A 70,820-nucleotide genomic window follows, 5' to 3' on the forward strand; every position below is an offset into this window, starting at 1 on the left:
TATGGCCCCTAAGGACAGTGCAAGGCGCTGTGGTCTGGGGGATATGCAGACCTGACTGTCTACGAGGGGAGAGTATATGAATTTCACAGACAACCACCTGACCATAGGTACCAGGCTAAACTTTGGAATGATTGGCTTGTCTTTGTTCTTATTGTCTATCAAGTCTGCTAGCTGGAGAGGAGTGCCAAGACAGGACTTTAAGATGTCAATCTTCAGTTTTCTCATTCTGCCCGCTCTCTGTGTAACGTGCAGCTTAAAGCTCTTGTCTCTGTCCGTTGGTATTGGTGGTAACAAACAGATAACAGGAACCTCAGTATTCCAGTTAGAGACTGAGGTTGACTGGTCTCCTTTGCCAGATACATTCTCAGAGTCCCATGAAAGTGCATAGTGGACCTTTTGGATGTGGTCTAGTCTCTTCCACTGAGGATGTCCCACTTTACTCTGTGATAAACTGTGTATGCCTGCTACACTTAAAAAAAAAAAAAAAAAAAAGAGGACTGGAGAGATAGCTCAGCGGTTAAGAGCACTGACTGTTTTCCTAGAGGTCCCAAGTTCAATTTCCAACAACCACATGGTGGCTTACAACCAACTATAATGGGATCAGATGCCCTCTTCTGGTGTGTCTGACAGCTACGGTGTACTCATATAAATTAGATAAATAAATCTTTAAAAGAAAATAGGGAAAGAATAGATTAATATTTTCTTTCTTACTCTTACTCTGAGTACTGTATTATTAACCTGGTGTGTTTTTGCTCGATTTTTATTTACATTTTAATTATATTTTAACTCTCCCCCCACCCCGTGTGTGTGTGTGTGTGTGTGTGTGTGTGTGTATGTGAGAGAGAGAGAGAGAGAGAGAGAGAAAGAGAGAGAGAGAGAGAGAGAGAGTGTGTATGACCCTGCCTGCTGAAGCAGGTGTGCAGAGCTCAGAGAACAACTTTTGAGATTCATTTCTCTCCTTCTACTATGTAGGAGCAGGGAATTGAACTTAGGTTGTCAGGTTTGGCAACAAGTACCTTTGCTCAGGCCTTAACTACATATGTATGTATGTATTTGTGTGTGTATACACATCCATATACATCCATATATATATAAAATATATATATATACACACATATACATATATATACATATATACATGCACACACATATAAGGATATATATAAAATATCCTTAGTTTATTTTGAAACATTTAAAAGTCTGATAATTTAAATTTGTATTGGTAAAAACTGAGCCTAGTCTAGGTCAGTTAGCCTATACTTATCAATACTGTAAAGATAAGCTTTCCTGATTTATTATTGCTCTGGTTACTCTAACACTTAATTACATTGTGCTCATTCACTTATTACATAAGCGTTTACTGGTGGAGACATTATGTATAGAGTCAATTCACACTGCCAACTCGGTAACCTGGTATCCCTGAGACAGGGAGACGTGAGCTAGAGAAAGGGTTTCACGGTGTTGCTTTCTTAGTTCATTGAAGTTTTGTGAATTCTAAGTTAGGCCTACCTGTGTATAGCTGCACAGGCACAACAGTAGTAATCAATCTTCCTATGCCCTAGGCTGGAGCAAAGAACAAGGCCAGAAGTGTTAAGAATATACACTTGCTGTGGTCTGAATGTGCGTGTACGCTGCGCCACAGCTCATATGCCGAGACCTAATGCCCACAGTGTGATAGAGGCAGGCCTAAGAGGGCAAATCTTATAAGTTCTGACTCTGTTTTAGAGAACCTGACCTAAGTTTGAACTTAGACAAACTAACAGGCGGTGCCTAAAAAAACGACACTTCAACGCAATAAAAACACAACTACACAGACAAACAAACCCAAAACAAAGACTAAATTCTAACTTATTTATTTATTTATTATTTATTTTTGTAGTTCAGTCTGTCCTCCAGCATCATCTTCCCAAGTGCTAGGGTTATTGGCTTGTACTATGATGCTTGGCAAAACTAAACCTTAAAATGCAATATGAAGAATTTGAGTATAGACTAGACATAATGGTACGTAACTATAACCCCAGCCCTCAAGAAGTGGAGGCTGGAGGATCAAGGCAAGTGAAAACTGTCCTGTTATATGCAACAAGTTCCAACCAGCCAAGACTACATGGTGAGTGTCTTAGTTAGGGTTTTACTACTGTGAACAGATACCATGACCAAGGCAAGTCTTATAAAGAACAACATTTAATTGGGGCTGGCTTCAGTCCATTATCATCAAGGTGGGAGCACGGTGGCATCTAGGCAGGCATGGTGCAAGCAGTGCTGAGAGTTCTACATCTTCATCTGAAGGCTGCTAGTGGAAGACAGACTTCCAGGCAGCTAGGACTAGGGTATTGAGGCCCACACCCACATTGACACACCTACTTCAGCAAGGCTACACCTCCAAATAGTGCCCCTCCCTGGGCCACGCATATACAAACCATCCCAGTAAGACTGTCTAAAAAAGAAAACTAATTTGGATTCAGAGTAAGGAGCTAGAGTTCAAATATTGGCTCTGCTGACTTCTAGCGATGCTGTCCTTGCTTTGCTTCTCACTTTCTCTAAAGCAGTTTAGTTGACTATAAGAGCATGAGCATCGATTTACTTCAGGTCGTGGTGTGAGGATTAGAAGTTGTCTACTGGAAGAGCCTAGCATTTTATAGATCATCAACAACTTGGGCTACTTTGGTTCTTGTGTTTTCATGGCTTCTGATAATTAAACTTTGTGCTCTCTAAGGTGGAAGAGAAAGAATGGGGGAAAGGCATAAGAAGGAGAATATGTGAAACAAGATGAACAAGAAGGGGGAAAGGCATAAGAAGGAGAATATGTGAAACAAGATGAACAAGAAGGCTCGCCATTCTGTAGGGAACCAGAGTAGAAACTCCTGTTTCCATGGTAACAAAACAAACAAACAAAAACTGCACAAAGGAGGTAGCCTTGCAAAGGCACACCTGTGAAGGATGGGTTGTGCCCAGGAACCTTTCCAGGAGAAGATTTTTGCCTTTTTTATTTTAAAGGAAAAGAAGGAAGTGGAGGGATGGAGGGCCTACATTCATCCCCAACATCATAACTCCTGCTAAATACATTATCTGTGGAAGAACAAGGCTGACACATTGTGGTCTGAGGAAGAATCTAAACAGGTGTCCCGAGGAACGTGGACAAGGAACTCTGGAAATTATACTGGAGAGTGAAGGGGTATGGGAGGAGAAAATGGCAGCTACAGAATGTTCTAGAGGCAAGCCAATAATCAGACTGCTTCCACAAGGATGCTGAGAGTAGTCTAGTGATCCCAGAGAGCATGCTTGCACAGATGTTCCATTGTAGCAGGGTCCTGCTGGGTTTGGGGAGGGGTGTGTGAACTCGGCTTTGCCAGGATCACAGGGTACCACTTGGCTAGAAGGACTAGCCTTCAGACCTGGCACAGAGTCAGACGGAGTCAGGTAGCTCTTAGTCAGGTAGCTCTTAGTTTTGACTATCGGGAAAACTTGCCTAGCTGGTATCCATAAGTTCCATTGGCCATAGTGAGAGGGCAGGGCACTCAGGAGGGTGGCTGCCCTTCCTATTCTCTTCTGTTTATTGTTTAGTCCAGTGGTTTTCAGGCTCTTTCCAGGCAACATTTAAAAGTTTGTGGGGTTTCTTTTTGGTACTTAGCACTGTGAGGTGGGGTGCACTTATGGGCAGAGCCTGTGTAAAAGCTGTCCTCTTGCCAGATAGAGTTCTCTCTTTATCTAGATTTTCAGAAGTCCCCTAGGACATTCATGTAGGTAAAAACTTGTGTTTAATTATCTGAGCCTAGAACTTAATAGTTTTTTTTTTTTTTTTTTTTTTTTTTTTTTTTGGGTCTGGATATGCAGCAAACTTTCTAGGAATGCAATTACAGTTCTGTGTGAGTTTAGGGAAGCCTGACTTTGCTCCCAAGAGTTGCTCAACATTTCCTGAAGTCACTGCATTGATGGCAACATGCCGGAGGTAGTTGAGTCACTGGCTGTGCACCTGTATCAGTGTGTGTTGGTAGAAGTTTCATTTCTGTGACTCTATGGAGAGGTGTAAGCATTTGCCTGCTTCGAGGGAAGTGGCACTCACACTAAAATACTGTTTATGTTATAGCAAATTGCTACTATGCTCCTCCTTATAGATGGGGAAATATTTTGTTCTTTTTAGTCATGTGCACAGGGAAGTGATGTAATCTATGATTATTAGTTCGTGGTTTAGGAGTCATTCCAAATACTTGTTCTAACATAGGGTTGAAGGTTGAGAACCTCCTATCTCCTGGGTCTCATAATATCTGGTTTCTACCTAGCCAGCAAAGAAGTGCCCCCCACCCCTTTTTCATCTTTCCATCCATCATCATTATTAAGGACAATCGCAATGCAGGAGCCTTGCTGTCAGACCTCTCTGCCAGGGCCTCCAGTTTACCCTTAGTGAAGAACTGCAGGTATTTGGTCTGGTCCACGTGTGGATAATACAGGCTCCTGCTCCCGTATCTCTTTCTTTATGTTCCCTCCTTTCTCTATCTACCTCAGTATCTCTTCTTGATGCCCCTGATCCCTTGCTCTCCGCCACAGCTGACAAGTGCCTGCTGCTAGACCAACAAGCCATCCTGGGCTCCCAGTTCCAGCTCTTCCATCCCACTTTTCTCCTGGTGCCCCCCTCCACCATCAGCTGCCCTTCTGACCCTTCCTTGTTTGTTTCTCCCTTCTCTTTCAAGGTCTTGCTCCCCAGGCATATGACATCTTCTTCCCTCCTTTCGCCAGGTCCAGATCTGTATTCCTTCCCTTTGTACAAACATCCTTTCTCCATCTTCATCCAGGCTCCTGTCTTTGTGCCAGCTCCTCTGCTTTAGGCTTGGGTCGTATAACCCCCCCACAGTCCCCCTCCCATCTCCATCAGTCTAGCCTGCATGCAGGTCTCTCGGCAGCTCTCAGTCCCCGCCTGCTTGCGTGATCGCCTGTGTTCCCCTCTATCCTACCTCTACGCCCTCTCGCGCCGTGGGCGGTCTAGGGAGGGGCCGGGATCCGGGGCGGCTCCTGGGGCTCGGGTTGTGGGAGGCGCCCTCTCCGGTCTCCCCCTCCCTTCCCCCCGCCCCGTCTTCCCCTGCACCCTCCTTCCTCCCTCCGCCCGAGAGCTTCCCCGGTCCCCGGCGCCGCCTCCTTCCCTCCCGGCACCGTGCTCTCGCGGCCGCCGTCGCCCCGGGGAAGGAGAGACGGGGGTGGGGTTTGCGGGTAGCTATCGAGAAGGGGAGAGACCCCGGCCAGGCAGGAGCCTGGATTCCTGTGGAAGAAGAACAGGGGGAGGGGAAGCTGGAGGACCGGGAGGGAGAACGGGGAGCCGCGGCCGGGCCTGGGCCCTTGAGGCCCGGGGAGAGCCGCGGAGCCGGACCGGCCGCCGAGGTAAGAACGGGGCCCCAGGACCGGGGCTTGGTGAGGAAGCCGGTGGACGCAGGGCAGGGCAGGGCAGGGCCGGGGGGTGCGTGGGGTTCGGGTGCGAGCGGCGAGTGATGGGGTAGCGGGACCCCTGAGCTTGGGTAAGCTGGGCTAGCGCTAGCCACAGGGGCTGCTGAGAGGAGGTGGAGAGAGGTGGAGTCCCGGGAGGGTGGGGGGCCGAGGGAGGCCGGAGGAGGGTGGGGACAGGCGCTCTCTCCTCCTCTCCCCCCAGCCCGTGCGGCTCCGCCCCCGCCTCCTCCGCGGGGCGCCCTCCGCGTCCCGAACCGCGCAGTCGGAGCCGGTGAGGCGCGCGGAGCGAGACCTGTCCGTCCGCTGGCCCAGGCCGCTGTCGGCGGGCTCCTCCGTGCCCTCATGGCTGCCTTTTCCTCAGATGCTGATGTTGCTGCTGGTACCTCTCTTCCTCCGCCCTCTGGGCGCTGGCGGGGCGCAGACCCCCAACGCCACCTCGGAAGGTGCATCCATCTCCGGCGCCCCGGACCTCTTCCACCCCACAGCTCCTTTCCTTGCACGTCTCCTTTTCCTCATCACTCTCGCGTCAGGATCTCCCCCCGCCCCCACTCCCCGGCATCCCTGGTCCGCAGCCACTTCACTACTCCTGACCTCCTTTCTGTCACTCCGCATCACTACCAGCACCCATTTCCTCTGTCTCACGTTGCTACACTACACCGTCTTTCTGTGACCCCGAATTATCTTCTCAGCCCCACCTCCCTTTCCGGGTTCCACATTACTACAGCGCCCCCCTTCCGTGGTCCACCTTGTTGCTTTGATGGGCTTGTGTGGTCCTCGTTCAATGGGCTTGTGTGGTCCTCACCGATATTCTCCTTCAGCCCTGTCCCTCATTTTAAACACCGAACATGATAGATAGCCCTTACGATTTCTTCGTAGCTATTTTTCTCCATAATACTTCTCAACTGGTGGACTCTCGCACTAGCTTTAGCCCTAACCCACGACTCTGGGTTCTGCAGCTTGGGGTTCTTAACTGTTCCCACTCCCACCTTCCAGTCGTGTGTCCCGTGTGCCCCCTCTCCCCCTTTACTGTCCCCCAGCCCCAGCACTGACCACGCCCTGCTCTTTCCCCTTCCACTGCGGGCGCTGCCTTCCCTCTCCCACGGTTCCCTTGTGCCTCCCCATTCCCTCTCAGGTTGCCAGATTATACATCCGCCCTGGGAAGGTGGCATCAGGTACCGTGGCTTGACTCGCGACCAGGTGAAGGCCATCAACTTCCTGCCTGTGGACTATGAGATTGAATATGTGTGCCGGGGGGAGCGCGAGGTGGTGGGACCCAAGGTGCGTAAGTGCCTGGCCAACGGCTCCTGGACGGATATGGACACACCCAGCCGCTGTGGTGAGTAGCCTGGGAAACCATCCACCCCTGTCTCCTTCCTTCAGGCCGGTCCTTTCCCAGTTGCAGACCAACCTTAGTTGTTTTGTAAGTCAGCGATTTAAATCCAATGGAACCAAATTCACAAATACGTTTAATGAATGAGTACTATGTAGGAGGAGGGGTGTTGCTGTGAGCCCCTAGTGGGAGGAAGCAAGTTAAGCAGCCAGCACATTCACTTCATCGTCTTCATTAGGATACTGATCATTGGATGAAATAACTTTGACTTTTTTCATCTGAGTTATTCTTTGAGATTCATTCATGAGAGATTATTTTTTTAAGTTACAAAATGATTTCATTATATTTTCTGACACCATTGTCTCCAACTCAATGACTGTAGAAGCCAGTTTAGTAGTAGTATAGACCAGCCATAATAAGAAAAGCAAGCCTGATCATGCATCCAGATGTGCATCCATCCACACATTTCAAAGGCAGAAAACTACCCACTTTAGTGTGCTGTGAGCAATATCTGTTTTGTGTGCTTATAGCTCCATCTTGGGTTCCTACAATAGAAATGCTATTTTTTTTTTCTGATAGGAATGTGAATACTGGGGGGCTGGGGAGAACGGGGAGGTAGGGAGGCACAGACATTGCACATGTGATTTCTTGTGGAGCAGGATGCTTGTGAACCCAGACTCAAACCTACAGTAAATTCTCTTTACTCCCTAGGGGAAGGATCCTCTACAACTTGCCTTTCTTCTTATTTTCCTGTCTCTCCACAGTCCGAATCTGCTCCAAGTCTTATTTGACCCTGGAAAATGGGAAGGTTTTCCTGACGGGTGGGGACCTCCCAGCTCTGGATGGAGCCCGGGTGGATTTCCGATGTGACCCCGACTTCCATCTGGTGGGCAGCTCCCGGAGCATCTGTAGTCAGGGCCAGTGGAGCACCCCCAAGCCCCACTGCCAGGGTGAGGGGAACAGCTGCCTGCCTGCAGCTGATGAGGGTGCTTGCCCTAGAGTGGGATTGGGGTGGGAGTGGGTAGAGGGAAAGGATGCTCGCTTTGAAAAATCCTGGGGAGGACTTTGGGAAGCCGCAGGTGAAGCCCATCTTTACACCACCCACCTGCTGCAGACTTGGTTCCATGGTCCTTTCTGATGGGCTTCCTTCCCCCACCCTCCTTTCCTTTAGTGCATTCTTCCTAATTTTAGATCTTGGACCTTTTGTTTTTGTTTTCCTTCATTAATCTCAGCCCCGCCCCCCTCAGCTTCTTAAAGTTAAAAAACTGCCCCCCCACCCATGGAAAAAACTATCCCCCTCTCTGTAGACTTAGAACATCCTCTGTATCACTCTTCTAGAATTGATCCTTTGCTATTCAGTCTATAATGGGAATTGCTGTAAATATTCAGAATTAAACCATACATTATATTTAGAAAAAGTCGGTGAGGTCTGGGATTGGAAACATGGTAAAAGCAAAAAATTGGGGCAGAATGACCAGAACAGTGATAACTCAAGGGCAGATGGAAGAAGACTATGAGTCTTGTGTATACTTTTAACAACCTTGATCATTCCTTGAGAAAATAATTGCTTTTGTGTTTGCTACCCCCGCTTGCCTGCCTCTTTGCTGTCTTTTCTGCAAACGTCTCCCTTTTCTGGGCACCCAAACTCTTGTATATATATACTCTTCTCTCCTGGAATGAATTAAGCTTCAGGGTCCTTCATTTTGACTAAGTCCTCATTTTGAGCTCTTAAGACTGTGTGCATATGCTAACCAACCTTTGGGGAACTTACTAAATTAAGGTATTTAAACTGCATTAATTTAAAGCCAATTGTTTTGTAATTTGCTTTTTTAAAGAGATCATAGATTTTTTTATATATATATATATATAATCTTCAAGCTCTACAAAACTCAGCTGCACCCCGACCCTCTGTACTTGCCAGCACAAATTCAGTTGTCCTTTGAATAATAGAAGAAAACACGAGTCCTGACCCCTAGCCCCGCCTTGCTCTTATCCTCAGGCACCCTTCCCTCAACGCAGTCTCCGCTCCGCATGAACAGGTGTGGGAGGGGGCTGGGGATCAGGCCTGGGAAGCTGGGCGCCCCTGGTAACTCTTCTCTGATCCCCGTCTTTCCTGCTGCCAGTGAATCGAACGCCACACTCAGGTGAGATCAGAAACCCTTCCCGCGTGCACTGCCGCCCCCATCCCCTCACTCTTCACCCTCCACCAGCAGGATTTCTTTGCGTAGGTTGTGGGTGACCAGTTACTCATTTCCCCCCACCCATTCTAGTTTGAGGCCCGGTCCTCCTCTCCTACCTGTTTCTTGCCGCCAAATCGCGGTTTTCCGCGGGTCGCGCTCCCTCCCACTTCCCTGCTTGGCCACGCTCCTCCGGGTCGCGCTCCTTTCAGACTCAGCTTCCAAGCGCGAAGCCCGGTAGGGGGCAGCCGCGCGCCGGAGGATCCCAGATCTCTCCTTCTGGGGTTCCTTCAGACCTCGGGGACCTATTCCTGCCACCCCCCTACTTAGGTTTTACCGGCGAGGTTCCATCGACCCTGTTCACCGGTCCCACCCATGCGAACCTCGCATCCTCTGTAGACCCTTTCTCCTATCACCTTTCTTCAAGCTTTCCCTCAACTGCACTATTCTTCCTCTAAGCTGCACTTCTCCATACCAGTTCTCCCTTTCTGCAAAGCCTTTCCCACTGCTCTCGCTCTTCCTACCCTTAGTCCCTCGCTCCACTTCCCCACAGACCCTTTTCAGAACTGTTACCGGCCCCTCCTACCCTACCTACCCTTGCTTCCTATCGTTGCTCTGTGCTTATCCTCTCACCTTCCAAATCCCCATCCTCCCCTCCAGTCTCCTTAGGCAGAGACCCCTCCCTTCCTTGCGCTCTCCCTCTTCTCCCCTCCCCTCCGGGCCTCAGCACTGGCTCCTATCCCCGCCTCCAGCTCGTGACGTCAAGGCCCCCCTCCTAGCTCCTTTTCTCCCTCCTCCCTTCTGTCGGTCGGTCAGTCGGCGAGGAGAGTCCGCGGTGGCGGGAGCGAGCGTCTCCTGGCCCTAGGAAGCCCACGTCTCTGCCTTCCTCGGGCTCTGGCCCCTCCTCCCCAATGAGACCGGGGATGGAGGCGCCTCCCCGACGCCCTCCCAGAAGCCTTCCCCAGAAGAAGTGTCCCCCCTGAGCTGCCCCCACCCCAAGGAGGCCGCCCCCGCCCCTCCTCGCCATGGGCCCGGGGGGACCCTGTACCCCGGTGGGGTGGCCGCTACCTCTTCTGCTGGTGATGGCGGCTGGGGTGGCTCCTGTGTGGGCCTCTCACTCCCCTCATCTCCCGCGGCCTCACCCGAGGGTCCCCCCGCACCCCTCCTCAGAACGGCGTGCAGTATACATCGGGGCGCTGTTTCCTATGAGCGGGGGCTGGCCGGGGGGCCAGGCCTGCCAGCCCGCGGTGGAGATGGCGCTGGAGGACGTTAACAGCCGCAGAGACATCCTGCCGGACTACGAGCTCAAGCTTATCCACCACGACAGCAAGGTAGTCGGGGTGAGGGACCGAGTGGCTGGGGTTGGTGGGAGGCGAGGGCTGTGAATCCTCTTTGGGATTGCGAAGCAGACCCCTAAGGAGGGTGACTGGTTGGAGACGCACAGGAGGTGCAGTAGCTTTGGGATGTCTCAGTGGCTCTGAAGGCCGACTCTTGCAGGCAGTGGGAGATTCACAGAAGTGGTAGGGGTCTTAGGTACTGATCCTCTGGAGTAAGCTATCCCTGGCCAGGGTTGGGGGCTGGAAGAAACGTCAGAGGTGGGCAGCTGGCTCAGGGGTTTATATTTGCCATGGTAACAAGGTAAATTTTGGCGTAGGTTGGGGCTGAAAGAAATATGGAGAGAAGGGGGAGGATTTAGAGAGGCAAGAGGGCTCTACTTTATCTGTCAAAACAAACAGCAAGGTAAGGCTGCCTGACTCTTCATCTCTACCTTTTAGGGAATTCCTGTGAGAATGTGGCCTACAGCTCTGGGGAAGACTAATAATGGTTAAGAGATGGTTGAGGCACTAGGAGAGTGAGTGTATTGGGGTCCATAAGGAACCCCTACAACAGCACTGGGGATGGAGAGGCAGTGTACAGGAAGATCAAAAAGAATGGATCAGGGAGGGGGTGGGGATCAGGGTGGGGGCAGTCAGAACCCTGGGCCTCCTGTGGAACTTGGGGGGGGGTGTTTCCTGATTTTAGCGTTTGGTTTTATTATGGCCTAGTGGATCTGAAAAAAAGAAACAGGATGTAGTTTTGGGAAGAGGAAAAGGTTGGTCGTGGTGAAGAAATTTGGGGTCAGAGGACGGTCTATGATAAGATTTCTTTACTGAGTCTCTCCCTAAGTGGGAACTGACATGACAGAAGTTTGGGTCCTTTCTGACATGTAGCTACAGAGATTTGAGGTTAGGAAAACTGTACAGGTGGGAGATTGGCCATTTTATTCTTGTGGTGTGTGGAACATTGGTGTGCACCTAAAGATAGGCATGTGCTTCCAAAGGTAGCAGAAATGAGCCAGCTGGCAGAATGCTAGGGGAAGGGGCTTGGAGGAAAACAAACAAACAAACTTAAATTCCCTTGGATTTTTGCCTTCTCTGTGGGTCTCAAACATCCCTGAACAAACACACCATTTGTTTAAAATACTAGTTTGAACTCCTTAGTCAGGAAGGAATCTCAAATAGTATCTTCATTTTCATCCACAGAAATCCTGTCTAAGGAGATGGCTGCATGCAGCTTACTCCAGGATGCCTGTGGGAAGAGAGGCAGAGCACAAGAAAAAAAAATTAGACGTGAGAGTAGGGAGGAAGGAAGAAGAGAGAGGGTCTTTGATCTGGTTTGAGGGCAACACAGATCATTGTCTAGGAGGGGGAGATGGGAAGAGACCAGAGTAGGGGCACTACAGGAAGATAAGGGAGGCGCAACGTGAGTTCAAATTCTATCCCCACGACAAGTGATTCCCTAGAGGTGTTGGGGAGCAAATGAGGTGGGGGCCACTAGAAGAAGGTAAACATGAAGGAGAGGATATGGTGCAGCGTAGGTCTCAATCTTTGGACAGGGGTAAGATAGGAACTTCATGGGTTGGGGTAAATGGTTGTGTGTGGGGGTTTTTTTTGTAAGAACAGGTAGAAAAGAAATGAAGCAGAAGATGGTGCACACATTAGGCCACACGGGCCCTGTTTTATGTAACTGTAGGTTTCCGAGTATCCTCATTGTTCCTGTGGAATTGTTTGTTCATACGAACAGTGGAGGGATCCTTGTAGGATTTAGGAGAAGCTGGGGTCAGTGTCTTTTCTAAGTCAGGAAGGACCCACTAATGCTAAAAAAAAAAAAATAATAATAATAATTGTAAAGATGCTAAGTAGGTGGCATGTTCCAAACCTACAGGTGAGCCCTGCCCTTGACAGGGTGGAGAACAGAGCAGGCAGCAGTGTTCAGAGTATGTTGTTTGGGGTGCTCAGATTTGCCAGTTCCCCCTGGCTCTCTGGGCTTCTTGTCTCCAACTTCCTACAGTGTCTCAAAGGTCAGACCTCAGTGGGGGAGCAAGCAGACTCCAGAGACCTGATTTATTTTCTTTCTAACCCCTCCACCAAGTTCACTCTTTCCAGTCCCCCGTGCCTCCAGTCTCTGTTTGCTCTGCTTTGACTCCCCACTGGCTGTCATTTCTTCTCCACTTCTTTTGGGGGCTCCAGCAGCTTCTGAAATGTCATGCTTCAGCAGGAGGGGAACAGACAGTAGGGGACCCATGGCTGGCCCTTCCTCCCCCCAATTTTCCCTCCTACCATTCTTTCCCTCTCTAAGCTTTCCTGTTTCATCTCTTTCAGGCACCTCTCATATCATCTGGCTTGTGGAGAATTCCACTCTATTTATTTATCTGGATCTCTTTCATTTTAGATTCTTCTGCACGTCCCCTCCCCTTTTTTCCTAATGGACTTGTCAAATGTCAGGGCTCAGCAGGAAAGGCTAGGGTGCTGAGCAGACATCCCTACTGATCTTGTTCTTGTTCTCTGAAATTGAAGGTGGAAATTTCATTGAGGGAGCTGTCTAGGGATGCACAGAGAATGTATTTGTATTCCTGCAGACTTTTCTGGGCAGATGTTTCAGACCCTGTAAACATGGGTTGGGGGTGGTGTGGTGCAGAGTTGACCAAAGAGAGTGGGCTTAGGGCTGATTGAGAATAAACAAACATGGGAGACAGTAGAGTATGCGTTAATACGGAAGGAAGGGCATGCAGCTGTGAGTAGGGCCAAGCTGCCAGATGGAAGAAAGGAGAAGGAAGCTTAAGGGAGAAGCGAAACTAGAAATTTGACATGAAGAGATTCAAGAAGAAGAATGTGGTGTTGGAAGTGATTAGTTAAGGGAGGGCACTAGGTTATCCAAGACAGTAGGCAATGAGAGATGTGTGTGTATGTGGGGTGGGGGGCTTGGGAGCCAGCACTCATTTCCTCCTTCCTCCCTCAGTGTGACCCAGGGCAAGCCACCAAGTACTTGTACGAACTACTCTACAATGACCCCATCAAGATCATCCTCATGCCTGGCTGCAGTTCTGTCTCCACACTTGTAGCCGAGGCTGCCCGGATGTGGAACCTTATTGTGGTATGCAAGGCAGGGGGGTCACTTCCTTTTGGGCTGGGTTAAGTAAAGAGATCTTGGTTATGTTTGAGAGGACTAGGGAGAGGGACTACTGCCAAGATTCAGCCTACTGAGAACCTGAGCTGGTTGGTTTTCTGGCAGAATTGCCTGAGGGGCTGTGAGGATCCACAGATGTGTGTGTGTGTGTGTTCACTCTTGAAAATCACTTTTCCCAGGACAAAGGTGGGGAAGTTTGGAGAGTTGGGAGAAAAATCAGGGCCAAGAAAGAGCTAAAGACACTGCTAGCATCCTCAGTTTGCACGGACACCTCCCATTCTTTTGCCTCAGCTCTCATACGGCTCCAGCTCACCAGCCTTGTCAAACCGACAGCGGTTTCCAACGTTCTTCCGGACACATCCATCTGCCACACTCCACAATCCCACCCGGGTGAAACTCTTCGAAAAGTGGGGGTGGAAGAAGATTGCCACCATCCAGCAGACCACCGAGGTCTTCACCTCAGTGAGTTTGGACAAGGGGTGGGCCATGAGGTCCCAGGGGCATCTGCTCTTGCGGGGAGTACTCGACAGTTTATCAAAAGAGAACACAATCCCAGTGGGCGGAGTGCTTGTTCTTTCTGTAGCCTGGGGAACACACGAATTGGATGTTTGGAACCCTCTCCGCCGTTTCCATTTGTTCCCCAGATAGATAGGTCTCTGTTCTATGAAAGTAGTTTAATTCCAAGTTGAAACAAGAGGGGGTAAGAAGTAGGGTCTTAGGGAAGTAGTAGATTCCAGTGCCTTCAGGGGTGGAGGGCGACTGGCATCTGAGTGTGGAACTGCTGGATGAGGTGGAAAAGAAGAGGGTGAAGGCAGACGGTTAAGAAGACAGTTGACACACGTGTGGGTTTGGTAGTTTACCCAGAGAGATGCTTACAGACAGCTTGAAGAAGGACAGGGAGGTTTGCAGAGGCAGAGAGGAAATGGCCAGGCTCCACAATGGAGAAAGTAGCCTGATTCTTCTCTTTGTTCCTTCTATTCTTTGAGTCTTCATTACTCTCAGCAGCCCTTTAATTTTCCCTTCCCACTTTCCCTCAGTGACTCAGTCCATTCTCCTGTGATCCTTTTGACGGTCTGCCCACTTACCTATTGAGTTGGCACCATTCTGTGTATTCCAGACCCTGCCCTGCTTTTTTCTGTTTTCTTCTCAATGTCCAGAGTTGGGTAGATGGGGCAGTATCCCTGGATACAGATCCCGAGGAGGGGCTCATCATGCATCTTGGAAACTGCCTCCTCAGACTGGAGGTGCTTTCTTTCATCCTCTCCTCATGGGGTTCAAGGCCTCTTGGAACAAGGTTCAGATCCTACTCCTGCACTGTTGAGTATTCGGTCAGTTCTCACTCGCAGGCATAATGTTTCTTATCCCCACCTAAGACGCTGGATGACCTGGAGGAACGAGTGAAAGAGGCCGGGATTGAGATCACTTTCCGACAGAGTTTCTTCTCAGATCCAGCTGTGCCTGTTAAAAACCTGAAGGTGGGGACAGCAGGGGTGGTGGGCTCAGCCTGCTGTGGGATCAGTGTGGGTGGTGGCCAGCAAGGTGGGAGAGCAGGCATGGTGGGCTCAGCCTGGCATGGGATCATCGTGGATGGTGGTTGGCTGGAGAGGAAAACCTGGAAGAGGCAGTTGTTCATTCTGTGAGACGGCTCAGTCTCCTGGGAAGGTTTAGTTCCGTCTTCCAGTTGACATTTATCCACTGCCCATTCACTGAACATTTCTTTGCACTAAGCACTTGGAGCTGGGAAATCAACGCTTAGAAAGCACTGGCTTAACCCCTCAGGCACTTTTAGCATCCCCCAGGAGCTCTGTCTCTGTTTCTGTTTTACAGCGTCAAGATGCTCGGATCATCGTGGGACTTTTCTATGAGACCGAAGCCCGGAAAGTTTTTTGTGAGGTGGAGATGGAATCTGGACCAGGGAGGGGCTGGATGGGCTCTCTACTGTGGTTTCCTTCTGGGTCCTCCTCACTGCATTTCTGCTCAAATTGATAGCAAATGACCTGAGGTGATAATGAATATGAGGCCCGTCTGTAGGCCCTGACTCCGTTATTTGTCTACATTCAGACACACACATGCAAACACACATGTTCTCATTTTATTGCTTTGTGTTTTGACCCTGTCTTTTCTGAGTGGCCAAAGGAGGCATTTTGTTGAGACTTTCCTATCATTTGAAGATTAAAAATATATATGTTATTAAATTTTTAGGTCAGCATACAAAATAGTGGATTTCAGTGAAGATTTTTTTTTTAAATCCTGCTCTTTGATTCTTGAGATGCTAAACAATATCTAATGAGATAACACTACTTTCCCCAGAACAAAAGCAAACCTCCAATGCTTCCCTCCCTACTTTGAATGCAGGTCTTTAAGGAAAAGCTCTTTGGGAAGAAGTATGTCTGGTTCCTCATTGGGTGGTATGCTGACAACTGGTTCAAGACCTCTGACCCCTCAATTAACTGTACGGTGGAAGAGATGACTGAGGCGGTGGAGGGCCACATCACCACGGAGATTGTCATGCTGAACCCTGCTAACACCCGAAGCATTTCCAACATGGTAAGGGAGCATCGAAGGGGAGGGGAAAGGAGGGGGGGTTGAGGATGGCAGGGGAGTCGGAATGGGAAGGGGCCTGTACCTATCTTGTGCTTGTCTGCGTCATGTTCTACCTGTGCTTGATTTCCTTGGGAGAGAGAGGAAAATTGTGGAGCATACAGTAGGCTTCTGACAAGCGGAAGGGCTGTTACCATGGAAACAAGGAGCAGTTGGTGAGAAGTCAAGTGAGGGAGAGAGGCGTTAATGGTAATATAGTCTTGTACGCAAAGCACATTTTCCCCAGAAAGCTTCCCTCCGGCACTGATGTGTTCTTATTTATTGCTATTATTATTGTTATTATTATTATTATTTGTGTGTGTCTGACCTACGTTAGTACCTCAGAGGGTTGCTTAGGTTTTTTTTTTGTTTGTTTTTTTGATTTTTTTTTTTTTTTTTTTTTTTTTTTTTTTTTTTTTTTTTTGGAGACAGTCTCTCTATGTGCCTCTGGATGTCCTGGAACTGGCCATGTAGACCAGGCTTGTGTCAAACTGACAGAAATCCTCCTGCCTCTAACTCCCTAGTGTTGGGGTTCTAGGCATGTGCTAGCACATGCTTGGCTTTTAATATTCACTTTGTATCCATGTGAAATTAATTTTTAAGAGCTATGGATGTACACAAACTTTAGAAATCCTTTAGCCCCGGGTTGTTTTCTAGTGATAGGCACTTCGAAGGCACACTGTCGTTGTTTTGATTTAGAGGACCAGGGTAGCCCTGTGGGGAAGGGGGGGTGATGAGTGAGCGTGGGTGTGGATATATGGGGAAGAGATCCTTGCTGTACAGCCCCACACCCCACAGTGCAGGGATCTCTTGGGTTCATTCAGTAGGTAACCTTTGTGCCTGATGTAACTCCAGCTGTGAAATATCAGCTTGCAGAGGGGTGAACTAGTGATGGTTTTAATAGTGGTTGATTTTTATGAGGAAAATCAGGATATTTGGTGTATAATTTCAGGATCTTAACAGCAATACTCTAAAATAGATTTGTTATTTACATCTTATGAGCTAGAAAGTTGGAACCAGGAAGGTTTAGTGACCTGTCCTGTGTCTCGCGTCTCCTCGTACCCTGTGGAGTTGAACTTCAGCCTGCTCTGCCGTATCACTTCCCATGGCAAAGCACAATGCCTGACCAGAATCCTTCCACCTTCACGTGCAAATACTGTTTCCAGATAATGGTGGTATTTTATCAAAGGAGAAATGATATTCAGGAATCTGCTTCTGGCAGTAGGTTGTGGTTAAAAGGGTGGTCTGCCATGTGGATTCTGGTTATAAACTGTATTCTGGAATGTTCTAGCAGGATGCTATGCTTAATTTGCCTCAATTAAAAATGACAGTGAAGAAACACTGGATAACCACTCTCCTACACAGGACAAGAAAACAATCATTTTCCAGAAACCAAAGTCAGAAGGCTTATAAGTGTCCAAAGCCTAGAACCTGCCACCGAAGGACTCTGTCTCACACTGAGGAGAGAGAAGGAACTGATGAGAGAGCTTAGAGATGGGGTTGTCACTGGATCCTTGGGCCTTGGAGTAAGATGTCTTTTCTGGCTTTTGGTTTTCAGAGAACGCATCTTTTTATATATTTACTTACTTATTTTAAAAGGCACTCTTTTTCTCAAGAAAGCTGAAGGCCTTTTTGAGACCCCAGCTGAAAATGTCAGGTGGAAAATCCTAGATTTTTTTTTTCAATAAGGGAAAGAAGCAACCTTTTCAGGTGACTAGGGAAGATTATAGGTGTGTCACATGGCACCAAAAGAAGTGGATCAGAGTAAGAGTCAGACTGGAGGGTGGAATGGGCAGGACCTTAGAGCCGCAGAGAAATCGCAGAGTTGCTTTCATCCCAGAAGGATGACCTCAGGGGTGCTTGGATCAACTCCCATCAGGGCCACCTGGAAAATTAGACTAGCGAGTAGGTTACTGAACCCTTTCCCTGGAGTTCCCTAGGTCTGAGGTATGGGACCTAAGGATTTCATTTCTGGCTAATTCCTGAAGTTTCTAATGCTGCAGGTCTGGTCGCCCATGAGAACTATAGGGAAGTGGTTTTCAACAAAGGTTGCAATGTCTGGAGGGCGAGGACAAGGGGGCCTCTAAATATCTTATCATGCACACAGTTCAACTCCAAGCAATAAGACTTCTCTGATTAAGTAGTTCAACAGCATAGGAATTGAGAAACTCTGGTTTAGAGAAAGAATCTTAGGTTTGGGGAAATGGAGGGTATGAGATCATATATACCCCACCCTACCTCCTCTACAAAGAAAGAAATGAAGCAAGGAAGGAAGGAAGGAAGAAAGAAAGAAGAGTATAAAACCATAATCTTTACTGACTCAAAGGGGAAGAGTGGTTTTTCATGATTTTCAGTGTTACTCCTCTTGGCTAGCTGTACTGTCCTGAGTGAGCTGGGAATCTGAGGATAATATGATGCTGAGCAGATTAATCCCTTCCCAATATGGTGCTTTTCTGATGTAATCTTTACTTTGAACTGAGGATTGGCTAGACCTGAAAGCCGAAGGCCTGACTGCTCAGAAAGTGTTAGCCTGCTGCTGTCTGAGAGCTTTCAGCACAGAAGCAGCTCAGGACAGTGGCCAGTAAGCACAAGGGTGGATGCCAGACACCCCGGGCTGGAATCCCAGCATCACTACTGGCTGCAGTTAGTTACAGAACCCTGCATCTTTGTTTCCTCATCTCTGAAATAGAGATAATAACAAAGCACATTTACTGAAATGTCTGAGGATTAAACACATTGATCTGTGTGCCTGGCCCAAAGCAAGGGCAATATAAATGTAGCTGTCATCATGACACTACCACTGCCACACACACACACCCCCCGCCCCCAGCATCACCATCTTCACCACCACCACCACCACCATCACCATCAGACTCTCTTCTCTCATCCTGTATAGAGAAGGATGCTATTAATGAAACATTAGAACAAACAGCTTAAGAGGGTTTGGTGATTTGATATATAATTTACTTGGAGTCTTATTTTAAAAAGTGAGCTAAGTTTTGTGCCTTTTTGTGTTTTCTTTTTTTTAATCTTGGCTTTCATTTCATTTTATTATTTTTAAGCATGTATGAGTATGTATATGGAGGTGCCAGTGGAGCTGAGAAATATTGGATCCCATGGAACTGGAGTTTCATGGGCTCTTTAACATTAGCTTCTGCGCTCTGGACCATTGAACCACCCCCAACCCACCTGCTTTTCTGTTTTGTTTTGTTTTGAGATGAGAGTCTTACTATGTAACTTTGGTTAGCCTTGAACTTAACTATGTACACCAGAATTGTCTCGAATTTGAAATCCTATTGTTTTTGAGATTATAGGTATGCACCATTATGGACTCCCTCCACCTCCACCCTTCTCTCTGAGGTTGATTTTACTTTGTTGACCAGGTTGATCTTGAACCTACAGACTCAGACTCACCCCCACACCCCACCCCCTTTAGCTTCATCAGCTTCATCATTAGCTTGGTTATTCTGCTACTATTCCTCCTTTGAACTTGAGATCAGTGGTCATACATAGCGACAATGTGTTTGAGTAAATGGGACCTACAAGATGTAAGGTTTGGGGCCAGAATTACAGGCCTGAGCACTGGGAACAAAGACGAGGGTGCAACCAGGGAAACTCACAGAGAGAGAGTGTAATGTACTTCATACGCAGCGTTTTATGTGTTCTTACTTAATCCTTGCTGGAGCTCTTTAACGCATATTATTCCCATTTTCAAGCTGAATAGTCAGTTTAGTGAGATTTAATAACTTGCTTGAGATTTCTTAGTAGGTAAGCGGTTTAATTAGAGTTAGAACCCATTCATCTACTTCTCCATCCAGTGGACCTTCTTTTTACTTGGAGATGTTATTGTTTTAGGTTCGCAGCAAAATTGAAAGGAAGGCCCAGAGTTCCCATAATTCCCCATGCACACCTTCTCCCTTATCAGGTTATACCACCACATGAGTATACTTGTGAAGACTGATGATCTTTACGAGCCAGCCATTGTCACTCAAAGCTCATGGCTTATATTAGGGCCAGCTGTTGGAGTTTTGCATTCCGTGGGTGCATGAGGCATATGTCTACCTTTACAGTGTCATGTGAAGTGCACAGAGTTCCAGGGGGCGTTTATAGTATGTCCACTGTGAGCTGTGCTCAATGCTAGGTACTAGTCCTCAAGAGAGGAATGGAACTTATTCCTGTTCTAGGGTAGTTGAGCCCACACCTTTTGTTGTTTCAAGGCCCAGCCTATTTCTAGAACACTGGACAGAAAAGCAAATGTCCTTAGGGCATGGGAACGAGGTTTAAAGTTTTTTAAAATTACATTTTATCCATTTATTTTATGTATGCATCCACACCAAGGTGCACATGCGAAGGTCAGAAGTTAACCTTTGGGTGTTGGTTCTCTCCCTCCACTATGTGTGTACCAGAAACCCAACTCAAGCTTGGCAGTAAGTAGGTGCTTTTACATGCTGAATCATCTCACTGGCCAGGAACAAAGATTCTTCATTTGTGTATCATCCTTTCTTAGTTAGCGTGTGCCTGTGAATGTTCTAAACCCAAACAATTATCTGTGCAGTGATTCTTTGTTGTACATGTGTTCTGCCAAGAAAAATTCAAATGTTTTCCCTACGTGGTCAGGAAGGGAAAGTGTGATACTCTCTGTTATGTGGAAGGCAATTCTGAGAGGTTCAGTAATTCATTCACCCACCTGTAAGAAAGCCAAGCAGAGCTATCATAAGCTATACGGGCAGGTCTCTTCATCCATGAAAGTTAGAGGGATTGCCATTCTTTTTAGATTTCTTAGAAAAAAAAAGGTTGAGTGCAAGGAGGGGTGTAAGACCGAATCTAGACCTCTTACTGTGTGAAGACTGCTTTCCTGTGGCTGTCACCAGTCCAAGGAGGCAGCCAACAGAAGTCATACCAGGTTAGCGAGACATTAGCTCCCTAAAGAACCATACGCCTGGTTGGCAGGCAGAGTGCAAAAGGCTGTGGTGTGGCCTTTTCTGGATCTTTCAAAATTGGAGGAGTTGTTAGCTCCTGGGTCACCTCTGCAGTAAGAGCAGAGAGTTGGGAGAATGCCAGCTGCCTCTCCTCACTGCAATATCCATCTCTTCCTTGGCTGGGTCTTTGCTTCGCTCGTTTGCCATTCATTTCCCAGAGTGTTTATTCATCAGATTTCTCTGTTGTTTGTAGTTCTGAGCTAGCAGCTGTACACTCTTAAGACCATTGGACTCAGCTAATCCCCGCTTTTAGTCTCGTAGCTTCCAACCCAAGATAGACACATGGGTATAGCTAACGATTTTGTCTGTACATATGGTCTACCCCACAACATGAACACAAACCATCCGCTCGAGTCACAGTGTCTGAGCCAGAACTGAGGCCTCTCCCCCTGCGCCCACGCACATTTCAACGCTCTCTCCTCTTGTTCTTCCCTCCAGACATCACAGGAATTTGTGGAGAAACTAACCAAACGGCTGAAAAGACACCCCGAGGAGACTGGAGGCTTCCAGGAGGCACCACTGGCCTATGATGCTATTTGGGCCTTGGCTTTGGCATTGAACAAGACCTCCGGAGGAGGTGGCCGCTCGGGCGTGCGCCTGGAGGACTTTAACTACAACAACCAGACCATTACAGACCAAATCTACCGGGCCATGAACTCCTCCTCCTTTGAGGGTGTTTCTGTGAGTCACAGCAGCTTCTATTGTGCACCCCATGAAAAGGGAAATGCTTGGGGGGTGGTCCCTAGGGATATATACATTTTCTCAGTTATTTTTCTGTAAGAATCAGTAAAGCAGTCTTAGACCAGGGAGGAGGGAATCCCCCCACCCCCTCCCCCCCCAAAAAAACCAGAAAGCCATACAAAATATAGCAGTGAAAAGAATTCTAGTATTCTAGTGCTTTTCAAGCTGGTCAAGGTGTTTACAGGTTAGATGAGAAGTATACGGTTTTAAAAAGAGATAACAACTTGAGAGTTCATCTCCTTGTTCCTTAAAGTAAGGAAATTAGTGCCCATTAGGGTTTGGTGATTGCTCCTGACCCTCTCTCTGGGGACTCTCTGATTCAGATCTTAAGGGTGACGCTTCTCCACAGCATGCTGTTTCCAGAATCTAGGGTATGTGCATCTGGGGTGTGTCCTATATGCTGCGGATGCCATAAATAGCCTTCATTCAGAAGCTCAATTACATCAAAAACAGAAGGTTTCGGAGTCCCTGATGTTCTCTTTTTCTCCTGCTTTTATCCCCTCTGCCTTCCTCCACATGTTTCTCCTCAGGGCCATGTGGTCTTTGATGCCAGCGGCTCCCGGATGGCATGGACGCTTATCGAGCAGCTTCAGGGTGAGCCTGGGTGTGGAGGGGCTGAAGGAGGGGCAGGCAGGGATTGGCAGGGGCTGGGCTGAGTGTGTCCTTGGAAGAACAATGATGAGCCTCTACAAGATTGCCTGGTACATTTTGCCTACCTTACATTGTGTTCATCAAGCTTTTAAATAATGATAAAAAGAACACGGGCAGGTCCTTTGCAGGGATTCTGTTCTTTCAAAGGGGCATGCAGGTTAAAAAACAGTTGATCTTTCTTCCCAGTGGCCTTAGTTTTAGTCCCAGGAGTTGCCTGCCTGAGGCTGGGTTGAAAGGTGAAGAGCTGTCCAAAAAGTGTGTCCAAAAAGATCAAGGAAAGCTGGCCCTGGAAAGCTGGCTTCTTTGAAGAGGAATCCACTCAGTGCCTTGTATGTGAGAACAGCATTGCAATGTAACTGGCCTTTTTCTAGATAGGATTCCCTGTAACTTAGTTCTGAGGAGTCTGCGGAGCTACTGTGAGTTAATCCTTCAGTTCCACCTGACTTAGCCTCTTGTGGTGTGGCCAAGAGACCCATTTCTTAGCCTCTGTGAAAAGTTTCTTTCTCCCCCACCCCCATCTCTGCCACCAAATCCTCCCAGCTCTCTTTGTATATGGGACAAGCGAGGCTGGACCTCTGCCAGGGAGAAGTAAGTGGGTGTGAGTTGGCGTTTGGAAGGAAAGTTGTATTAGCTGTGGCCATTCGGCAAAGAGACACCTTAGGGGTGATTGCGTTTAACCAACTGGCACTTTAAGAGGCAGATGTTTCTTCTCCAAGGCATTAGAACCCAAGCCAAAGGGAGAGAGGGTTCTAAAATTAAAGCCACGGGGGATGGGGAAGCAGATCCTGCAGTTCTGTCCATCATAAGAGGGAGAACAGGCAGGAGTTGTTTAAAGCTTTGGAAGTGAGAGACATGTTGCTGGGAGAGGTGTGAGGCAGTAGAATATGTGGTAGACGTGCCAAGGCGCCTTCCTCTGTAGAGAGCAGAGCCTTACATGCTTAAGGGTTATATTACTTATTCATATATACACACATGCATATTTACTTATTCATATATACTTACTGCTTATTCATGTATACTTAATGCCTTGGGAACCACCTTGTGTTGCTGTGGATTTAGGTTACCTACCCAGGTGACTTGGGTCCTTACAGCACCCTTCACCCTTGAGTTGCTTTTTTTTTTTTAAGATTTACTTATTTATTTTTATTTTATGTGTATGCGGACACTGTAGCTATACAGATGGCCATGAGCCATCATGTGGCTGCTGGGAATTGAACTCACTCAAGACTCACTCAGGACAGCCCCACTCGCTCCAGCATAGTACACTGTAGCTGTCTTTAGATTGCACCAGAAGAGGGCATCTGATCTCATTAGGGGTGGATGTGAGCCACATGTGGTTGCTGGGATTTGAACTCAGGACCTTCAGAAGAGCAGTCAGTGCTCTTACCCATTGAGCCATCTCTCCAGGCCCTGAGTTGCTTATTATATATCATTATATGCAACCACGGAGAACAACCTTGAGGGGTAATGGAAGCCTGGAAATGGCTTCTCCTTACCCATGGCAATGCCTGTCCTTTGCTCAGGCGGCAGCTACAAGAAGATCGGCTACTACGACAGCACCAAGGATGATCTTTCCTGGTCCAAAACAGACAAGTGGATCGGTGAGTAGTTCTTCTTTGGTGGTTCTAAATAGTCACTGTCAGATATCTGAATGAGGGAAGGTGATTTAGGTTGGAATGGCAGGTGGGGCAGGGCGGGGATTTGGAGTGAGCATAAGTCCCAAGAAGGGAGGAGAGGTTAGTCGGTGTGAAGCTGGAGCAGGCTAGGGGTTACCCTCTTCTTTTAATAGTGCTCTGCTTCAGTGGGTGGGAATGAAAGGCTGCAGAGGCCAAGAGAAATGGAAGCTATCATTCAGCCTTGATATGCTGGAACCAGGATCTTCAGGTCCCTATCAGGAAGGTAGCTGCCTAACTGCAGGGCAGAAGGCAGAATTTCGTGCTGTTCTTATTGGTTCTTTTGTGTGTTTTTTTTGTTTGTTTGTTTGTTTTGTTTTCCCTTCACATTTCATACATTCATTTGTGTATGTGTGGAGGTCAGAGGACAACTCACAAGAGGGCCTCTCCTACCACCCTGTGGGGTCCTGGGAATTGAACTCCCGGGTTGGTAGCAAGAACCTTTTTGCTCTGTGCCATCTCTCCAGCTTTTGTTCTTTGTTTGGGGTGGGTTTGTTTGTTTGTTTGTTTGTTTTGTTTTGTTTTTTTCTTTTCTGCCCCCCCCTTTTTTTTCTGAATCAAGGCTTCGTCCTACAGCTCAAGTTGGGCTTGAACTCGTTATGTAGCCCAGGCTCATCTTGAAGTCAGGATGATCGTCCTGCCTCAGCATCTCAAGTGTGGGGATTTCAGGTGTATACCGCCATCATGCCTGGCTTACCTTGCAGGCTTTTGTTTTGTTTTGTTTTTGAGTTCTCGCCGTGTACCTCTGACTAACCTGGAATTGGCTATGTAGACTAGGCTAGGCTCCAACTCACGGAGATCCACCAACCTCTTCCTTCTAAATGCTGGGATTAAAAGTGTATGCATGCCCGGCAGTGGTGGCACACGCCTTTTATCCCAGCACTTGGGAAGCAAAGGCAGGCTGATTTCTGAGTTCGAGACCAGCCTAGTCTATAGAGTGAGTTCCAGGACAGCCCAAGCTGCACAAAGACACCCTCTCTCGACAAAGTGTATGTGCACCCGGCTTTTAGTACACTTTTAAAGCATTTATTTATTTATTTATTTATTTATTTATTTATTTATTTATGAGTGTTCTGTGTGCATATATGGTGCATGCCAGAAGAGGGCATCAGATCCTATTATAGATAGATGGTTTTAAGCCACCATATGGTTGCTGGGAATTGAACTCAGGACCTCAGGAAGAACTTACAGTGCTCTTAACCTCTGAGCCATCTCTGCAGCCCTACCATGCACTTTTTTTCAAGATGGGAAAGAAAGCTGTTGTTTTTGATGTGCTAAATGACAGGAAATGGGAAAGATGCTGGAGGTAGGCAAAAAAGAGGTTCCTACTGATGAGGATCGATGGAAAGGCCATTGGAGGCAGCCTTGCCCAGTGAAGTCTCGTCGTCGTCACCAGCACTGCTGGAAAACTTAGCGTGTGTTTACGTTCAAGCTGGATAGCCGTGGTATTCTTGGGGAGGTTAGGAGATAGCTTTGTGAAGTTGGTTCTCTCCTTCTAGTCTTTTACCCACTGAGCTATGTTTTTGACCCAGCTTTATAAATTTAACTAATTTTTATGTGTCAGTAAGTGTTTTGCCTACATGTATGTGTGTGCACGTGTACTATTTTGTGTGCCTCGTGCCCTCTGAGACCAGAGATGGTTGTGACCTACCACATGGGTTCTGGGGACTGAACTCAGGTCCTCTGGAAGAACAGAGTGCTCTTACCTGATGAGCCATCTTCCCCAACCCCTGTTTTATTTTGAGACAGATTTTTACTTTGTAGACCAAACTGACCTCAAAGTTATGTCAATTCTGCCCTAGCCTCCCAAGTGTTGTCTCCATTACTGTGTGAGCTAACATGTCTGGGCTTTACTTCATTTTTTTAAAATTATTTATTTATTTTTGTAGCTTGAATTTAGGTCAGTATTCTGTACAGTTATAGATGCTGCGTGGCCTAAATTGGTTTTTTAATTTCTTTTTTTTTTTTTTAAAGCTGAGCAAATTGAAATTAAGTAGGTGTTTTGTGTCTCCCCCACCCCCACCTCCACCCCCTACAGATTTGAGGTTCCTCTTAATAGTACCTAGAAAACAGTTTTGGGGAACACATCCCTGCTAGGACTGTTCTCCTGTCTTTTGCTGGAGGCTAGAAGAGCACGCTCACTGGATATTCTTCTGGCTTTCTGCTTCTGTAAATGTCTTTCACACCTTTTCGTGGAGTGATTGATGAACTTATAGGGTTATTTCATCTGTTCCCTGCGTTCATCTCTTATTTTCCTCTGCTGTAAGGCAGAGAAACAACAAGGACAAGCAATAAAAGCTGGGCATGTTGAGCTGGAGAGATGGCTCAGGGTTAAGAGCACTGACTGCTCTTCCAGAGTTCCTGAGTTCAATTCCTAGCAACCACATGGTGTCTCACAGCCGTCTGTAGTAATATCTGATGCTCTCTTCTGGTGTGTCTGAAGACAGCTACAGTATACTCATAAGTAAATAATTAAATCTAAAATGTCAGTGTTGAAAAGCTGGCTGTGGTGGCTCACACTTTTAATCCTAGGACACAGGAGGCAGAGGCAGGAGGATCTCTGAGTTTAAGGCCAGGCTGTCCAGGCAAATGTAGTTCTGAGACAGTCAGGGCTACATGGAGAAACCCTGTCTCCAAAAACAAAATAAAACAACAAACAAAACCCCAAAACAAAACAAAAGCCAAACCAAGCCAAACAAACAAACAAAACAAGAAACAAAACAAAAAAACCCCAAAGGAACAAATAGTGAAAGACTGAGTCCCTGTTCAGCACAGACCCCATTGTCTTATTTCTACATATTTCTTGAGGTCCCCAGTGCCCTCCAACATTCCGCCCGCCCACCACAGCTCCTCAGTGTGTTGAGGTCCTCAGGTCTTCAACCCACACCGACGACTCCCTCCCTCAGCAGCTTATCTTCCAGCAACTTTCTCCTATCCTGCCTTGATGCCACATCCTCCCTCCTTTTTCTTCCCCCTTCTCCCCTGTGCTATGCAGGAGGGTCTCCCCCAGCTGACCAGACCTTGGTCATCAAGACATTCCGTTTCCTGTCACAGAAACTCTTTATCTCCGTCTCAGTTCTCTCCAGCCTGGGCATTGTTCTTGCTGTTGTCTGTCTGTCCTTTAACATCTACAACTCCCACGTTCGGTAAGTTTCTCTCCTTACTTGATCCCTGGCCTGGCTGTCTCTCCAGATACTGACCGTACTCTCTGAAGAGTAAGAAAATTGGGACTCTCAAGGCCACGTGTCATAGAGAGTAGCGTTATGACTTACCAGAAACGTAAGGGGCACGAGGCAAGCACCCCTACCCTTGCTTCAAAGCAGTTAGCCAGAAAAACAAAAAAAAAAATTCCAGTAGGGCCTTATGCTGCAGAAGGCCTGTGCTCCCCTAGGTCCAGCCCTTTGGCCTAGCAGTGGGCTGGGCCAGTGTTCTTATCCTAAGAACACTTATTCTTTCTGCCTGTCCCCAGCCTGTCTCCCTTTTCTGCCCTGGGGATAGGGTCGTGCTATGGATGGCATTTCTGGAGAGCCAAGCCTCCCTGCAAGAGATGGGATAATTCTGCTCTTTCTCCCACCCTCTCCGCCTCTGCCCTAGTTATATCCAGAACTCCCAGCCCAACCTGAACAATCTGACTGCTGTGGGCTGCTCACTGGCACTAGCTGCTGTCTTCCCCCTTGGGCTGGATGGTTACCACATAGGGAGAAGCCAGTTCCCATTTGTCTGCCAGGTGAGTAGATAGTAGGCCAGTTGCAGAATATGGCTTTCCTTAGCCCTCTCAGGAGCACCCTCCCCGTCTCTCCTCTTTCCCTGACTAGTCTCCTTTCCTCCCTCCTACTATCACCCTCTGGTCTCTCTCTGGCTCTGGCTCTAGCTCTGACTCTTCTCCCTGGGTGCCAGACCTATTCCATTCTGCAGTTCCCTGGCTGGTTACAAGGTTGCTAGGCATGCCTTGGAGAGGAGAGGGGTGAAGTACCAAAGACAAAGAAAGGGATCTGCACACAGAACCTGTGAACAATGGTGGCTTGTCTATGGTGTGTGGGCTGAGAAACAACACTGTGGTCTTTCCCGTGGGATCCTTGGTTGAAGACAGAATCTAAGCACATAGAGTTTGGGCAAGGGACATAGCATCTCAGAGGGAGGAGGCCTCTGGGACTGACCTCATGGAGTTTCTGGGACTGTGAGGAAAGGCTGGCTTCAGTGGCGTTTGGATGTTTCTCTCCTTTATGAAGCATCCACCCTTTCCCTGGTTCTCCCCATTGCCTTCATCTCTTCACGTGTTTCTGTCCTGATCATGCACTATGCACACAACATGTGTTCACATCTTCAGGGAGTGTCTGTTCCTAGTGGGACCGGCGTGCAGCAGGAGAGACAACTAGCTGCAGTGTGACTGTAGAAGGTGCTGTGGACACAGAGAAGGGAAGCGGCTCATTGTCCATGTTTGAGTGGGTCTCAGGACGGAGGTGGCTTTCGTGCACTGAAGGATGCAGGAGATCTGAAAGAGTAGGAAAGGGAGACTGAGTAGTTCAGCATAGCTGGGTAGGGCACAGGGTCAGCGAGGGCCTGGGAGGTGATGGACCATGTTGTGTCACATTCAAAGGTGTGCAGGCGGTAACTGTAGGTGCTAGATTAGATCAGTAGGGTTTAGCAAGAATGCCCTGGTACTGTAGCAATAGTAGAGACAGATGGGAGGAAAGGGTGAATGCAGACCTCTGCCCTTCCTTTCCCCTCCCCTCCATTCTCCGCTTGCTATATATCCTGCTTGCTTTTTGTCATCTGATCATCATTCCCATTGCCTCCTGCAGTTCCATCCACCATGGCCTCAGTCCAACCTATTTCCAGTGTCCTTTCTCCCCTTCTAGGCCCGCCTTTGGCTCTTGGGCTTAGGCTTTAGTCTGGGCTATGGCTCTATGTTCACCAAGATCTGGTGGGTCCACACAGTCTTCACAAAGAAGGAGGAGAAGAAGGAATGGAGGAAGGTGAGCTACTTCCCAGACAGCCTTTGATCCTGGGCATAGAGAAGGCCTCCTTCTGATCTGTCTTCTCTGGCTGTCTATTCAGACCCTAGAGCCCTGGAAACTGTACGCCACTGTAGGCCTGCTGGTGGGCATGGATGTCCTGACTCTTGCCATCTGGCAGATTGTGGACCCCTTGCACCGAACCATTGAGGTATGGATCACTTGAGGAGTTGCTAGGGTCAAGAAACTAGGTACGGCTCACCAGCTGAGCATCTCCAGGGCTGTGTGTGGTCCTGAAGGAAGTGTGTAGTGGCACATACCTTTAATCCCAGCATGCCTTCAATCCCAAAACTCAGGTGGCAGGGGCAGACAGATTTGTGTGAATTTGAGGCTAGCCTGGTCTACATGATGAGTTCCTGCCAGGGCTTTAAAAAGAAAAGGAAGCTACTCAGGGAGAGAACCTTTCTGTCTTCTATAGATTAGGGGTGCTTCTATATATTAGGGTTGCTTCTATATATTAGGGGTGCTTCTATATATTAGGGGTGCTTCTGTCTTTGCCAGATGGAGTCTTATCAGAAGCTTCTAGGTTTGTCTAAAGAAGGGAAGTCCGAGAGATCTGGGAGGGTATGTGGGGTTTCTGAGCCTAGGGGAAAGTGGGGAGCAAGCCCTTCTCGTGTGTTCAGGAGAATGTCCCCAGGCCTGGAGTAGGATCTGGCTCAGTACTGAGTCTCATAGGGAAGACAGGCAGAGCTGGATAAGAATACAGTCTCGCATCCTGTTCCTTTTTCTCCCTTAGACTTTTGCCAAGGAAGAACCAAAGGAAGACATTGATGTCTCCATTCTGCCCCAGCTGGAGCACTGCAGCTCCAAGAAGATGAATACATGGCTCGGTGTGTGGGACGTGGGTGAGAGGAGGGGAAGGGAGGAAGCATGAGCAAGAGAAAAGGGTAACATCAACAGGCCAGGGGAAAAGGACCATTTAGGGGGACGGTTTCAGTGCCTTTATTGCTACCCTAAACTTTTCCAAGAATAGGAGAGCTTTGGCCTTTTGCTGTGAGTAGTGATGTTCGGCCGAGGGCCAATGTTGAGCGGGTGACTCACCCATCTATGTCTGTCAGCTCCTGAAAATAAGAAGTGGCCAAGGTTGAAAGTAAGTGACCAAGGTTGTGGGGTCGTGGGCTCAGCCTCCCTTCAGCCTGACCAGCATTCATCCAGCCTACAAATCCACCTGGTGAACTAAAACCCTTAGCCTGCGCTGCGTGTTGCTGCCTGGAGGGGATGAGTTGAGATACTGGGTGGCATCCATTGGATCATTTCTAGTTGCTCCACAGGAAGCTGCAGACAGTCTGGAATGGAAAGTGGGGGGGGGGCTCTCTTTACACAGAGGAGCTACAAAGATCAGTAGTCAATAAAGGGCAAAGAGAGGAACGAGAGGAAGAGGGTTGAGTTGGGAGTATGACTGTCCTAGTTATTCCTGGGACCCTTCCCTGCTCTCCTAGGCATTTTCTACGGTTACAAGGGGCTGCTGCTGCTTCTGGGAATCTTTCTTGCTTATGAGACCAAAAGTGTGTCTACTGAAAAGATCAATGACCACAGGGCTGTGGGCATGGCTATCTACAATGTTGCGGTAAGCTTTCTTGACACCTGGCGTTGGCCCTGGAAATGGACCATGGCACGGTTTAAGATGATAGAACTAGAAGACTCAGAAAATTAGATCTGAGGTTGTTTTGTGTAGGAGTCATAAAACACTGGCTAATGTCTGATTTACAAAGTCATTTTTTAAAAAAAGGTGTATTTATTTTATTTATATTGTGTTCACTGTAATTGTCTTCAGACGCACCAGAAGAGGGCATCAAACCGCCATACAGATGTCTGTGAGCCACCATGTAGTTGCTGGGAATCGAACCCAGGACCTTTGGAAGAGAAGTCAGAGCTCTTAACCGCTGAGTCATCTCTCCAGTTAGCTAAAGTCATTTTTTAAAAAATGACTCTCCAGAGGAGAATGAGCAAATGCTGACTCACCCTAGTTAGAGTACCACGATAGAAACAATTCTACCAAAAGTCTAGCTTGGTATTCTGCCCCATTTCTGCTGTTGTAATAAAATAAAGCAACTTTGAGGAGAAAGGGCTTCTTTCACGATTCCAGGTTATAGTCCGTCACTGAGGGAAGTCAGCATAGGATTTTGAAGTAGCTGGTCATCCAGAATTAAGAGCAAAGAGACACAACAGTATGTGCGCTTACTTGTGCTTGACCTGGAGTCCTATGCTTAGGGATCTGTGCCCTCTACAGTGATTGAGTCGTTCCACATCGCTTAACAATAGGAATCAAGATAACCCCGCCCCCCCCACCACAACCCTCAGAATAAGCTCACATACCCAGCCTCATTGATAATCTCCTGAGTCTAGAATCTAGACTGCCAAACTGTCAAAGCTAACCATCGCACTTGGCTAACCTGCGCGTCTGTTGGGGTTACTACAGGAGTATGAGGGGCTTAATCACATTTATGACATCTAAAATGTCCACTACAGCAAACTCATAGTAACTGCATACCTAGAGTCCCCTGCCCGACTTGTAGACAGTTCCACAGGAGAGCATTCTCTCTCACCAGGAATTGGTTACTGCTTATATAACTTTGGAGTTGGGCTTCCGAGTCTTGTAATTGACCGACTTTCACCTGTCTCCCTCTTTCTTTGGGGAAGGAATGTTTGAATTCAGAGGACATAACTACCCAGCAGTTTAGGAAGCATGGGGTCTGGGGTCATGTCTAAGGGTTGAGCCTTAGGTATGGGTTCATAGGTTCTGAATCTTACAAGACAAGTTTAGAACCCACATCAGAAAAACCAGGTGTAGTGACATGTGCTTGTAAGCCCAGCTCTGATAAGATGTAGATCCTTGGTTCTCAGTGACCAGGCAGCTCCCATCAGGGAGGGACCCTGTATGAAAAAACTAAAAGCTAAGTGGAGCAGAAATGAAAGCTGAGGTTCTTCTCCAGCCTCTGTATACATGTGCACTCCCATGCATGTGCACACACATATATGATAGAATAGATAAGGGGGGGAGGAAAGCTTTAAACAGATCACACCATATATCATTTTGTGACAACCTAGTGAAGTATCTCCAGGACAGACTGAATGCAGAGATCTTGAGGGAGGCATTGATCTAGAGCTGGTTTGGTAGCTTATCTGATTTTTTTTTAAGCTATTTAAAGTTGAGGATTTGTGGAGTGTTCATCACAAGTCTGTCTTTACTGACTCTTGAGGGGAAGAAAACCCTGCCTCTCACTTGACCCATCCATAGCTCTGAGTCTCCCAAACGCTGTCTTTCCAGGTCCTGTGTCTCATCACCGCTCCTGTGACCATGATCCTTTCCAGCCAGCAGGACGCAGCCTTCGCCTTCGCCTCTCTGGCCATTGTGTTCTCATCCTACATTACTCTGGTTGTGCTCTTTGTGCCCAAGGTGAGGTCTGGCTCTCCAGGAGGTGGGGGTGGAGGCTCCCTAGACAGAAGCAGGACTTCGACTCTGTCCTTACTTTGGCCTAGTCCGTCTTTTAGTTTTTTATTACTCTTTACCGGTGGCTCACTTACACAGCCCTGCTCAGACACTCAATGCCCAAACGTTTGTCTACAGATGCGCCGGTTGATCACCCGAGGCGAATGGCAGTCTGAGGCTCAGGACACCATGAAAACAGGTTCATCCACCAACAACAACGAGGAAGAAAAGTCCCGACTGTTGGAGAAGGAGAACCGCGAATTAGAAAAGATCATCGCCGAGGTGGGTGGTGACAACCCGTGTCTAAGGGTGGATTGTCTGTAGTTGAACCTTAGGTACTGGTTCAAGTGTTGGTGATTTATGGAGGGTCTCATAAAGCCTGCAGAGGGACAGGAGAGGGAAAGGGGAAGGGTTGAGTTTCAGATGTGTTAGCCTGAGGAGAGAGAGGGAGAAGGCTCTGGAGATAATCAGCCCTTCTGAGGCAAAAGAGCAGCTCCCTGGCAGTAGTTGAGGGAGGCCATTGTGAGCCATTCATTGCCCACAGTGCTACTGCATCCAGGCTGCAGTTAGTTAGGGACCGTGCAGTGCTGGGTGGGGGTGGGGAATGGCCTTCCAACTTGTCTGATGCAATCTTCATTTATTCTCTCTCTTTTCTTTTAAAATCACTTATTTTCTCCATCCATTCTCTCGGTGCTGTTACGTTCTGTGGCTTCCTTTGTTCTCCCCTTGATTCACATTTTAATTCCCTTTCTTACTTGTACATCTCGTTTCAATGTCTCTCCCCCCTTCCCCTCCTCCCATACCACATCACCCTCCTCCCACACTCCCAATTGTGTTTCTTCCTCCAGAAAGAGGAGCGTGTCTCTGAACTGCGCCATCAGCTCCAGTCTCGGCAGCAGCTTCGCTCACGGCGCCACCCCCCAACACCCCCAGACCCCTCTGGGGGCCTTCCCAGGGGACCCTCAGAGCCCCCTGACCGACTTAGCTGTGATGGGAGTCGAGTACATTTGCTTTACAAGTGAGGGGGTATCGAGAAGGATAAGGCCAGTAGGGGAGGGAAGGGTGTGGGAAGTGGGTGGGGGACTGGGAGGAGGGTAAGGACTCCTATCTCCAACCTGGGGCTCCAATCCCCCTCTTATAAATACATGTCACTCTGTGCATCTGGGTTTATTTGGGTCTTCCGTACTCTGGGAAACAGATTGTTTTCTTTCTTTCCATATAATTTTATATCGCTACTTCACAGTTTTGTTTGAACCCTGCTTGGAGCTATTCACTCATGACTCCAGAGGGGCATCTTGTGTTTTCTACCATAGCCTGTCTTGTATAGTTACCACAGCAACTCCTGCCATTTCAGCAGCAGGGGGTCTTCCTACATTAGTAGGGCTCTCTCCATTTCTCAGCATCAGAATCTCCTTCCATCATCCTTCTCCTTCTACATATCCCCATGTCTTCCTCTCCTTAAATGTTGCTTCTTCCAGGGGCCTCATCACACACACACACCACACACACACACACACACACACACACACACACTGTGCATCCTCTCCTCTCCTAGGCAGCTGGATATGGTTCTGTGCAAGTGTGTTCTTTTCTGAATGCTGTTATCACTTGGGGTGTCTGCATACGCTGCACCTCTGAATGCTCAGTGGTTGTGGGTGTGTGCTGTGGCAGGTGTGTATGATGTGTTGAGCACACTATGCTGTCTTCCTCATGTGCACACATGTCTATCTATGTTTTATTTGTGTGCCTCTGTGCATTGTGTATTTTTTTCTGTGCATTTTAGTATTATCATGTGTGTGTAGTGTGTGTGTGTGTGTGTGTGTGTGTGTGTTGCCCTGACTGGTTCATGGTGGCAGGCTTCCTGTCTCAGCCTTCTGAGTATTGGGATTACAGTTGCCTGCCTAGCTGAATGTCCTGTCTTCTTCCAGCAGAGCCATGTGCACCCAACATGCACGTAGTTAAGCAGGCTCTCCCCGGTACATGTTTTCTGAGCCATCCATACCCTCTCCTTGGCCTTAGGTTTACCCTCAAGTGTTCCCTCTCATCTCAGGCGTCCCACCTTGGGTCTGTACAATCGTCTCTCAGAACTACTGCATCTTGGTTTTCTTTTCTTTATTATCATTATTATTATTTTTTTCAGAACTAAGGGGAAAAGAAATGGGGACAGGTTGGAGGCTGTTTCCAGTGGATGGTGGGTGCACATCCTGACCAAATGAAGGCACGGACAGATGGACTGACGGGGCGGGAGGCGGCGTCCCTTTCACACTGTGGTATCTCTTGTGGGAAGGATCTCCCAGAATCTCAATAAAGCAGTGAACAGTGTGACTCAGCTCCTCAGCCTCTGTCCTGTGAACTGAGTGGGCTCCAGGAAGAGAGAAGCCCAGATTCTCAGGATTGGAGCTAATGAAAAAAAAGCTTTGAAGCAGAGAGGTGCAAAGAACCGTGTGATCATTCCATGCAGGGATTAGCGGGGCAGAGCAAGACGAAGAGACGACGAAGGCCCCCGTTAGTGAGTGATGGCATTAGCGGTTAAAAGTGGGGGCTCTGGAGTCAGACCTGCACCACATGCAGAAGTGCCCCCTAATCTCTATTCTCCACTTTTGTGATTCGATGATAACAGTAATGATGATGCGTTTCTTCTCCGTGGAGTGCACACAAGAACTAGGCTAATGATGCATCCCAGTGCCTGGATCTGCTTGGTCCACCGTAGCAGCCTCTGTTACTGCTGCCTTCTGGATTCCCTGACAGCGGTGGGCATGCTCTGGGAGCCTGGAGCAGGTGGCCGAGCAGATGTGAGGAGTCTTCTTCCTCAGAAAAGAAGAATCACAAGCAAACAGTGACTGCCAGGTTCTGGCATAAGTGCCTCAGAACTTGAGAACCGTCCTCTAAGGAACTCTGAGCAGCTTGGGAAGAGTTTTTGATCAAGATGAATGTTTGAAAAGCCCGGAGGAGAAGACTTGAGTTTTTGTAATTCTTTAAGGTGATGCTCCTCTTGCTGCATGGAAGCTTTAAGGGTTGGATGGGCTCCATCATTTCACTGTCCTGTTTGTGGCAGGTTAGATCTTAAGCCTCCTTTCAAAACAACCCGTAGTGATTATCCACGTTGGAGCAATTGGATTTAATTTGAGTTCCCCTTCTTCCTGCAGTGAACTCTTCTCAAAGAAAGGAGAGGCCTGTGGGGTAGAGAAACCCGAAGTGTAGAAATTAACAGTCGGCTTTAGACACTACGGCCGTAGTCACAAACCAGCCCCTGGGTAGACCAAAGTTACATCCTAAACCAGTGTTGCACTTAGGCGGGCAGTGAATAGTCAAAGTTTAGAAGTCCCACAATAGCCAAGGGTGAGGCAGACTATATGGCAAGAGAACGCAATAACCCCAAGTAGCAGAGTTGAGAGAAGTGCTTGATGCGGAGGTCTGAGGGAGCTATTGGTCCCTGGGCTCAGCGGGGCTGACTGTACCTGCAGCTTTGCCTCAGGCAGTATATCCTGCCCTCTTGACTACCTGCTAGTCCTCATGCTCTGTCACACACTTAAGGTCTTCCTCATCTCTGCCCCAGCCCCAGCCACTAGAGCTTCCTGCTGTGTGACTGTTATCTTTGAAATTCACTTAACATAGGGTTTCACCTCTATGGCCCAGGCTAGCCTCACCTTCACCGTATAGTTCATGCTATCCTTGAACTGTCCTCTTGCCGAGACTTCTCAAGTCCTTGTGTTATAGGTTGTACTACCATGCCTGTTAACGGGTAGAGTGTTTTGTTTTGTTTCAGTACAGGGTCTTGTCGTATAGCTGGTATGTGGTACTTACTGTATAGCCCAAGCTGGTCTTGAACTCTTGGTAGTCTTCTTGCTTCAGCCTTTCAAGTATTGGGTTTCAGGTGTTAAACATTGTGCCTGGCGGCAGAATTTCAGTTTATTTTCTAGAGGGGGAGGGCTTGTTATGCAGCTCTGGCTGGGTAGTCTAGGATGGAATGTACAGAAGTCCTGCAGCCTCCCTAGGGATTACAGTCATGAGCATCTGGCTCAGTTAGGAAGTGCTGACTAAATGAGTCAGTTACTATGGCAGGATGTACTTACTTCTAGGAACTGGGAAAGAGAAGTGAGCAAGATGGCCTCTATAAGAGGGAAGGGAGAGAGACACAGACCCCCTCAGGACAGTCTTATGGAATGGGTTTGCATGCTCATTACCTGGCCAGGAGCCCACAACCAGGGTCGAGGAACGTTGTCAGCAGTAGGGAGTGAAGCCAATGTCCAGACTGTGCACAGACTACTGTGTAGTCTAGTACCCACAACAACCTAACAACAGCAACATCTTTGTTTCTATGGGATAGGTGTTAAATAGGCTACAACGCAAGGAGTCCACACTATACAATGGCCTGCAGGTTTGAGAGCAATTAAATAACCTCTAGAAGCAGCTGACTATAATTTGCCTCGTGCTCTAGCAGAGGCATGGTTTTGCCAGAACAGCTGAAGCAGAGGTAACAAGCGAACTCTGGTAGAACCTACTGCAAGGTGCATATGTGGACTGCATAAAGCTCAAACTTTTTTTTTAATTTTTTTTGCCTTGATATGTTTTCTCCCACGGACAAAATAAGCCAATTCAGGTTTATTGGGGGCAGCTCTCATGTGGGAAAAGCTGGGTACAGAGAGGGAGGGGAAGGGAGAGAAGAAGGAAAGGAGAGAGAGAATATGAATATGAACCAAAATGTCTGGATTGTATAGTGAAGAACCCAGACCCAGGGCTGGAAAGTTCAGGACAGAGCGCAGGATATGCCAGCCACGCCCTGTAACAGGTAGGGACTGAGGGATGCTGGGGAGAACCTGGAGGCCAGGACTGCTTTGGTATGCTAAATAGACACCTTGGCTTGCTTGTCTCAGGACTGAAACCCTACATAACTTACGATTACTGGGCTCACCATGCAAAGGGGAGAGAGTATTACGGAATGGATTTTCTTAGCACGCACGCGCGCGCGCGCACACACACACACACACACACAAAGACATAGAAAGGGTTTCTGATCTAATCGTAAAAGGTAGAATAAGATTATGTCAATTATCAAGAACAGACCCAGCAGAATTTTGGGAACTTTTCAGAGGGTGTATAAATGCTAGTGCTTCCAGAGGCGGGGTTGATTGGTTGTCATTGGCCATTTAGTGGAGTTGGCTGCAGTCTGTTAGTAATTGTGTTCCAAGAAGAAGTGGGGGGAAAAAGAAGATAGATCTAGGGACCTCTTTCCTTTCCTGTATCCCCTCTATCCTGGTTTCCTTCCTGTTTAGTATTAGGGAGTTAAGAGGGTGGAGAAGGATGGAAGAAGAACCCACAAAGTGGTAAAGACCAGCTACACACATGCTTTTGTGAAAACTAGTAATGAACACAGAGGCTGGGGGGCAGAGCGGGGGTGGTGGTGGTGGTGGTGGTGGTGGTGGTGGTGGAGGAGAGGATGACTATACAAGTTAGTCTACGCAAAGGAGATGAATTTTATTTCTGAGTGAGCTGGTGGAGGGGAAAGGTGTTTGAGGAAGGAGATCAGGGAAAGTGGTAAATACCGGCTTGTGAATTAAAATTTGTTATGTTGATTTAAGTAAGTGCCCTCTTCTCTGCTGAGAACGAGGCCTTTTTAAATGCAAATTTTCTTTTGAAAAGGAAATTTTGTTCCCAGCTGGGCAGCATCCCTGGGGGAGTTGATTTTCCTGTAGCCTTTAGCTCCAAGTAATTGCTAGAGGCCTGTGTTAAAGCCTGGAGCTGTGCAGGGTGTGGTGACTGCCTTTAATCTCTGAAGTCAGAAGCTGGAGGCGCCCTTGAGTTTCAGACCAGCCAGGGCAACCTGGTGAGACTGTCTCAAAAATCAAATACTGTAAGGATCCAAAAAATCCCCGAAGGAAGACCTCAGACTCAGTATGCAAAAACAAAGAGTGTTTATTCCTTAGAAACAACCAGCATGTGAGGGTCAGTCATTCTTTGAAATGGCGACCCCAGACATAGGCACGCAGGCCTTCTTATAGGGAACCAGGGCAACACTCTAGAAGGATTAGGTAAACTAAAATTTCATTGGTAGGTGCTAAGGGATTCACGGGTGGTCAGTGGTCTGTATTCCTATGTCATGAATGTTTGTTTAGCCATGTGATGAAATAGGGCTGCCTAGTGCAAACCGCACATTCTGAGATATTTCTCCCAGGCTGTTCCCTGGGAGGGAGTTATATGATCTTGTTCTAGATTTTCTGGTCTGTCCTTGGAACTGGCCACTTATGGCCTTTTTTCTTGAAATCAGGCCTGGTCCTTAAGTGGAGACAAATGGGACTTATGTTGTCCTTACAATACAAATATAAAAATAAAGCTGTGTGTTTTGAGGAATTATTCCACTACAGGTTTAGGGTACTGGTTAACTGTGCACAGTAAGAGGCTAGCTTTGCTGGGGACTAGCTTTGCTAGTGAACTGATGGTCAGAAAGGACATGCGGGTGTAGCCCTGAGCTTCCACACTAATGTCTCTGACTCCTGTGGTATTCACAGGTATCTGCTAAGTTTTGTAAGGGTCAATGATTCGAAGAAGAATGACATCCCAGACTCAAATAGTATGTAAACACAGAGCGTTTTTTTCTGCATAAGTCCAGTGTGCTGCGGGTCTCCCATTACCACACTAGGGAGAAAACCAAGTGAGCTTGCAGGCCTGATTTAAAGGACATTAGGGAATTCTGGGGTAGGTGACCTCTATGTTGATCTGTGGGGTCCATCTCTATTACCCCGGTGTGGGGACTGAAACCTTGCTGGGGAGGTCTGGTAACTGCTGCTGACCCATTTGTCCTTGCCTCAGGCCAGGTGGCGGGGCAGCTTCTGATGTCTGGAATTGCCCAGTTCTTGGAAACAGATTTAGGTCTAGTCTCCATAACTGCCAGTTTGAAGCCCGTCATGGAATCAGCCTGGCCCTCTCAGTGCTGACTCTCTGGAAACCCTAACTACTGAAGGTTGGAAACTAAAGCAATCTTTATTTAATAATCTTTGGTTCCTTGACTTTTCTAAGTCCCATCTTGATGTACATTATGCATAGTTCTCTCTACACAGCTCAGGCCCCAGTCTCTCCTCAGATAATCCTGATTCTCAAGTCAGCAGATATTTCAAATATTCTCTCTGCTGTGGGACAGATTTCCAGAAAACAATGTCTGCTCTGCCCTGTGGAGAACACAGGGTTCCTTCTGAGGGTTCTTGGTCTTACAGATAAAAAGGATTTAAGAGGGAACTTAGAAGAATACTTGACAATTTGGAGTTTGGGGGTGGGGGAAGAAAAGACAGGCAAGCCTGAAATTTCAGCTATTGCCTAGAGGAGAGAGCTGGCCAAAGGAGGGAGAGTTAGGCTGTCTAGATCGATATCTAACAAGCATGGGTTCGGTAGAGGATGTTTGAGCACCTGTATGGGAGGTGTGCTATGTAGGTGTGGCTCTCCAGAGACAGAAACTGTAAGGGCAAGAAGTTTAGGATTTTGGCTGGCTAATAACCAAGAAAGGGGAGACAGAGGTCAAAAAGAGAAGTTACATTTTCTTAGGGCACAGAAAAGCAGGAAGGGTTAGCAACGAGGATTTAAAGTTAAACTACATGGAGAGAAGGGATTCTAGGGTACATATCTCATTTAGAGGGTAGGTAGTCTTTTCATCTTAACATGTCTTTAAGTAGGACAGCATTCCTGAGGGGCAGCTTCCTATCCTGGTGACTGATAGTTCTATTTGGGTTAGCATCTAAGACAGGGGCCTATACTGTGCTTTTGTGATCTTACACTGTTTTTCGCCATTCCAATAAAACTTTACAAAAACAGGGAATGGGCCACACATGGCCACAGACTGGTTTGCTGACCTCTGTCTGCCCTGTACCACGATCTCTGTCTACCAGGCCTTGGATTCTGTGATGAGACGTCTAGGATATGGCAGGGACAGGGCACAATGGGGGAAGATGGTCAGAAACCTCTTTCACAAGCAAACTGACTTCATCAGGGTCTAGCACTAGTTGAGGAAAGCTAGAGGTATTGGGAGGGGAGGCCAGCCAAAGTCATGGTTCTTTCCCGGACTGCAGGCTTCCAGAGCTAAGATACTCTCCTTTAGAGCAGGGGCACTAGAGCAGCCTGGAGCACCTGTTTGAAAAGTTCTGGACTAGTGCTAGAGATGGCTCCATAGTTAAGAGCACTTTTTGCTCTTGCTGAAGTCTCAGGTTTGGTTCCTAGCATCACATGCAGGTCCACTGCAGGCATCAGGCACACCTGCAGGGCATATACATGCAGGACAAATGGCACAGTGGTGGCACAAACCTTTAATTCCAGCACTTGGGAAGCAGAAGCAGGCAGAGCTCTGTGAGTCTGAGGCCAGCCTGGTCTGCCTATCAAGCTTCAGAGCATCCAAGCCTACACAATGGTGTATCAACAAAACTCAACAAAAACTAAAAACAAGGGCTGGCGAGATGTCTCAGCCAGTAAGGGCACTGAATACTCTTCCGAAGGTCCTGAGTTCGGATCCAAGCAACCACACGGTGGCTCAGAACCACCTATAATGAGATCTGACGCCCTCTTCTGGTGCTGTCCGAAGACAGGTACAGTATATTACGCTGGAACGAGTGGGGCCGGAGTAAGCGGCCGTCTGTATAGCACAGTGTACTCATACACATAAAAATAAATAAATAAATCTTTAAAAAAAAACCCTAAAAACAAAATATCCCAAATTAAGGAAAATAAAAATAAAAGGTTGCATTAGTTACAGGTCTAAGATTAGGATTATTAAACACAACTAGAAGATGCCCTGCATTAGGACAGCCCCAAAATGTAGCTGAGGAGACATACTATGGCTCAAGAAAGGCTGCAGTGGTGATTAAAGTTAAGGTAGAGCTAACACTGACACTCTGGGCTGGTGCCAGAGTGAATGTTAATACTTGAAGTAGAAATGAAACCAGAATTTCCCCTTTCTTCCTTCATTAGTATCATGTGCCCAAAGGAAGTTTGGTATTGCTACATTTTGTAAGACTCTGACAACCTTACCCGGGACCCCCGAGTGAACCATGTGGAGCCAGAATCGCTGTAAAAAGCAAAAGGAATTTATTGGTCCAATGCATTGGGGTCATTCTGCACCAAAGGTGAAGTGACGAACACGGACAGCCCATTCAGTGAGCTTTTTATACAGTTTTCAGGGCAGCAGCCATTAGGCACAATGTGATTGGCAGAACAGTATGATCTTTTTTTGTTTGTTTGTTTGTTTTGTTTTTGTTTTGTTTTTGTTTTTTTTCGAGACAGGGTTTCTTTGTGTTGCCCTGGCTGTCCTGGAACTCACTCTGTAGACCAGTCTGGCCTCGAACTCAGAAATCCGCCTGCCTCTGCCTCCCAAGTGCTGGGATTAAAGGCGTGCGCCACCACCGCCCAGCTAGTATGACCAAACTGGTCTTTAGGGAATGAGATGGCAAGGACTTCCCTTGTCTGAAGGTGGGCGGTCCTGCGGAATGTGTCCCCCACCCATAGGTTGTTCGCCCCTGTGGTCTGAGGAATGTTAATTAGCCTCTCTGTTCTGGAGGGGCAAGTGTTCCATGACCTTCCCAAAGTACCTGAGCTGGCCTTTTCAGTTTAACAGGAAAGCTAGATAGATTAGAACCCCAGAGATCCTTACCCATACTTTGAGGGATAAAATTTCATGCCACTCTGTATCCATTTTCTTTGAAGTTCCGCTCATGACTGAAAGCTTTGAAACTGGTAGAACCAAGGCAGGAACAAGTTGAGACAAATGTTGCTTATTTTTTCCCACAGGGTCTTCCTATGTAGCCCAGGCTAGCCATAGATACTGGAACTCCAGCTCATGGTCTTGAACATCCAAGGAAATGCTGTCCTACTGGGACAAACCTCCGGGTTCAAATTTCTTGTCAAAGTTGTCTTCTAATCTTCTCACAGGATGCTTGGAAAACCTATAGGGAGGCTAGCTTCAGGGTGGACACATGTCTAGTTAAGATTCCTCTTAAGGGGCTGGCAACATGGCCCAGTGGGTTAGAGCACTGACTGCTCTTCCGAAGGTCCTGAGTTCGGATCCCAGCAACCACATGGTGGCTCACAACCATCTGTAATGAGATCTGATGCCCTCTTCTGGTGCGTCTGGAGACAGCTACAGTGTATTACACTGGAGCGAGCGGGGCCGGAGCGAGCAGAGGTCCTGAGTTCAGTTCCCAGCAGCCACATGATAGCTCACGGCCATCTATACAGCTATAGTGTACTCATACACATAAAATAAATAAATCTTTAAAAAAAAGATTCCTCTTAAGTTTGAGGACAAATTGAAGCTTCTCATTTGAGCTAGGAGGGCTTTATTTATATCAAAGCAGGATTACTAGCTGGATGGGTGCCAGTCCTAGCTGAAAACTTTGAGAGATGGTTTTGTACTCTTGATTTTTGCTTCTGAATAAAGCTCCATATTACTACAAGAATGGAGTGGGTGAAGGGGTGTGGGTTACTTTAAATAGTAACCGGAACATTACAAGGCATGAGTAGGTCACACCAACTTTAACGTTAATTACCCCCCACAGCAGCTCTGATGTGTGCTTCTGTTTAGGGAGGGGACTTGGGTGAATCTCCCCCCCCCCGTATGTCAGTGCAGTTCCAGATCTGGCCAGTAGATGTCACCAAAATCTCAGGGCAGAAATTATTCGTGCTGGCTGGCTGGTATTGGTAAGGACAACGATGACTGCATTTCAGGCTGCTCCCCAAGGCTCTTCCCCCACCCCCAGAATCAAGTTAATGATACTGGGACATTTTTATTATTGGTGTGGGAACAGCAATATGGATGTAACAAGGAGCCAGAGAGATGGCTCAGCATTTAGAGCTTTTGTGCTCTTTCCAGGACCAGAGTTCAAGTTAGGCACCCTTGTTGGATAACTCAACTGTCTGCTACTGCAGTTTCAGGGGACCTCTTCTTGCTTCCTCAGACATTTACACACAGACATACACTCACACAAAGACATAACATAAAAATAAAACCTTGGGCTGGAGAGAGATGGCTCAGGGCTTAAGAGCACTGGCTGCTTTCTTCCAGAGGTCCTGAGTTCAATTCCCAGCAACCACATGGTGGCTCACAAATATCTGTAATGGGATCGGATGCCCTCTTATGGTGTGCCTGAAGACAGCTACAGTATACCTACATATAATAAATAAATAAATCTTTAAAAAATAAAATAAAACCTTAAAGATAAATAGTGACACTCTGGCAAGGGAAGGGAATTAGAAACAAAGTCAATGTGATGGGACATATGAGGACTGGATGAATTAATAAAATGAAAATACAGATAGATTACATTTGGTTCCTGTGGTAAGGTTTCCCACAGTTAGACTCCTTTACTGAATCTCGCTTCTTTGTGTCTTACAGTCTGTCATCCAGTACAGAGGCAGGATAGGTCTGAAGAGGGTAGGGAGGAAAACTTAAGCCTACTAGGCATCCAAATTTCCCTATTCAGCTTACTGAGACTGTGTCAGCTGGGCTCCACTTCCTTCCAGAGCAACCTCCTGAATGCCCTCTTTACTTCCTTGTTCCTTAGGGTATATATGAGAGGGTTAAGAGAAGGAGTTCCCACAGCATAGAAGAGACCAAAGAACTTGCCCCTCTCTCGGGCATAAGGATTTTTGGGCTGCAGATAAACAGCAATGACTGAACTGTAGAAGAGGGTGACCACAATGAGGTGGGAGGAGCAGGTCCCGAAAGCTTTCCTGCGTCCCTTTGCAGAGCTTATCCTCAGCACTGCCCTGGCGATGGCACCATAAGAGACCAGGATGAGGCTCAGAGGCACAACCAAGATGAAGACACTGGCAACAGCCATCTGGATCTCATTGTAGGTGGTGTCCCCACAGGACAGCCGAATCAAAGCAGGGACCTCACACACGAAGTTGTCAACCTGATGGTGGGGACAGAAGGGCAGTCGCAGAGTGGATGGCGTCTGAACCACTGACTCCACCAGGCCAATCGTCCAGGCCACAGCTGCCAGCTGGCAACACAGGCGGGGGTGGACGATGGTGGCATAGTGCAGGGGCTGGCAGACAGCCACATAGCGGTCAAAGGCCATCACTGCTAGCAGGATGCACTCGGTGGTACCCAGGGATAAGAAGATGAAGAGCTGGACAAAGCATCCCAGGAAGCTGATGGTCTTTGCGGGACCCCAGAGGTTGAGCAACATCTGGGGGACACAGGTTGTGGTGAAGCAGAGGTCCAAGAAGGAGAGGTTAGAGAGGAAGAAGTACATTGGAGAGTGGAGCCTGGGGTCCAGGATGGACAGCAGGAGGATGAGTGTGTTTCCTAGGAGGGTGAGGAGGTAGGAGCATAAGACAACCACGAAGAGAACTTTTTCCAGGTGTGGGTGTTCAGAGAAGCCCAGCAGAAGGAAGCCCATGGGGGAGCTCTGGTTGACCATGGTTTCTGTGTCTAGTTGGAGGGATGAGACTGTCAGCTTAGTGTGGTACAAACGTCCTGGTGATAACTCACCCTGCATTCTTCTCAGGACACACGAGGTAGACGGATGTTTCTCAGGCTCCCTTCTCCAGGCCCTTCACCTAAGGACTTCTCTTCCATTGTTCCTTCAGTTCAGATAGAGTCCTGTAGCTGAGAGGAAACCAGGAGTGCGGTGGAGAACAGGTGGGCCCTCACACTGGGTTCCTGGGCAAAGGAGGCTGATGTCAATAACAGCAGAGCACTCTACCTTCTTTGTGTGGTTTTTAGTGTGTTACCGTAGCGGCGCCCAACTCATTCATGCATCAACTTCTTTTCCTATTAATTTTCTGTCTCTGACTTGGTTGTTCTCTTGGCAATTAACTCCTTCCTTTTCTCTGCCTCATTTCTGAATATCTTTATATATTTCAGATACCTGTTTCTTTGCCCCTTTCTCTCTTTTGAGCTTTTCCATTTGCTATAATTTCTCCTAGTTTGTGTCTTCCTGACAGTTCTGTCCTGTCTTGTTCTGTCCTTCCCTTCCCTTTCCTTCTCTTTCCTTTCCTTTCTTTTCCTTTCCTTCTCTTTTCTTGTTTTTGAGACAAGGTTTCTCTGTGTAGCCCTGACTATCCTGGAACTCACTCTGTAGACCAGGGTAGCCTCATACCCAGAGATCTGTTTGCCTCTGTCCTGAGTGCTAGGATTAAAGGTGTGTGCCACCAGGCAGTGGTGGTGCATGCCTTGATCCCAGCACTTGGGAGGCAGAGGCAGGTGGATTTCTGAATTTGAGGCCAGCCTGCTCTACAGAGTGAGTTCCAGGACAGCCAGGGCTACACAGAGAAACGCTGTCTCGAATCTCCCCTCCCTCCTAAAAAAGTGTGTGCCACTACTGCCTGCCTGTCTTTCTGACATTTATTGGTCTATACATTTGTCTTTTTCTGAAGCTTTAAGGTGTAAACATTGTTCTATGAGCCAGGGAAGGGGTTGGTTGGTCATCTCAAGAGGACAGTGATAGTCTGGTAATCATTCTGTCGTTTTTTTTTCTAATTAGCATTTTACACCTGTAAAGTATTTTCCTTGGGCCAATTGTGATAGATAGCTATCTGAACATCTGGTTTGCATAGTGTCACAGCAATGATCTTCTCAATTTTATTAGTTGATCTGTTTCAGGGTAAATAACATGTTTCAGGCACCTATTCAACAGACACTAGGATCAAGATTCCATAGATCATTTCCCTGGCCTAGTGTTCAGAGAAATGCAGAAAAAGGGGAACTGTGTCTGACCATGGTCTGATCCTGTTCAGAGGCTGAAGGAGTAAAACCACATGGCCACCTGATTCAGTATAGATGATAGAAATCCACCCTGTTTAGGTCAGGCATCATGGCAATGTCTTTCATGGTAGCACTCACGGGAGTGGAGGAAGGAGGATGGTGAGTTTGAGGACAGCATGGGCCAGAGAGTGATACCTTATTTCAAAAGCAGAGATGGGCTAGAGAGTTGGCTCAGCAGTTAAAAGTGCCTGGTGCTCTTTCTAAGAGCCAGAGTTCACTTCCCAACACCTATGTCAAACAGTTCACGATAGCCTATGGATCCAGCTCCTGGGAACCCAATGCCCATTTCTGGCCTCTGCATGAACACACACACACACACACACACACACACACTAAATGAAATTGTGTTTTTTGTTTGTTTGTTTTTTATTTGTTTGTTTTAAAGCAAACTCCAATTGCAAAGAAATAAACAAAATCCCTGGTTTCATTTGCCTTCTAGCCTGAGGCTTGGTTGTTGAGTACACAACTGATATTTCACAGATGAGAAATATTTTACTTACCTTCAACCACTGATTATCCTCTTTGGACAGCAATAGTCTCTCACCAAACTCTCAACAGGTGCCTAGACCCCAACATGGACACCAAGAAGAAAACTGAATATAGGATTGGTCATCTCTGAATGGATGCCTAGATTTCTAGTGTTAATAAGAATGGATCATGTTTACTACTAGGCACTTTTCTAAGTACATGTATGTGCAATGATTTAGAGCTAGTGTATAGCACCTCTTAGTAAATAAATGTTAGCTTGCATCTTCCTTGATAGGAGTATTTCCACTGTGTAAATTCAGCAAATACTGTAAATTAAGGTTCCAAATCCCTCTAACCAAGCTGGTTGATAAACATCTTTCTACACACTTATCATTATCCTTTACAACTCTACATATCTGTACCTTCTTAACTTGAGAAATTGAAACAAAGAAAGTGGAAGTCAATAAGCTAAGGGAGTATATTTCTGAGCAATCAGAGTCGTGTAAACAACTATAATCCACTGTCTTTTCTATAGCACGAATGAAGGTAGGGCTGAGTCATCTCTTCCATCAAGGTTTTTACAAACAGCCTTCCTCCTCAGTGTGTGGAAGAGTTAGTGGTCCTGGTGGTAGAAAGCCTGATATGGTATTTGGTGGAGAGGGGATCCCAGAATTCCTGTCCTGTGGAGAAGCAGCTCATTAATTCAGCTGAGACCCAAGGGTTCCATAACCCGTAGACAATTAATTAACTTGTAATTATGGTAAAGGGGCATGGGACTCTGGAGGAAGCATGCCAGCAATAGTCCCCACTGGAATAGGTCAATAGTTCACCCACTACCTTTCTCACAATAAGATAGTATTTGAAATAACCAGTCACATCTGTTCTTCACCCACCATCCAGGCATCTTCTTAATTCTTTCATATATACCACTAACACCTTTCAAATTCTTCCCTTCCTGCTTAATTCCTTTGAAATATTCTATATTATAATAATATGGTCAAATCCTAGGTTTGTAGATGACTTGGGATATTGTCTACTCCTCTTTGAATGAATCATAATGGGAACCTATGTTCCACTAGCCCAGTTTAAATGAAGGTGGATGTATCGGGGCCATGATTATACTCTGACTGTGTAACTTGAATGTGTATATTTGGTAGTTGGCACAATCTCACAGTGATTCCTTGGTATGTTGAGTGATAGCCGTAGCAATGGTAAGAACTTAAATCTACATTCTTTCTACAGAGGCAGGGGAACAGTGCTATATTCCAGAAGATTATCATGGTGTAAAATGATGAGCAGGGTGCAAAGGACCCCATTACTTCAACCATGTAATTAACCATTCTAATCATCCCCAAACCCAGAGGTATCTTAGAGTTGATGGAATCCCATAAAGGAAACTAAGGGATACCCACAAGTCTAGTGGTTTCACGAGTCTGGGTCTGCATCACTGTCTTCCTGTGTTACAGTCTTGCATGTACTGAATAGACTCTTTACAAGTGCTACCATGAAAAAGGACTAGACTCAGTTTAGATTTACAGGTGTGCATATAAGCTCACGCAACAGTTTTGCTTCTAGTTTCTGTCAAAACTCTTTCATAACTGTGTTCTAATGGGATACATACAATATCCTTTCCTTCAGGCAAATAAGCCTGTGATACAGCATGTATTGATTTCTGAACTTTAACTTAACCTTCTTCCCTCAATCTGTCCTTCTGTCTTTCCTTTTCCCTTTTTTCCACTCTCCTTCACTTCCTGGTTTATACAGACAGAATCTCCTTATTTATCCAAAGATGACCTGAAACTTTCAAGTCTTTCTAATGCTGATATTAAAGGTGTGCACAGACTGTAGTGTAGAGTGGCTAATTTTAAACTATCAGTATAGTGGGGTGATGGAGAGCACATTTTTAACCTTAGCACTCAGGCAGAGGCAGGTAGATCTCTGTGAGTTCAAGGTCAAACTGGTCTACTTAGGGAGTTCCAGGACAGCCAAGGCTACGTAGTAGGACCTTGCCTGAAAAACAAAAACAAAAACAAAGAACAAAACCCAAAAAACCAACCAACCAACTAGCCAACCTTAAACAAAAAACCTAGAGTTGGAAAGAAATGCACAGTTACACACTGTTGTCAGTGCATAGTATAATATTTTATCATCTAGAAATCATGGATATGAATAGTCATAGAAGACAAAGTAAAACAACTTGGAAATTATGAGTTTAAATATTTATTATCTTTGTTTTAATATAGTTTATTTCTTTTTTATAAAAGATTTATTTATTATTTTATCTAAGTACACTATAGCTTTCTTCAGACGCAGCAGAAGAGGGCATCAGATCCCATTACAGATGGTTGTGAGCCACCATGTAGTTGCTGGGATTTGAACTCAGGGCCTTCAGAAGAGCAGTCAGTGCTCTTAACTACTTAGCCATCTCTCCAGCACCCCCCTTTTAAAAATATTTATTTATTATTATATCTAAGTTATAGTTTATTTCAATAGGAGTATGTATAAATTAACTTTTTAATGCTGTGTGAACGTATTTATAATGATAATTCTCTTCCTTTAAATAGTTAAAAAGGATCTTTACTTGTGTCTGTGTTGTGTAAGGGGGATGGCCACAGAGGCCAGAAGAGAGTTCAGGATCTTCTGGACATGGAGTTACAGGAGGCTGTGAGTGCCTGATATGTGTGTTGGAAACAGAACTTGGATCCTCTGGAAGAGCAGGAAGTACTTTTAGCTGCTGAGAGCCATTTCCCCAGCCTCTGATAACAACAATTTGCCTTGTCTAGGACAGAGGCATGATTGTGGTGCTCTCTGGTAAGACAGCAGGAGGCATAAGCATAAATGAGGATGAAAAAGAACATTATGATGACATAAATATAACAAGATTTATATGAGGAAGAGAATATTAGTTGCAGGTGCATGATAGGAATGACCGTCTGTGAAAGGAAAAATTGGTCAGACTTGTGAACTTGATTATGATCACATTCTCATGAGTATCTCAAACACATTTTTTTCAGAATATGAAAAAGGTAACATGTACTAATCTAAATATTGCCTGAAATAGAGTTCTAGAAATATGTGTAGAAATATTGATGAGAATTCATATGAAATATTTTAAAATATAAGGAGTTAGATTGTTCAGTAGTTAGGCATGCTTATTGATGTTGTAGAGTATTAAGAATCAGTTTCTAGCCCATACACCACAGATCACAATTGCTTGTAACTTTAATTTCAGAACATCTAATATTTTCTTCTGACCTCTGAGGATTCCTCACAGACATCTACACATCCATCCATCCAAGTACTCTCTCATATACATCAAATAAATTTTACAATTTTAAAAATACAAATTTACAGAAAATAGGATACACACATGTAAACACATACATGCATGCATGCATGCGCACGCATATGCATGCACGCACCTATATGACGAGACATGATCACATGAAATTAGTAACAAAAGTTTTTAAAATTCAGAAACTAGTTTTCAATGGTCCATTAATCAAAATAGTTTAAAAGCCACATGAAATTAGCTCCTCTAATGTTAGAAAGACATTTCAGCCCATCCACTGATTCAACATGGTTTAAAATACAGGTGGCATAAACTTATAACCTAAATTTGATTTTAAATAAACACAACCTAAAATACACAGTATTACTAAAAAAGGTCTTCAAACATTGTACTTCAACTTCAATTTTTAAGAATGGAATTAGATATCCTGACAAATGGATGAAAACCCTTCGAATCTATTTGCTTACCAAAGGCCTTATCCTCTACTAACAAAAGGGCTAAGAATTGCGTCAGATAGCTTCTAAGGCCAGTAGTTAAGATTCTCCCCTTTTTGCAGAAATTGCTTCTCCGATGTTTCTGCCAATGTACTTAAAAAAAAAAAGCCTTGATTTTATAACTTTCTTTTTTCTGTTACCATAAAACTCTAGGAAACGGCTTCCACATTGAAACACTGTACTCCAGGCTATGGTTATTCAAATTTTGGTTGTAGAATAAACTTTCTCTTATTCCCTTTGAAAAAAAAAAGAATGCAATTAGAGCTGGGCAGTGATGGCTCATGCCTTTAATCCCAGCACTTGGGAGGCAGAGGCAGGCGGATTTTTGAGTTCGAGGCCAGCCTGGTCTACAGAGTGAGTTCCAGGACAACCAGGGCTACACAGAGAAACCCTATCTTGAAAAACCAAAAAAAAAAAAAAAAGAATGAAATTAAAAATAACATCTTAAGATCTATTTTAACAAGACTCATTGTGTGTGTGTGTGTGTGTGTATCAATCAACCTATTTATGGCTTTCAGAACATTTCCTTCAGGGTGTGAAATACCTGAAAATGTTATACAAAGTATTTTGTATCAGGATTTCATCATTTGTTGTAGAATTTGCCACACAGAGTATTTTCATAGGAGTTTAAAAGCATTGGCTACTACTGACAATTGTTTAATTTAGTCTTTAATTATGGCTGAATTTAAAACTGTTTTATAGAATTCTAGAAAATTCAACCATCCAGCTTCATTGAGATTATATTGACTAAGATGTATTGATTGAGATTCTATTGATTAAGCAGAGTCAGCCAGGAGGGTAAGTGTACTGGTGGCATTAGTTGTAACAGCTGAGACAGTGGGAAATAAAACCCATAAAGACCCAGGGCTCCTCACATGTTTGAAGTTGTTAGACGTCTGTAGTCTTGATTATTGAAGGACATCCCTTCAAAGTAAGGACAAATTCTGTTCACATTTAACATCACTGGTAGTAAACCACTAGTGTTTTCCATACAGGGGAAGCAAATTTCAGTGATCAACCTTTTCCCCAGAACCACTTATTAGTGAGTGACTAGACCAAGAACAGAAAAGGACTCTCGTGCCTGTACACTGCTGCTTTTTGCATGAGACCCACCAGACTCTAGACAGACTGAGACACTCTTCCCAGTGGGTGGAAAGGAATTCTTAGCCTCCAGAGTTCTTAGTCAAGGTAATCTTAGAGTTGAAAGAAAAATATCCATTAGAAAATGTTCCAGGCCTGCTATTCACTTTAAAGACTATGTCCCTGTTAGAGACAAAGCTCCTAACTGTTGGGATATCTAATGTCTTCAAGGCTAGAGAAATGCTTACCGTTGATAGGGTTCTGCCAAACCAATGGAATGATTAAGCCACATCGTTACAATATCTTTCACTACAAGTTGGTGTAACATAAGCAGAACTAAAGTCAAAGCCAGACCACAACTACATCCCTATTGTTGCTCTTGCATTTCTCTTGAATGTACCAGTCATTTGCATTCCGATTACCAGTATTGCTCCGGTTTTGTTCAAAAGTCTCAGTGTGTCTGCCAATCTGGCCTTGAACTTACAGGAATCCTTCTGCTTACGACTATGCCTCTTTTAGGTATTTTTGGAGTCTCCATCCTTCCCCAGCATCCTCCAGAATGCCCTTTTTACCTCCTTGTTTCTTAGGGTATAAATGAGAGGGTTGAGTGTGGGGGTGCCCACTGCATAGAAAAGACCAAAGAACTTGCCCCTTTCCTGGGCATAGGGATTTTTGGGTTGCAGATAGACAGCGATGACTGAACTGTAGAAGAGGGTGACCACAATGAGGTGGGAGGAGCAGGTCCCCAAAGCCTTTTTCCATGCTTCAGCAGAGTTTATCCTCAGCACTGCCCTGGCGATGGCACTGTAGGAGACAAGGATGAGGCTCAGAGGGACAACCACAAGAATGACACTGGACACAGCCAACTGAATCTCATTAAAGGTGGTGTCCCCACAGGACAGTCGAATCAGAGATGGGACTTCACACAGAAAGTCATCTATCTGCCTATGGGGACAGAAGGGCAGGCGGAGGGTGGGAGGTGTCTGGACTATGGATTGAAGCAGCCCCATCATCCAGGCCATGCCTGCCAGCTTCCAGCACAGACGGGGGTGGATGATGGTGGCATAGTGCAGGGGCTGGCAGACAGCCACATAGCGGTCAAAGGCCATCACTGTCAGGAGGATGCACTCTGTTGTCCCCAGGGATAAGAAGATGAAGAGCTGGACAGAGCATCCCAGGAAGCTGATGGTCTTTGCAGGGCCCCAGAGGTTGAGCAACATCTGGGGGACGCAGGTTGTGGTGAAGCAGAGGTCCAAGAAAGAGAGGTTAGAGAGGAAGAAGTACATTGGAGAGTGGAGCCTGGGGTCCAGGGTGGACAGCAGGAGGATGAGTGTGTTTCCTAGGAGGGTGAGGAGGTAGGAGCACAAGACAACCACGAAGAGAACCTTTTCCAGGTGTGGGTGTTCAGAGAAGCCCAGCAGAAGGAAGCCCACGGGGGAGCTCTGGTTGACCATGGTCCGTTTCTGCTATGAATCCAGGTGGAGGTACTGTCCCCTCCTCACTCTTCAGCATGTCCTGAAGTTCTGCTCCCAGGACACTTCTGCCTCGGCCTCTTCTTGAGGCACACCACCCAGCATCTTCTTGTTTTCTCCCATAGCTCCTGGTCTTCTCTTACCGCTTCTGTCAAATGCTAGTGGTCCCGAGGAAACCAGGAACAGGTGGATCCTATACTTGAGCTTCTGGTCCCTTTGTTATGGGAAAAAAGAGGCTGATTAAAAACATGGATCCACTCATTAATTTTTAATATCACAACAAACATTTGCTAAGCATATGTTACAATCTGAACACTAGCCCACTCTTGAGGGTGTTCCTTCTGGGCGGTAGGAATAATGTTGAATTTTGTGGCTGATTGATGATATGATGATAAATATTATTTCGGATTCATCTTACTTTCTGGTAGCATTTGGAGAAGATTAGATGACAGACTAAAATAGGTCTATGGATGAGATATTCCCCTTCACTGAAAGCTGCAGTCTCCAGTGATCTCCTTTAGGGTTCTTGCTTGAAAACAAAGCTTGGGGGCTGGACAGGGGGCTCAGTGGTTAAGAGTGCTGGCTGTTTCCCCGAGGACTTGAGTTTGAGTCCCAGCACCCACACTGGGGCTCACAGTAACTGCTGTTTTGGACCTTTCAGGTGTGCAAGTGATACACAGACATACACACAGGCAAAACACCCATGCACGTAAAACAAAATTAAAATTAAATCAAAATAATCGTTATGGGTCATAAAATTGAAACAAGTATTTTCCCTCTAAGAGAAAGACCTTTTTTCATTATATGTATGTGGAATTTTTTTTTTTCAGAAAGAAGAAGACTTACAATGATTGTTATCTGATATTGTAATGACATAATTCCTTAAGAACATAGAATCCTAGGGCTGGAAAGATGACTAAGTGGTTAAAAGCACAAACTATTCTCACAGAAAATTTGAATTCAGTTGCCGGCACCTATGTTGGCTAGCTCACAACAACCCATACTTCTTGTTCCAGGGGATCTGACACCACTGGCTTCCTCAGTCACATGTACACATACCCACAAACACACACACACATATAATTAAAAACAATAAAAATAGTTTTCAAAATTTGAAAAGAAAAAAAGAGAGAAGATACAATCTTGGCATTGGGCTGTCTTAGGCTGGAGGATCTGTGAGTTTGAGACAGTCTTGGCTTCAGAGTGAGACCTTGCCTCACAAAATAAAGCAAAAAATGTCCAAACCCCATGCAGTTCATTAGTGAAAGTCTGAAGTAGGTTAATTTAATTATTTTATTCTCATATAAGGCAGATTTTGAAGTCCCTCCCTCTCCTTTCCCTCCCTTCTTCCCTCCTTTCTTCTTTCAGAGCTATATCATCGCAGAGATTGATACAGATACATGCAGAACCAACTACATAGTCCTGAATGGATTTGAGCTTGGGACTCCTCCTGCCTCAGTACCATAACGTTGAAATATGAGATATCCAAAGTAGGGTTTTGGTTTTTCATAATTCTTAGTTAATATGACTCAGATACATTTTCAAATATTTTACTTTGAAGTAAGTTCATGTATTTATAAAAGCTACCAGAGTGGTTTGAAAAGTGCCTCTAGCTGGGCAGTAGTGGCGTACGCCTTTAATTCCAGCACTTGGGAGGCAGAGGCAGGTGGATTTTTGAGTTTGAGGCCAGCTGGTCTACAGAGTGAGTTCCTGGACAGCCAGGGCTACACAGAGAAACCCTGTCTTGGGAAAAAAAGTACCTCTATAATTTTTCAAAAGATTCACCATTTAAAAAAATATTTTCACTTATACTATATTCCCTGAGTACCAATTTTATTCTGAGTCATTGCAAGCAAGTTACTGGCATCAAGATCCTGCAATAATATGGTCTCTGAAACAAAAAAATTACAGGAAATTAATTCCAAGAGCTTATAATTGATATAGAGCCTCACAAACACCCCACATTCCAAAGTTGTAGATTGTTCCAATGCCTTCAGAAGTGTTTTTGTGAGGACTGTCATAAAACACATGACTAAAAGCAACGTGGAGAGAACAGGGTTTACTTCAGCTTATAGCTCTCAGGTTGCTCTCCATCACTGAGGGAAGTCAGGGTCAGAAACTGAAGAAGAGACTACGGAGGAGAGTCAGGGTAGGCACTGAAGAAGAGACCACAGAGGAGAGTCAAGGTCAGGAACTGAAGAAGAGACCATGGAGGAGTTCTACTTATTGGCTTGCTTTCCATGGCTTGTTCTACATGTTTTCTTATACAATCCAGAACCACCTACCTAGGGAAGGTACCACTCACAGTAGGCTATACCTTTCCCTAATTAATCAAGAAAACGCCTTAGAGACTTCACTATTGGCAAAATAATGGTGGCATTTTCTCAACCGAGGTTCCTCTTCCTAGATAACTCTAGCTTGTTTTAACTTGACAAACAACAGCAACAACAACACCACCAAAAACACCCAAAACACCAACCAGGCTTACAGGGTGGTTTTTTTTTTTTTTTTTTTTTTTTTTTGCATAGTACCATATTTAGCTCAAAATTCACATACCGTTAGCTCTGTTTAAAACAACCCATAGAATGTCACTAAGTTAAGGGATTTTTTTTTTTTAAATATTGGGTAATGTCAACAGACCATGTATAAGAGCTCATAGGCTGGAAAGGTGAGCAGTCCCTTGTCTTTGAAAAACCCAAATCAGAAGAACCCAGAACTGAAAGCCATAAAGTAAAGTTACTGAGTAGAGGAGAGACAGGGCTGTAGAGAACAGTGATGCATCTTGCAGGAGGTGTTGCTACTGTTGTAAAAGAGAGGGGATCTGGAGATCAAGAGCGGCAGCTTACCTTGGGAGTGGCAGGCAGTGACAAGTCACTGTGACAGCTGAGAAGCATGATCCCAGCAGGCTGATGGGTGGGGCCTGCGGAGGAGATGGGTGGACTGTGTCTCCTCACAGGTGCTCTCTTGAGTTCTTGGAAGTTCTGTGCCATCTGCAGAGGGAATGGATGGGTGGACTGTGTCTCCTCACAGGTGCCGTCTTGAGTTCTTGGAAGTTCTTTAGCATCTTTCCTCCTCCAGTTTAACTCCAAGTCTAATTCTGTCTTCTCCTCTTCCTCCCATTTTTTTTTAACTCACTGAGAGAAGACCCCCTCCCAATTTTAAGTGCTTTATTGTTACTAATTTCTGCAAAAGGCTTAGAAGCCATTAACATGCCTCTCCTGGTCACACTCACTTCCTACCTGTATGCTGTCTTGTAGCATTTCTTGTGTTACTAAAAGGTGAACTCTTCAATATCTTTAATATACTGTCCTGGTCACTTTGAATAAATTATTTTCAATGTCCATCATCCTTTCCTGTTGTCTTTCTGTTGTTGTTGTTGTGTGTGTGCGTGTGCTGTGATTTAAAACTCCTCCACCTGCTTTACCTGATCTAATTATGAGCCACCAAAATTCAAATATTATTTGACAGTCTTCCAGATATTTCCATTTTCATGGATACATGCTCTCTCTCTTTCTCTCCCTCCCTCCCTCCCTCTCTCTCTCTGTCTCTCTCTCTCTTTCTCTCCCTCCCTCCCTCCCTCCCTCCTTCTCTCCCTCCCTCCCTCTCTCTCTCTCTCTCTCTCTCTCTCTCTCTCTCTCCCTCCTTTCCCCCCCTCTTTCTCTTTCCAAGACAGTTTTTTTTTCTGTGTATTCCTGGCTGTTCTGGAACTTGCTCTGTAGACCAAGTTTATAGAGATCGACTGCCTTTGCTTTCCGGGTGCTGGGATTAAAGGCATGTTACTACTGTCTGACTGTTCCTTTTCTTTACGGAACACCAAAGACCTAGGCATGAACTAGAAGGTACAGGGAATGGCTTGCCACATCTGCTCTTGATGACATTTGCTGAGAACTTTCTGCACATCTGTCTCCATGCTACATTTCTAGAATATTCACTAGCATTATTCTCTCTTTACAGAGGTGCAGTATTAAAACAACTTGCCCAACAAAGTCAGGCCTGGATTCTGAGCTTTGTTTGACTTCCTATCCAGTATTCACCACACTCTGCATCCATGTGTAACCCAGGTACAATGACTGAATTCTACCTTTGTTTGCAATGAAGGTTAAATCATTTGTTCAGGACAGTACAACGTGTGCCAGACCTGTCCCCACTCTTTAAGACATGGGGGATTTTGATGGACTACAGAAGAAAAATCCCAGGACTCACCATGATCAGGGCAGAGTCTTCTCACTGCTTGGCAGGTGAGGCTTCCCCATGATGAGGCGCTTCTGACCTGAATGAAGCCCCCACTTGATCTTCACTCCATGAAAAGTGAGAGCAAATCAATGGCTTGTGCCCCTTTGACAGCCCTGGTGCTAGAGCTCAGCGTACTGTGGATGGGAATGCTATCCTGAATTTCCCAACGCACTCTGCATCAGTGACATTATCTGGATATGACTACTGCATGTTCTCTTTGATTTCAGGTGGAGAAACACACACATTCAGGCAAAATAATTCTTCAGGAGAATGCAATAATGCTGAACCGTGAACCACAAGAGACTGCTTTCAGCATCTGGCACTCACCACATCTTACCACCATTATTCTGCCAAAGTCAGGATGTTATCTTTCCTTTCTCTGGCACTGGAGACAGAAAGGAGGGATCCCTGGACTCTTATCCCGTAGGGACATGTTTCTTAGTTCTCCTAGGACTCCGGTGCCTCTGCCCACCGATGATTAATTAGCCACTGTTGGTAATTATGGTTAAGAGTGATTGACAACAACATTCCATTAGAATATTCTATGGTGATAAGGTCACCTCTGCTCCTTAGTGTCTCTAGGGGGAACAATGACATTATCTTATCTATGGTGTCCTCTTGATTTCTCTTAAGCCTTGATTCAACCCTCTCAATACATAAGTATTGTATTTAACATCTTATCTCTTTTTTTAAATTGAGGTGCATAAATCAAGTATTTAGGTTTTGAAAATGTTGTTTTTATTGTCATGCACTAGTATATTGAGTTCCATTATCACACGTTCAGACACACCACACACACACATACACACACACACACACACACACAAAACACTGTATTTTGATTATATTTATCCTCTTCACTTGTTTCACTTATCTCTCCCTGTTAAGCCATTATGTTCCTTAAAACTTAGAACTGTTCTAACAAAGCAATATTTAATTTATTTTCTTCTTTCTTTTCACTCTGTAGATCATGGTGGCCTTGAGCCTGGAGATCTGAGTGCTAGAATTAAAGGCTTGTGTCACCATAACTACTTCTGTTATCTGGAACAAAGGAAGGTGCTAGAGCCTGTGGCTGAGTGATGGGAAAGTTGAGGTCTGGGTGAGTGTGAACTCTGAGATGGCTGACTCTGTGTGTGTGTGTGTGTGTGTGTGTGTGTGTGTGTGTGTGTGTGTGTGCTACACTCAGTTCTCTCCTTCTAGTCAGGGATGAGTCTCAGGCCATCAGCCTTTGGGGAATGTGAGCTTGCTTTGCTTTGTTGGGCCCAACTTGACAGGTATTTAGTTTCTGTTGTTTTTCCTGCTTGCTTGCTAGTGTGCTTGACATGGTTTCCTTTTCTATCTGTGCAGGGCTCCCAGACTGCCTTGAGGGAATTAGAAGGGAGGCCAGAATCAAAGAATTTTTTGATAAAGTACTGGGACTACATACCAGCCCATCTGAACTACCCTTCTTCCCAGGGGATGGATCATCCCATAGGAAGATTGCTCTTCTTCCTCTTGATGCAAAGGTGGTACCCTACGTATAGCCTGGCTCATTTTCTCTCTTCTACCATACACTCAATACTTTAAAGTAAATAAATGGATGAAGTTTCCAGTTATTTATTTGTTCAAGCTACGTTCCTGGTGGCAACAAATTGAACAAAACAATATGCTCATACCTAGGTGTCTAGAAATGCTAATGGGGTTGATAACATACCCTAACAGAAAGAGAAAGAGGACTAGACTATCACCCAGCCTTCTGCCAGCTCAGCAACTTCAAGGCTGAATCTGGACATATTTACATGATTTGGTATTTTTAATTAATGTTTAATGTTTTGGCAAATAAATCTTCCGAAGAAATTGAGCATCTTAAAATCCTAGGCATGCCTATCCCCTCATTCTATTCTATTCTATTCTATTCTATTCTATTCTATTCTATTCTATTCTATTCTTTTTGACACCAACCAAAGTTTTGGCTTTAACGAAGCAAGCACAACCTGCAGGATCTATGAATTTGTAAGGCTTACCTACAGAGTTTACCTGAAGCTTAAAGGACATAGTGTCAGACTTCCCTGAGAGCAGCTACGAATGTTGGAAAGTCTACCTAGTATTGATGATGGCATCACAAAATCATATAGGTGGCTCCCCCTTTTCATAATTTCAATAGCCCAACTGGGACAGAATTGCACCCTATCTAGCTAGCTGGGAATCATTAGATATACGGAAAAGGAACACATTTGCAGTCAGCAAAGTTTTGCTGTCAGTGTTTTTTTGGGGGGGGCACTTAATAGTAGAAATTGTATTTTCTATACTATATTCTGATCACAGTTTGGCATCCCAAAGCTCCTCCTAGATCCATTCTCCTCATCCACCACTTTCCCCATCCACCCAAATCTACCCCAGGCCTGCCCTTAAGTTTGGTTATATATACCTAGCTGAGTCTCCATTGGAGAAAAACAATATTCCCTTCTCCTGTGCCTGTCAATTGGAGATGACTTCTGAGCTAGGGACTTTGGATTTATCTCCATTTTCCCCTCTGAGAGCTATATTTAGACCTTTAGCAGGCCCTGAGTTCTGAAACAAACAAACAAACAAAAAAATTAAAGCAGGCAATAACTGACAGCACACAAAGAGGCTGTTGACTACTCTTTGGAGATAGTACTATGTAAAACTTTTATTTTTTTAGATTTACCTATTATTATTATAAATGAGTACACTGTAGCTGTCTTCAGACACACCAGAAGAGGGCATCAGATTTCTTTAAGGGTGATTGTGAGCCACCATGTGGTTGCTGGGATTTGAACTCACAACCTTCAGAAGAGCAAACAGTGCTCTTACCCGCTGAGCCATCTCACCAGCCCTATGTAAAACTTCTTTAATAAAGCAAAGCCTAATGCAAACTACACACAGGGGACACTATAGCAATTTAGGATTGCTTGTGTATGTAGAAAACATTTCCCTTTTTCTTTTCGTTTCTTTTCTTTTCTTGAGAAATTTAGCAGGTCATGGGGGTGCACACCCTTAATCCCAACACTACTCATTGGAGATATTTTTCTCTCTTTCACTTACAGAACAGCTCTCTAATTGAAGGATGATATAACAATTAAGAATTAGCCTTCCTTCCTTCCTTCTTCCTGGGATCAATCTAAAAAATGGACTGTTTTGTGAGGTAAGCTTAAGTAACCTCTAGCTCATGTTAGAGGGGAGTAGGAAGCCCCCCCTCAACCATAGCCTAATCAATAAAAACAGGCATCAGTTGCTCTGCTTTAGGGTCTCTGTGATCTCATGCTCCCCTCTGTCTGCAAATCTACACACATTTTTCCCATATATTATATTTAAAAACAAATGCTTGTTGTGATTCTCATTTTATTTCAAGGATACTCTCTAGGTCAGATTTATATGTCATATAGAGAATGATAAGCATAGAACAATAGCAGTAGCAGCAACAACAACACCAGCAAAAGACAAGGAAAAGACCTCGGAGGGACTGATCAATTTCGGTCACTTCTTTCCTGTGTGACCATGACTCAGTATCCGAACAAAAGAGAACATTACGGAGAAGGAAATGAAGCAAATGAACCACCTTGGAGGCCTGGTGTTGCTCCTGAGTCTAATTTTTAAAAGACAGAGAAGTGATAATAATTAGAGGGCTCAGTGGCAGTAAGCGGGTTGTACTGGCTGGTTTTGTGTGTCAACTTGACACAAGCTGGAGTTATCACAGAGAAAGGAGCCTCCCTTGAGGAAATGCCTCCATGAGATCCAGCTGTAAGGCATGTTCAAGGGTGGGAGGGCTCATGGTGGATGGTGCTATCTCTGGGCTGTAAGTCTTGGGCTCTATAAGAAAGCAGGCTGAGCAAGCCAGGGGAAGCAAGCCAGGAAGTAACATCCCTCCATGGCCTCTGCATCAGCTCCTGCTTCCTGACCTGCTTGAGTTCCAGTCCTGACTTCCTCTGGTGATGAACAGCAATGTGGAAGTGTAAGCTGAATAACCCCATAAACCCTTTCCTCCCCAACTTGCTTCTTGGTCATGATGTTTTGTGCAGGAATAGAAACCCTGACTAAGACACGGCTATTACGTGGTTGCTGCCATTATGCTTTATCTTACTCACGGTTACCCGTGGCATGGTTGCCAAGATCGCAGGCAACCACACCGTTACCGAAGAAATTGAACTATATAACTTACAATTCCCCCCCTGGTCTTTCTCACCTCCTTGCTCAAATATGAATCAAAATTGAAATTAAATGAAATGTACGATGAAAGGGAGCCGGGTGCGGTGCTGCATGCCTTTAATCCCATCACTCAGGAGGCAGAGGTGTGTAGCATTCTCTGAGTTGGAGGCAGGAAGGCCTGATCTAGACACTGATTTCCAGGACTATGTGCTGAAATTCTTGAGTCAACTAAAGAAATGAAGAGGAAAATAAAGGAATAGATGTAATTAACTTGTAATAAAAGAAAGAAACTAAGAAACAAGGGAAAGCAGTACTGGGGTGCTCTGGTTTATAGAGGAGGAGCAAACACTGGCCTGTCATTGCCCCAAGGATCAGCTAGCTATCAGATGCAGTGAGCTAGAAAATTGGGAACAGCACAGAGATTCTCAACTGAGGCCTGGCCCCTTGGGGAAAAGCAGAGAGGTAGAGGGTCTAGCAATGGGTAAGGAGGAGCTAGAATGTTCCCGGTGGCTAATGGGAGTATGTGCATTCTGTCTGCTCTTGCAGATCCTTTGTTCCTGGCGTGGAGAATGCCAGGTCCAAGCCCAGGAAAGAGTCCAGTAAGGAGCTTAGAGCCTATGAGAGAGTGTGCAAGTATTGTGGGGAGGACCCTGGTCACCACCCAGTATAGATTTGGATTCTTGAGTGCATTTGTCTGAGGGAAAATTAATGAGGAGCATGAATTCGCTAAATAAAGTTTATATGGTTTAAACCATTACTGAGGGGCTCAACGAAATGTATTTTATGAGTTAAAATATCCATGAAATTACTTCTTTTTGTTCATTGATCTTCAGATGGGTATTTGAATGGCTTTGCTATGCGTTTTATTGAGAAATTTTGGATATATGTTAGTCACTGACAGTGACCCAAAACTTAGTTTATTAATTACTATGGAGTTATCTGCTTCCTATATTAGGATAATTCTAGGTTCGTAAAAGTTTCATAGCATTTCTTCCCTTTTTCTTTTACAAAACACTTTGAGAACCATTGATAATCTTAAGTATCAGCTAAGTGGACTGGAGAGACAGCTTGGTATAGAAGGACAGTTACCAATCCTAAAGATACGATGTTTGGAGCATGAATGTGCAGACACCCCACACATCAATATAATAATATAAATTTTATGTTAAATTTATAATTAATTTATTAAATTAAATAAAATAATACAAATAATAAAATAAAATAAAAAAATAGTAAAAATAGGTACCTGTAAAGATGGTTCAGAGGTTATTAGCGCATATATGATTCCAGAGGATCAAAGTACCTGTTTCAGACCCCCCAGAACTACCTTTAATTTCAGCTTCAGGGGATCTAAGACCTTTGGAACATCTGGACCACATCACATATGCATACACAGAACACATAAAGATGTGCACACAAAATAAATAAAAATTTTAAATAATAATAAAATATATTTTAACATAGTCTTTTGGCATTCATCTAGGCCTGAAATATTTATGTAGACATTCAATTACCCACCTTATTAATTTTTCCATCTCATTGCTTCCCATAAATACTTTTAAGATGTTTTTGTCTTCTTCATTTAATTTTGGCAGCATGGATGTGTCAGACATTCAAATATTTTGTTTCTATTTCAAATTTCCCCAAGTAAGATCTAAGGTAGGTAGTAACCATGCTTTACATTTTGTTTTTATGTGTTGTAATTGTCCCCATTTTCGTCTCTAATTTTCATTGTTTATGCCCATGACCTTTGTTTCCTTCCACCTACTAATTTTAGGCTTTGCTTTTTTATGTGAGCTATCACATGACTTACGGAGTCACTGATGTTTTATGAAGGTATTGGTAGCCATTTGCTTGTACCTTAGAGATTATATTTTATCTACATTTGTCAATTTGTCACTGTTTTTTTTAAATTATTTTTATTTCTTTTACAGCCCAGTTGTTACCCCTTCCTGGTCTGCCCTCTCACAGTTCATCATCCCATTCTTTTCCCCCCTGTTTCCAAGAGGATGTCCCCCCAACCCCAGCAGGCCTCCCGACTCCCTAGAGCCTCAAGTCTCTTGAGGGTTATGCACATCTCCTTCCACTGAGGCCAGAACAGGCAATCCTTGATGTACATGTGTCTGGGGCCTTGGACCACTCCCGGTATACTTCCTGGTTGGTGACTCAGTGTCTAAGAGATAAGGGATCCAGGTTAGTTGAGACTGCTAGTCTTTCTATGGGGTTGCCCTCCTTCTCAGCTTCTACCAATTCAGCCCTACAGAGGATTCTAGAAGGAAAACTCCAACACAAGGAGGGTACTTATAAAACAAAAACAAAAACAAAAACAAACAAAACAAAACAAAACAAGAAATTAATCATCTCACAACAAAACCAAAAGGAGAGAATAACATACATACAGTGCCACCTACAACAACAAACATAACAGGAACTAACAATCTGTCTTTAATATCTCTCAATTTGTCATAAAGTACTTACCTTACTTTAAAATCAGATTAGAGAAATCTTACATTTAATAACATCACATCTCCATCATCTATCTATCAATCTATCTATATCTCATATGTTCTGATCATTTTTTATTTTTAAATAATTTTAAATTTCTGATATAATAATATAATTACATCATTTTCTGTTCCATTTAATCCCTCAAAACCCTGGTGTGTACATGCCATCACTCTCTCACCAATTCATAGCCTCAGAATGTTTAATTGTGGTTTTACACCCCCTCCATTCTTAAATTCAGAAATACAATGTCACTTGTATGTACATATTTTAGGTTAGGCCATTTGGTATTAAATAACCAATGATGTGATCTTCCCTATGGAAGACTTATTTCTCCTGATCTCATCATTCCTGCCTCCCATGGCTCAGAAATCAGTATGGTAGAGATTAGTAAGAAAAACAAAAAAATTTCTGTGAAATTTTTGTTCGAGAAATATCAGAAGTTAAATTAGTGAGGTCTTTTAGTATAGCTGCCTAAAAGTAACCTACAAAAGACTGACACCAATAGACATAGCAATGTGAACAGGCGAAACATCCAAAACCTGCAACCTTAGACAAAAAAGTATGGGCAACATTTTTTTTTTTTTTTAATTTAAAACTAATTGTGCAGGAAATCATGGAGTTTCCTGGTTAGCTGCCTTGAGAAGCATGAGTCAGGGCTTTTGAGGTTTGAGTTTATGGTTCCTCGGGGAGCTTTGTATCCCTTTCAGTTCCTGAGAAACCTAGGTACTATACCAGATAGAGAAGTATACAGGCCATCTATGTGTCTCTGTTTCTTAAACAACAGCAAAGCATGATAAATTTGTCTGAAACTTATCATGATTAAATTCTTATCTTTTATATTAGACAGTAATCTTGTGTACACTGTCTACCTTGCACTGGCCATTATATCATGGGAACTATTACTGTGTGTTGTTTTGATACATGTATGAAAAGTGTGATTACTTGACATGAATTTGTCTCAGCCTAAGTCTTGCTGAGATCCCTCCAACATGGCCTGATGCATTATTCCCTTGGTTCATTTTAGGAAACCCAGATTTGAGAAGTAAGCAATGGCACTTACATACTTCATTTTGTTTTATTTTCTTAATGTTTTTATTTATTCATTGAAAAATTCATACAATATAAGTTAATCAACTCCACCTTTACTCTGCTTCTAATTTGTTCCTTGCCACCAAAGTCATGTCCTGTCAGTTTTTTTTTTTTTTTTGAGACAGGGTTTCTCTATGTAGCTCTGGCTGTCTTGGAACTCACTCTCTAGACCAGGCTGGCCTCGAACTCAGAAATCCGCCTGCCTCTGCTTCCCAAGTGCTGGGATTAAAGGCATGTGCCACCACTGCCTGGTCCTGTCAGTCTTAAAAGATCAATATTAACTCATTTATCTTATCTTTAGAAATGTTTTAGCTCACGCGTACTGTCTGGGAAAGCCTTATAAGCCATAAGCATGGAAGCTCATATCCACTTCTTGTTAAATTGTTTGTGACAAATTTGCCTTTTTGTCCAATTACATGTAATAAACAAGTTGACCTTCCAGGAGCTGTGACTTTTCCACCTGGGAGGCCAGACCACCTGACCCATCTTTTCTGTCCAAGTGTCTGTTCTCTTTATTCTTTTGTTATTTATTTATTTATTTTATTATTACATATAAGTACACTGAAGCTGTCCCCAGAAACACCAGAAGAGGGTGGCAGATCTCATTACGGATGGTTGTGAGCCACTATGTGGTTGCTGGGATTTGAACTCAGGACCTTCAGAAGAGCAGTCAGTGCTCTTACCCACTGAACTATCTCTTCAGCTCCTCTTTTGTTATTCTTGTTTGAACAGCTCCTGGAATCATTCACAGGGCAACATTTTCTGTGTTGCAGTTTGCTGTCCATGTCCTGTCTTTGGCAGTCCCCACTTCTATAACCTTTTCTCATGTATGTCATTGACATTTTTCCTCTCTCTAGCCCTTCTTCCACTCACATAGTTTCTCTTCTTTCCATGGCACACACGTATTTATGAAGAGACATTTTTCTTCGTCTGTGTTATATTGTGCTTTTCCTCATTTCCCTACTTCTTTATTTTTAAAATTATTTAAAAAAAAGATTTTATTTATTTAATGTATATGAGCATCCTATCGCTGACACATCAGAAGAGGGCATTGGATCCAATAACAGATGGTTGTAAGCCACCATGTGGTTTCTGGGAATTGAATTCATGACCTCTGGAAGAGTAAACAGTACTCTTACCGCTGAGCCATTTCTCCAGCTCCTCTTTCTTTATTTTTTAAGTGGGCATGCCTTGAGGTGTTTTTGTAATTGTTCTACTAAATTTCTGGCATCTGGCATAGTTCCTGGAATACAATTATGTACTATAAACATATATAGATGACATGTGTAGTGCACTCCTGTAATATCAACACTCAGGAGGTGGATTCAGGTGGTTCTGAAGTATAAAACTACTTTTAGACATGGGAGTTTTGTGTCACAGACAAACTCAGGCAACACTAAACTCAACCAGGCAACCAACAAACCAATGAACCAACCAACCAACCAACCAACCAACCAACCAACCAATCAAAAAAATATAAACCAAATGCATAATGAGTGGACTTGGATGAAGTAATCAAGGAATGTTGAATAGTTTTTGTTTTTTTCTCTTAAATTTTTTATTTTATACAAGAATTGCTGAAATCCTGTGCGGGCAAATTTGGTTTTGGATTACTGTTGTGTTCACTCTTCTTATGTAATCAAATGACACTTAGTGAATACAAAGTGGGGCTGTCATAATTTGAAGACTATGCAGTCTTGCTGACTCTTGATAATACTTGGATCCAGCAGCTGCACCTAGATTATTCCCATGAAGAGGACATGGAGCTGAGGATCCTCTAAGTTTCTAGTTTCTTATGTCTTGATAGGAACATTGCAGCTATCAGGAGTACTGTGTGGAAATCTCCAACATATAAAATAGTTTATAAGTACTACACTCCTATATCTCAAACAATAGAAAGGCAGAATATATTTATTAGAGAATGGCTTGATGGGTACCTGGGTCATCAGAATCAAGAATCTGTCAAACGTTTGAAATCATGATCATTCTAAATGTCATTTGACCATGTGGCTGATTCTCATTTGCTCAGCTTCTCAACCTCTGGTGTTATTCACTTACCAGGTTGTGGCACCTTCTGATTGGTGTACTCTGCACATATTGTGTCATAACACGAAATACTGAAGTCTTTCTTGTCCTAGTAGTAGGATTTAATCCTGTGTGCTTCCTGTTTTTCCAGTAGTCCCAATCAATTCCTGGCACTCCTTCTTTGGTTAGTGTTCCACAGTCCTTCTTTCTTGATGTAAGTAAAGATTTTTGTATTTAAAATTTGTTGTAGAATGTAAATAGATATCTACTCTGTGAGACACACATTTGTAGATTCATACATGCTAAACCTCCTGTTCTCTTGATTATGGCTGTCTACACCTTTATTTTTAATTTAAATTATTTTCTTTGTATAATAATTATTATTATGATTGTGATATGTACGTCAGAGTAAATGCATGCCAACACACAAGGATGTCTGTGACAACTTACAAGAGTCTGCTTTCTTCATCTGTGGGATTCAGCTCATGCCACATGGCTTATGGGACAGATATTTTTACTAAGCCATCATGATGTCACACTTGACAGGTCATTGTAGGTAGAATTGACTCTATTAATATTCCTAAAAAAGTCCATTTTCTCATCTATTATAAACATTGCACACAAGCACATTATTAGGAATCAGTAAGTGATTTTGAGAAGGCAATAATATACTTTTTTCAGGGAAGCAAAACAGACCACTTGTTAGAATTCTAAGGGTTTTCTCTTACATATGCATGTGCTTCTCTCAATCTGTTGGGTTAGGACTAAGGCTTTCCAGTTGTGAATGTGCACAATAATGCTCATTCTATATCTTGTCAAGGTGTTTTTGAAGACCTTCTGTCTTAGTTTTCTTCAAAAGATATGGCAGCAACTGCTTATTTTGTCATTTCTGATGCTGCCGAACCTGAGGACCCTCTACTGCTATAACCATATTCCATTATTAGCCTCCTGGCAGCCATGTTCATGGGCTATATGGAGATTGTTTTGAAACCACTAAATCTGCATTTCTTGTAAAATTAAGTTTGAATTCAATATGTCTTTATTTGTTATATATTTGTATAAGAAATTTAAGCAAGTGACATGGAGTGAGAGGGACTCTAGGGTGAAGATATTGTTCTTGTGCGGTAGGCTCAAGATCATGAATCCTGATACTATAGTTGGAGTAATATGTATAAGTGCACAGAAAGTTTTTACAAGATAAAGGTCAGAATACATGGCCCATGTGTAGAGAAGACAGCAATTGTCCACCAGCATGGACAATAAATTGCTGTGGAACGAGGGCTTGGGGACATATGTTAGGTTGGGTTGAAGTGGAAACAGGGTTTTTGTTTTGTATGTGGAATGCCATAACCATATTAGCTTTAGAATGATGGTTGTTTTTCTTCTTGGAGTTGACAGTAGAGGCTTTTAGCTGAGAGATTTCTTTATAGATGTGGGCAAATATTGTCTGTGACTGCCTTGTATTTGTTTTTGTTTTTTTGTTCTCATGCCAAGGACATAGAAGAAGGAAGCTATTGTTCTTTACCTGCTTGCCCTTGCCTTGCTAGCATATGTTACTCAAGACAATCTGAAATATGTTGGGTTAGGACTAAGGCTTTCCATAAGTTTAAAATGGACTGAGAAACTGCAGGCTGTGAGAGAGAATGAGCAAAACAGCTCTAGAACTCATTGAAAGCAGCCCACTGGTTACCACAATAATAGATGTGACTTGAAGAGACAGAACCATGAGGACTATACTGTGTTGTTCATGCTTGTGGAGTTTTACTCTGCTTGCTGTCCGGACATCACATCCTTCAAAACCTAGGAGTTATAGGAAAATTTAAGGGGGTTAAATCACTGTGCAATGTCATTGGCACCTACAATATTAGTGACTGAATATTTTCCAGCATTGTTGCTGAAGCAGATTAATGATTCAACCACTATCCTTGGAAAGAACCAAGGGGATGTAGATCGTTAGCAATTACTACCGCCTGTAGAAAAATTTTGGGCTTTGACATAGAAAATCTGAAGGAACTATTTAGAGTTCAGAAAAGTACACTTTTCATGATTGAGCAAGGTATGCTTTTAGTGCCAGGGAATCAGAACAATGGTACCCTGGATTCTAGCAGCTGACATAACTTTCTGGCTAAAGCTGGGATGTTGATGCAGGTGAGAATTAATTTCTTGTACTCATTTCTTGTGTCCTTAACTTATTGACATGACTCTATAAAAATATTTTGATGAATAGATATGTCCCCTAAAGATTGAAAGTAGAAATGACTATTGTTTCTTATTTTAAAGTTTAGGTTTATACTTATATTAAGAGTTTTATAAGATTACTTTTTAGATAAATAATAAACAACAGTGAATAGTATATTTATAATTATAAATAATCATAAAATAATATAATGTAATGTATAATAAATGAATAATAAAATAATGACATAATTGACGCTGTGTTCTTGAACATTCTGTTCAGAGCCTGCCATCGTTGAATTAGCTGGATTGCGGATTTTGGGCCACTTCAGTAAATCCCCATCATGTGTATATAAAGAGAGATTTATTCTGTAAGTTCTGGCACTGCAGAGAACCCTGATGAATTCAGAACTTAGTAAATTAATTACCTGTAATCCTTTCTGTTTCTATCTGGTAAATAAGCACAGCTCATGTTTTCAGTAAGGACACAGGAGCCTCGATAACAACAGTCAATATGTCAAAAGTTATTTCATATTATACCACTTTTTCATTTATTCCATGTTATGACTTATAGGTAAAATGCTTTTGTAAATGTAACTTAATTCTCTGGCAGGTAACTTAATGAGAGATTCAGCTATCCAAACTCTCAAGATAACAGAGTGGACTTGAGTTTCTTTTCCTGATAATTTCTATGTAAGTGTGGAATGTGTTTGTCTGAGTGGTGTATATGTGTGTGCATGTGTGTGTGCGTGTGTGTGTATGTGTGCATGTGAGTGTGTGTGTGATCCTTTGCTTCCAATTCTCTATTTTGTCAGCTGAAAATTATTCATAAAAGAGCTGACTAGAATATTATTCTTCTGCCTCTTCAAATTTTGAAGCCTGTGAATAAAACATGATTTGAAGATTCAAATTTTGTCTGTAATATGCCTTTTGAAAATAAAAGGCTATAGGCATCAGATTCCAGTTTCAAAATTGCCTAACAAGTACCTGTGTTTGTACATTGATTATGTTTGCTCTTGGATATACCTATGTGGACTATTTTAATGCAGTGTTTAGCTGTGGCTATGAGGAATACAATAAGTTACCTTGTTAGGCATGTCATAAGCAGGTATATCAGGAGAAAGCATTCATGAAAAGAGGGTTGCAAAACATAATGGCTGAGGACACGTTTATCCCAATCTTATGGTTCCATGTGCTGCACTTTAGTCCAAGGAGAAGAAACTAATATTACATGTGCTTTTATGTCGCGACCACCCTCGACCAGCAAGAATGACGCAACACACTCTCGGGCTCTTCTCCTGCAGTTTATTCAGGAACCTTTGAACAATCTTCTGACCCCGAGGAAAGCCAACCCACAGGTTAAATACTGTATGGTTAGCCACCCAGGTAAAGCCACGTGGCGCTATCTAACAGGCCCACATAGCGGAAGCAAGCCAGTTGACTCAGCCCATAACCAAATAAGGAGTTGTTTACTTCAAGAGTGCTCACCATCAGACTGGCGGGGGGCGGCAGCCAGCGCCATCTTTGAGGTGTGGCGGTTCGCGGCTCTCCACACTTTTAATGAGATAAAGGCACCCAGGGGGAAGGTTACCATGTCAGTATGACACATCTGCATAGTGGGCTTCCTATGCATTTATTG

At 44.8% G+C, this 70,820-nt stretch overlaps 3 protein-coding genes across 6 annotated transcripts; 1 reads left to right on the forward strand and 2 right to left on the reverse strand.

Annotated features, from left to right (window-relative positions):
• Positions 1-5,049: 5,049 nt before the first annotated feature.
• Positions 5,050-40,252, forward strand: Gabbr1 (gamma-aminobutyric acid type B receptor subunit 1). Of its 4 annotated transcripts, none has more exons than XM_031346499.1 (23): positions 5,050-5,367; positions 5,792-5,873; positions 6,563-6,766; positions 7,525-7,710; positions 8,884-8,904; positions 10,108-10,268; positions 13,216-13,350; positions 13,675-13,845; positions 14,757-14,858; positions 15,211-15,276; positions 15,739-15,930; positions 21,381-21,623; positions 22,214-22,277; positions 23,858-23,935; positions 27,003-27,153; positions 27,602-27,734; positions 28,867-28,983; positions 29,066-29,173; positions 29,759-29,852; positions 30,462-30,589; positions 32,291-32,419; positions 32,591-32,734; positions 33,301-34,782. In XM_031346499.1, exons 2-23 carry the CDS (start codon positions 5,792-5,794, stop codon positions 33,472-33,474), a joined length of 2,883 nt encoding a protein of 960 aa, XP_031202359.1. In that variant the 5' UTR covers positions 5,050-5,367; the 3' UTR covers positions 33,475-34,782. The 4 variants fall into 4 exon arrangements, with proteins under 4 accessions (XP_031202359.1, XP_031202357.1, XP_031202358.1 ...); XM_031346497.1 differs by having other exon boundaries at positions 5,081-5,367; positions 5,633-5,873; positions 33,301-40,252; XM_031346500.1 differs by lacking the exon at positions 5,050-5,367 and adding an exon at positions 5,661-5,701 and having other exon boundaries at positions 33,301-33,474.
• A 3,635-nt stretch (positions 40,253-43,887) lies between these two features.
• LOC116074550 (olfactory receptor 2H2) lies at positions 43,888-44,920 on the reverse strand. The gene has a single exon (XM_031347187.1). The coding sequence runs from the start codon at positions 44,851-44,853 to the stop codon at positions 43,921-43,923; it is 933 nt and encodes a 310-aa protein (XP_031203047.1). The 5' UTR covers positions 44,854-44,920; the 3' UTR covers positions 43,888-43,920.
• A 7,128-nt stretch (positions 44,921-52,048) lies between these two features.
• On the reverse strand, positions 52,049-52,987 carry LOC116074713 (olfactory receptor 2H1). The gene has a single exon (XM_031347469.1). It carries the CDS (start codon positions 52,985-52,987, stop codon positions 52,049-52,051), a length of 939 nt encoding a protein of 312 aa, XP_031203329.1.
• Positions 52,988-70,820: the final 17,833 nt, after the last annotated feature.

Source organism: Mastomys coucha, unplaced genomic scaffold, assembly GCF_008632895.1.
Source record: "Mastomys coucha isolate ucsf_1 unplaced genomic scaffold, UCSF_Mcou_1 pScaffold3, whole genome shotgun sequence".
Classification (NCBI taxonomy): Eukaryota; Metazoa; Chordata; class Mammalia; order Rodentia; family Muridae; genus Mastomys; species Mastomys coucha.

Bases quoted from the DNA above. Each gene is read 5' to 3' on its own strand.
- Gabbr1 (XM_031346499.1), top strand. From the start codon at position 5,792: ATGCTGATGTTGCTGCTGGTACCTCTCTTCCTCCGCCCTCTGGGCGCT. The intron at 15,931-21,380 runs GTAAGGGAGCAT...TCTTCCCTCCAG, and splicing joins CCCGAAGCATTTCCAACATG to ACATCACAGGAATTTGTGGA. The intron at 22,278-23,857 runs GTGAGCCTGGGT...TCCTTTGCTCAG, and splicing joins GCTTATCGAGCAGCTTCAGG to GCGGCAGCTACAAGAAGATC.
- LOC116074550 (XM_031347187.1), bottom strand. From the start codon at position 44,853: ATGGTCAACCAGAGCTCCCCCATGGGCTTCCTTCTGCTGGGCTTCTCT.
- LOC116074713 (XM_031347469.1), bottom strand. From the start codon at position 52,987: ATGGTCAACCAGAGCTCCCCCGTGGGCTTCCTTCTGCTGGGCTTCTCT.